At 51.3% G+C, this 65,949-nt stretch overlaps 3 protein-coding genes across 3 annotated transcripts; 2 read left to right on the top strand and 1 right to left on the bottom strand.

Moving 5' to 3' along the window:
* Nucleotides 1-6,415: 6,415 nt before the first annotated feature.
* On the bottom strand, nt 6,416-15,447 carry LOC119944486 (disintegrin and metalloproteinase domain-containing protein 20-like). The gene is made up of 7 exons (XM_038765429.1): nt 15,372-15,447; nt 13,810-13,851; nt 13,009-13,043; nt 9,562-9,758; nt 9,448-9,461; nt 9,054-9,311; nt 6,416-8,966 (listed from the first exon to the last, which is right to left on the bottom strand). Exons 1-7 carry the CDS (start codon nt 15,445-15,447, stop codon nt 6,487-6,489), a joined length of 3,102 nt encoding a protein of 1,033 aa, XP_038621357.1. The 3' UTR covers nt 6,416-6,486.
* A 4,986-nt stretch (nt 15,448-20,433) lies between these two features.
* On the top strand, nt 20,434-23,044 carry LOC119944512 (disintegrin and metalloproteinase domain-containing protein 20-like). Its single transcript, XM_038765461.1, has one exon. The coding sequence runs from the start codon at nt 20,434-20,436 to the stop codon at nt 22,693-22,695; it is 2,262 nt and encodes a 753-aa protein (XP_038621389.1). The 3' UTR covers nt 22,696-23,044.
* A 13,244-nt stretch (nt 23,045-36,288) lies between these two features.
* Nucleotides 36,289-65,285, top strand: LOC119944514 (synaptojanin 2 binding protein). Its single transcript, XM_038765463.1, has 4 exons — nt 36,289-36,439; nt 56,189-56,325; nt 59,780-59,875; nt 62,300-65,285. Exons 1-4 carry the CDS (start codon nt 36,376-36,378, stop codon nt 62,438-62,440), a joined length of 438 nt encoding a protein of 145 aa, XP_038621391.1. The 5' UTR covers nt 36,289-36,375; the 3' UTR covers nt 62,441-65,285.
* Nucleotides 65,286-65,949: the final 664 nt, after the last annotated feature.

Genomic DNA, 65,949 nt, shown 5'->3' with positions numbered 1-65,949 from the left:
CAGTCCTTGTCCCACGTGAGGCTCATGGTCTCAATCCTCATTTTACAGATGAAGTAACTGAGGCACAGGGAAGCGAAGTGACACGCCCAAGGTCACGCAAGTGGCGGAGTCAGGATTAGAACCCACAACCTTCTGACTCTCGGGCCTGTGCTCTATCCACTACACCCTGCTGCTTCTTATGGAAACCTCACTGAAACCTCAATAGCTTACACCAAAAAAGAGAAAGAATGATAGTAATAATCGGGGTATTTGTTAAGTGCTTGCTATGTGCCGGGCACTGCCCTAAGCACCGGGGTGGATACCAGGAAATTGGGTTGGACAAAGTCCCCGTCCCATGTGGCGCTCATGGTCTCAATCCCCATTTTACAGATGAGGTAAATGAGGCCTGGAGACGTGAAGCGACATGCCCCAGGTCACGCAGACAAGCCGTGGAGTTGGGATTAGAACCCGTGACCTTCTGACGCCCAGGCCCGGGCTCTATCCACTACACCGTGCTGCTTCCCATGAAGTAGACCATCATGATGACGGACCTCTCTCCATGGAAAGTCAATCAATCAATCAATCGTTTATTGAGTGCTTACTATGTGCAGAGCCCTGTACAGCACTGGTAGACATGTTCCCTGCCCATAGGCTAGAGGGGGAAACAGACATTAAAATAAATTACAGATATAAGTAAATATCTATCTATATATATGATATAGTGGGGCTGTGGGGCTGAAAGTGGTGTGAATAAAAGGAACCAGTTGGAGTAGAAGGGCACTGCAGGAGGGGGAGGGAGTAGGGGGAGAGGAGGCTTGGTCGGGGAAGGCCTATTGGCGGAGATGGGATTTTTAATAAGATTTTGAAGGCAGGAAAAGGGCGTTCCAGGCCAAAGGCAGGATGTGGGTGAGAGGTCAGAGGCGAGATAGACGAGATCGAGGTACAGTGAGTAGGTTGGCATTAGAGGAGCGGAGTGTGCGGGCTGGTTTGGAGTAGGAGAAGAACGAGGTGTGGTTTAAAGCCATGGTGAGGAGTTTCTGTATGAGGCAGAGGTGGATGGGCAACCACTGGAGCTGCTTGAGGAATGGAGAAATGTGGCCTGAACGTTTTGTTTTTTTTAGAAAAATGATCCGGGCAGCAGAGTGAAATATGGGACTGGAGTGGGGAGAAACAAGAGGCAGAGAGGTCAGCAAGGCGGCTGATGCAGTAATCAAGGTGGGATAGTACGAGGGCTCGATTCATGTGGTAGCAGATTGGATGGATTTAGGAAAGGGTGGATTTTAGGGATGTTGTGAAGGCAGAACCGACAGGTTTTGGTGACAGAATATGTGTAAAAGTGCAGGAAATTCTCATAACTGTGGTTTCCCCAACTTTTCAATGAATAGGTAAATTGGGGTCATTCCCATTATCGCTCTGAATATCTCGCTGCCAGATTACAGCAACCAAATTTGAAAGGGTAGCTCTACCTTACCCTTTCCGTTTCAAAGATGAGGAGCTCCATCTGGGACCCGCAGAAATCGGGAAAGTCACACGCGCCCAGTCTTCCACATGGCGTGGAAAATCTTTCCGATGTACTAAGAATCTCTCAATCAATCAATGCTAATTTTTGTGCGCAAAATCTCCCCGACCCCAGATTGGGAGCCTTGTCCCATGTCTGATCCGACTAAATTGTATCTACCCCAACACTTAGAACGGTTCTTGGGACATTCATTCACTCATTCATTCATTCATTCATTCAATCGTATCTATTGAGCGCTTACTGTGTGCAAAATACTGTAGTAAGCGCTTGGGAGAGTATGACATAACAATAAACAGACACAGTCCCTGCCCACAATGAGCTTACAGTCTAGAAGGGGAAACAGACACTTATAATAATAATAATAATGGTATTTGTTAGGCGCTTACTATGTGACAAGCACTGTTCTAAGCACTGGGGTAGATACAAGGTTATCATGTTGTCCCACGGGGGGCTCACAGTCTTAATCCCCATTTTACAGATGAGGGAACTGAGGCACTGAGAAGTGAAGTGACTTGCCCTAAGTCAGACAGCTGACAAGTGGCGGAGCCGGGATTAAAACCCAGACCTCTGACTCCCAAACATGTGCGCTTTCCCCTAAGCCACGCTGCTTCTAATATATTGCTAATATGAATCGATCGATCAATCACAGATAAATTACAGATAGGTACATGAGATTACAGATAAAATAATAATAATAATGATGGCATTTGTTGAGCGCTTACTATGTGCAAAGCACGGTTCTAAGCACTGGGGAGGATACAAGGTGATCAGGTTGTCCCACGAGGGACTCACAGTCTTAATCCACATTTTACAGATGAGGTAACTGAGGCACAGAGAAATGAAGTGACTTGCCCAAGGTCACACAGCTGACAAGTGGCGGAGCCGGCATTTGAACCCATGACCATATATGTACATAAGTACCTCAGTTCCCTCATCTGCAAAACGGGGATTCAGTAGATGTTCTTCCTATTTAGACTGTGACCGGCCGGCGGGCCTAACCATCGTGTAGCAATTCCAGCACTTGGTATAAAGTTCCAACTTCTTTAACCATTTTGATCCCTTTCTCGCCTTCCTTCTCCCTTTCTCCATGCCCATCTTGATCCTTGGAGACTTCAATATCCACACAGATGTTCCTGACGACTCCTTTGCCGCCCGTCTTCGCTGCCTCCTCAACTCCACCGACCTCCTGCTCCCCCCCCATCCCCACTTCACTGACTTGGACACACACTCGATCTCATCGTCTCTAACCTCTGCACATCTCTACCCTCACCAACTCCAAAATCCCACCTCTCTGACCGCAACCTTCTCACCTGCCTCCTCTCCCACACACCTCCTCCCCGTAAATCTGTGCTATGACCCCACAGAGACCTCCAATCTCTCAACCCCATCCAACTCTCTCTAACTCATCACGCTCCACTTAGCCTCTGTACCCTATCTATCCACTCTTGTCGACCAAATAGATGTTCTCAACACAACCCTCTCTACTGAACTCAACTCACTCGCTCCCCTATCCCTTCATCACTCTCGTGCCACTAATCCACAGCCCCCGGTCACCTCCACTGTCTGCCTCCTTCGCTCTTGTGCTTGAGCCGTGGAACTCTGCAGGCGGAAATCTAAATATCAGGCCATCTTTGCCCACTTCAAGTTTATCCTTGCATGTTTTAAATCTGCCCTCTCCTCTGCCCGGCAGAACTATTTCTCTTCCCTTATTGACACCCATGCTCATCGCCCTCGCCAGTTGTTCCAGACATTTAAATCCCTCCTCAGGCCCCCTGCCCCTCCCCCTCCCTTGTCCTTTGTCCCCAGTGAGCTGGCCATCTACTTTATTAAGAAAACAGACACCATCAGGTCTGAGCTCCCGAAAATTATCCCTGCCCCGCCCCAGTCCCTTCCCGTTCCGGCCCCCTCTTCAACTCTCCCATCTTCAGAGGAGATCTCCTGCTTCCTCTCAAATGCCACCCCCACCCTCTGTGCATCTGACCCTGTTCCTTCACACCTCATCAAAACACTTGTCCTCTCCCTTCTATCCTCCCTAACTGCCATCTTCCACTGTTCACTCTCCAATGATTTCTTCCCCAGTGATTTCCAACATACCTATAGTTCCCCTATCCTAAAAAAAACCCTCCCTTGACCCCACGGCTCCCTCCAGGAATCGTCCCATCTCCCTCCTACCCTTTCTCTCCAAAAATCCCTGAATGAGCCATCTACATCCACTGCCTCAAGTTCCTTTCCTCCAATTCTCTCCCCAACCCCCTCCAATCTGGCTTCCGTCCCCTTCACTCCACAGAAACTGCCCTCTCAAAGGTCACCAATGATCTCCTTCTTGCCGAGTCCAACAGCCTCTACTCCATCCTAATCTTCCTCGACCTCTAGGCTGCCTTTGACACTGTGGACCATCCCCTTCTTCTCGATAGGTTTTCCAACCGTGGCTTCACTGACTCCGTCCTCTCCCGGTTCTTCTCTTATCTCTGGCCGTTCATCCTCAGTCTCCTTTGGGGGCTCCTCCTCTGCCTCCCACCCCCTATTTGTGTGGGGGGGGTCCCTCAAGGTTCAGTTCTGATTCCCCTTCTATGGTCCGTCTCCACCCACTCCGTCGGAGACCTCATTCGCTCCCATGGCTTCAATTCCCATCTCTATGTGGACGGCCCCCAGATCTACATCTCCTCCCCCGCCCTCTCTCCCTTCCTCCAGGCTCACATCTCCTCCTGCCTTCAAGACATCTCTACTTGGATGCCCTCCCGTCTCCTCAAACTTAGCATGTCGAGCTCCTTACCTTCCCACCCAATCCCGGTCCTCTCCTGGACTTTCCCGTCACTGTAGACAGCACTACCATCCTTCCAGTCTCATAAGCCCGTAACCTTGGCGTTATCCTCGACTCCTCTCGTTCAACCCACAGATTCGATCCCTCACCAAATCCTGTCAGTCCCACCTTCACAACATTGCTAAAATCTGCCCTTTCCTCTCCATAGAAACTACTACCAATTAATGCCAGCACCCATCCTATCCTGCCCTGATTATTGTATCGGCCTTCTTGCTGACCTCTCTGCTTTCCATTTCTCCTCACTCCAGTCCTTACTCCATTCTGCTGCCCCAATCATTTTCCTTCAAAAACGTTCAGGCCACGTTTCCCCACTCCTCAAGAAACTCCAGTGGCTGCCCATCCACCTTGGTACGAAACAAAAACTCCTCCCCATTGCCTTTAAAGCACTCATCCCCTCCTACCTCACCTTGCTCCTCTCCTACCACATAACCCAGCCTGCACACTTTGTTCCTCTAATGCCAGCCTTCTTGCTGTACCTCGATGGCGTCTATCTCACTGCCCACCTCTCGCCCACATCCTTCCTCTGGCCTGCCCTCCCTCCTCCTATCAGACAGATAATTGCTCTCTCCCCCTTCAGAACCTTATGGAAGGCACATCTCTTCCAGATTAAGTTCTCCTCTCCTCTTCTCCCACACCTTTCTGCATCGCTCTTACTTGCTCCTTCATTCATCCTCCCTCCCATCCTCACAGCATATTTGAATATAGACCTGTAATTTATTAACTTATTTATTTGTATCAATGTCTATCTCCCCCTGTGGACTGTGAGCTCGTTGTAGGCAGGGAAAGTGTCCATTTGTTGTTATATTGTCCTCTCCCAAGCACTTAGTACAGTGCTTTACACAGAGTAAGCGCTCAATAGATACGATTGAATGAACGAAAGGTTGCACACAGTCCCACATGGGGCTCACAGCCTCAATCCCCATTTTACGGAGAAGGTCACAGAGATGCGGAGAAGTGAAGTGACTCCCCCAAGGTCACACAGCAGACAAGCGGTGGAGCCAGGATTAGAACCCACGGCCTTCTGACTCACAGGCCCGTGTTCTATCCGCTGCGCCTTGCTGCCTCTCGAGAGGCTAGTTACCAACTGGGCTCTCATGACCTGAGAGACAGTCAACCATCTTGAACGAACCTCAATCTCACAGCCAAACTGCCTCGCCCGGAGGCAGAGATGTCTAAAAACCTGAGAATAATGACGGTGATCCTGATGGTGTCTGTTAAGCGCTTACTATGAGACAAGTGCCGTTCTAAGCGCCGGGATAGATAATAATAATGATGGCATTTATTAAGCGCTTACTATGTGCAAAGCACTGTTCTAAGTGCTGGGGAGATTACAAAGCGATCAGGTTGTCCCACGGGGGGCTCACAGTCTTCATCCCCATTTTACAGTTGAGGTAACTGAGGCACAGAGAAGTTAAGTGACTTGCCCAAAGTCACACAGCTGACAACTGGCAGAGCCGGGATTTGAACCCATGAACTCTGACTCCAAAGCCCGTGCTCTTTCCAGTGAGCCACGCTGCTTCAAACTAGATCCAAACTAATCAGGTGGGCAAAGACCCTGTCCCACACAGGGCTCCCTGACTTGATCCCCATTTTCCAGATGAGGGTACTGAGGCCCAGGGAAGTGGAAGCGACTTTCCCGAGGTCACCCAGCAGACAAGGGGCGGACCACACTGCCAGGTTTGAAGGAAGCGCTGTAAAGAGAAAGGGGATAATAATAACGATAGTAATAATAACGCTAGTAGTTAAGCGCTTCCTAGGTGCCGAGCACCGTTCTAAGCACTAGGGTGGATCCAAGCGAATCGGATTGGACACAGTCCCTGTCCTCCCTGGGGCTCACGCTCTTCCTCCCCCTTTTGCAGACGAGGGAGCTGAGGCCCAGAGAAGGTAAGTGACTTGCCCCAGGTCACCCAGCAGACATGTAGGAGCTGGGATTAGAACCCGGGTCCTCCCGAGCCCGTGCTCCATCCACTGAGCCAGGCCGCTTCTCGGGGGAAAGGAGTGGTGTGGAGGGAGTGGGGTCTCCGTCACCTCAACGGCACCGGGCCTGCGGAAGCTCCCAAAGGAGGGGAAAAAAAACAACCTTCTATCCTGTTTGAGAAAGTTTGGTTTTTATTATCATCTCGCCACCCTCCGAGAGCCAGGCGAAACCGGCCCCCGGGTGGCGGGCTCACGGAGCCCGGCTTCGAGGGGCGTCGCAGGGCCCCTGCGGGGGGCGAAGGGCGGTACCGTCCCAGGGTGGAGCCCGGGTCTCCGGGGGCGGGCTCTGGGTCTCCGGGGGCGGGCTACGGGTCTCCGGGGGCGGGGCCCGGGTCTCCTGGGGCGGGGCCCGGGTCTCCTGGAGAGGGGCCCCGGTCTCCTGGGGCGGGGCCCGGGTCCCCGGTGGCGGGGCCCGCGTCGCCGGCCCGGGTTTCGCCTCGGGGGAGGGGTCCCAGTCGGGGGCCAGCGCCTGCCGGGACTCGCGGGCGCGCTTCTTGAGCGGCGCTAGCCTCTTCAGCCCCTTGGAGCAGACGACGCAGAGCAGCAGGAGGAGGAGGAGGAGGCAGAGCAGGACGACGCCGAGGGCGATCAGGGTGTCGGTGAGGGAGAAGACCTGGGGCGAGGGCCCGCTGTCGACGCTGCCCCCGTAGCCCTTCTCCAGGCAGAACGGGGGCGACCAGCCGTAGAGGCAGTGGCAGTGGCCCTTGTTGTTGCAGATGCCCTTGAAGTTGCACTTCTCCTCCCGGCAGTCGTACCGGAGCACGGAGTAGTTGACGCAGCGGCGGTCAAAGCAGATCCTGCCGGGCCCGCAGACGGAGCCGTTCTGGACGGCGCCGACGTCGGGCCGCTCCAGGCCCTCGTGGTGGTCGATCCCGAAGCACAGGGTCCCGTTGACCGCGGTCTGCACCACGGTGGCGTCGTGCTCCAGCGGGGGGATCCGCCGCACTTCGGCGCACTGGAGCCGGCCGCAGAGCACATGGTCCTCCTCGCACCGGCGGTAGGCCTCCCGGCCCCGGCCGCAGTTGCCGAAGCGGTCCCCGACGGCGTTGACGTCCCGGTAGCAGTCGGGCGGGGCGTCCCGGGCCTCGGGCCCGAAGACGGCCCGGCAGCGGGCCAGGCGGTCGCGGCAGAAGCTCTCGAAGCAGAAGGCCGTCTCGGAGCAGGGGGTCCCGTCCTGCATGTAGACGTCCTCCTGGCACCAGTGCGAGGTGCCGTTGCAGTACTCGGGGAGGTCGCAGGCGTCGACGGGCGGGCGGCAGAGCCGGCCCGAGGAGGCCACCCGGCAGTCCTGGCAGCAGGGGCCGTAGGCGCACTCGGCCTCGGGGCGGAGGCGGCAGCCCTCCCGGCAGCAGGGGTCCCGCCGGCACTCCTCGGCCGACCCGCAGTCGCAGTCCTCGTCCTCCTCCACCAGGCCGTTGCCGCACCGCTGCGGGGCGATGACCAGGCGCTCGTCGGGCGGGCCCAGGACGCAGCGCGTCTGGGGCTGGGACGTCAGGTCCACGTACCTGGCGTAGCTGCAGTTGCTGAAGGCGTTGGCCGTGGCGGGGAAGGCGTCCATGATGCACTTGGCCTGGGCGCAGTCGCAGTAGGGCAGGTCGTGGAGCATCCCGAAGTTGTGGCCCAGCTCGTGGGCCACCGTGATGGCGAACTCCATCAGCCGGTCGTCGAAGAAGGCGTCGATGCCGGCCGACAGCATCCGGTCGCAGATGGTGCCCACGAAGGCCTTGCCCAGGAACTGGCCGTACTCGTGCTTGACGAACAGGTGGGCGGCGTCGTGCGGCAGGCGCTCGTACAGGTTGCGGTTCTTCCACTCGGCGAAGGCCAGGAGCAGCGACTCGATGCCCGTGGTCACGTCCAGCTGGTTCCGGTCGGTCCAGATCTCCAGGCCCGTCAGGTAGACGAAGGCCCCCAGGGGCCGGTACAGGGAGTCCATCATGTTGACCACCTGCAGGACCTCGTGCAGCACGCGGCTCCTGTTGCGCTGGGTGTGCTGGAAGCGCAGGTGGTCCACCACCACCACGAACTCCACGTGCCGGCTGTGCGTCCACCAGTCGTCCGCCGGGCCGGCCCGGGCCCGCGGGCCCGCCGGGCCGCCCGCCTGGAGGGCCAGCTCCTCCTCGGACAGGCCGCAGCGCCGGCGCGGGGTGCCCCCCGCCGCCCCCTCCCGCTCCCCGTCCCCGTCCTCGCCCCGGTCCTCGTCGTCCTCCTCCTCCTCCTCCTCCTCCTCGACGCGGGAGACCACGTGCTCGAAGCCGGCCGAGGCCGGCAGGGGCTCGATCTCGTAGACGAGGGGGCCCAGCTGCAGCATCCCGCGCAGGCCGCCCGCGCAGGTGCTGAGGGCCACCAGGGAGCCCGGGGTCCCCTCGACGAAGCCGTGGTAGTAGCAGTCGTCGGGGACGAAGGGCTGGTCCACGGTCAGGGCCCCGCGGTCGGTGTAGGTGAAGACGGGCAGGCGGGGGGCCAGCAGCAGCTTCTTGGGGCGCAGGTGGAGCAGGCGGCTCTGGCCGTCCAGGTAGAGGTGGTAGGAGAGCGCCCCGGGCGGGTGGGCGCCCTGGCCGCGGGGGGTGACCCGGCGGGGCACCACCACCTCGGAGGAGGCCAGCCGCCAGCCGGGACGGGGCGGCCGCGGGGGGGGCAGCGCAGGGGGCGGCGGGGGGCGCGTCCCTTGTCCTTGCCCCGGCCCCGGCCCCGGCCCCGGCCCCGACCCCAGCCCCGGCACCAGCAGCAGCAGCAGCAGGGAGCCCGCGCCCCCCATGCCGCTCCCGGCCGGGGGCGCGGGCCGGGGCCTTCGGTCCGGCGGGCCGGGGCCGGGGCCGAGGGCGGGGCGGGGCCAAGGGCCTGGGCCGGGCCGAGGGGCGGGACCCGTGAGCACCGCCCCCGCGGCCGTTGCTCTGGCCGCGCGTGCGGGCGCGCGCACGGGGTGGGGGAAGCGGTTACGGAGTCGAGGGGGCGGGACCGGACAGAGGGAGGGCGGGGCCGGGGGGCAAGGGGGGGAGCCGGAGACCGGGGCGGGGCCTGGGGGGGCCGGGGCCCGAGGGGAGGGGGAGGGCGGGGCCTGAGGAGCGGGCGGAACGGGCCGGAGAGTGACGGTCCTCTCCTCAGTGTCAGTCAGTCAGCCAGCCAGCCAGCCCGCCCTAGTTATTGGGCACACCGCTCCGCCAAGACCTGGGGAGGGGACAGCAAACAGCGCCCACCCCCGCCCAAGACCAGCTGACGGGCTGGAGGAGGAGAGGCCCACCCAAAGCCCATCAATAAGGTGACAGACCGGGCCGAGGGGGGACAGCGGAGGGAGCCAGGCCCGGCGGCGCCCACGGGACGCGGGGATGAGCGAAAGGGCGGCGGGGTCGGGTGAGGCCTCTTGGAGGAGACGGGCCCGCCCGCCTTCAGGACGGGAAGAAGGGGACAGTAGTCGTCCGCGGGATTGGGGGAGGGAGGGAGGCAGGGTGGCAGGGAGGGAGGGCGCTGTAGGCCAGAGGCCGGGGTCAGGGGCCAGGGGGTCGACGGCTGAGTTCGAGGCCCAGGTGGGCGGCGGCGGCGGCGGCGGCGGCGGCGGCGGCAGAGGAGCGGAGGGCGCGGTCACGGTTGGACGAGGAGACAAGGGAGGGGAGGGGAGGGGAGGGAGGAGGGGGCCGGGAGACGGACGGCTTTAATGCCAATCGTGAAGACTTTTCTGCTTCATATAATAACAATAATAATAATAGCGCTTATTAAGCGCTTGCTATCTGCAAAGCACTGTTCTATGCGCTGGGGAGGTTACAAGGTGATCAGTTTGTCCCACGGGGGGCTCACAGTCTTAATCCCCATTTTACGGATGAGGTAACTGAGGCACAGAGAAGTTAAGTGACTTTCCCAAAGTCACACAGCTGACACGTGGCAGAGCCGAGATTTGTACCCATGACCTCCGACTCCAAAGGCTGTGGAGGGCACAAAGCCCATTGTGGGCAGGGAATGTGTCTACCAACTCTGTTATACTGTGCTTAGTACAGTTTTCTGCACCCAGTAATCGCAGCGTGCCACTGATTGATAAAAAGACTCTTGCAAAAGGGAACAGTGCATTCTGCTCAGGGTTTCAGAAAAACCATGCCTGCGGCTGGGCATAAGATAGATAGACCGAGAAGGGGAGGGGTTGGAAGCACGGCAGTTGTAAGGAGGCTGCTGTGGAAATACAGCTTGGGGAGCTGGAAGGGGGAACCCGTGAAATATTTTTGAAGAATGACAGGCTTTCCGGAATGATTAAATATGAGGAACGACTGAGACATCGAAGATAACACTACTAAAAATAATACTTGTTAAAGCATCATTCGTTCATTCAATCGTGTTTATTGAGCTCTACTGTGCGCAGAGCACTGAACTTAGCGTTTGGGAAGTACAAATCAGCAACATATAGAGACGGTCCCTACACCCAACAACAGGTTCACAGTCTAGAAGGGGGAGACAGGCAAAAAAAACCAAAACAAGTAGACAAAACAAAAGAATGAATAGATTTATAGCTGTATACACATCATTAATAAAAATAGAGTAATAAATATGTACAAATATATGCAAGTGCATATATTTGCAAGGGAAGGGAAGGGCGAAGGGCAAAGGGCAGAGGGAGGGGTAATGGGGAGAGGGAGAAGGAAGAGAGGAAAAAGGTGGGGCTCAGTCTGGGAAGGCCTCCCGGAGGAGATGAGCTCTCAGCAGGGCTTTGAAGGGAGGAAGAGAGCTAGCTTGGCAGATGTGTGGAGGGAGGGCGTGGGCCAGGGGTCGACAGCGGGACAGGCGAGAATGAGGCAGTGAGGAGGTTAGCGGCGGCAGAGGAGCGGAGTGTGCGGGCTGGGCTGGAGAGGGAGAGAAGGGAGGTGAGGTAGGAGGGGGTGACGTGATGGAGACCTTTTAAGTTGAGTTGAAGTTGAGTGAGGAGTTTTTGCTTGATTCGAAGGTTGATAGGCAACCACTGGAAATTTTTGAGGGGAGTGACATGTCCAGAGTGTCTCTGTACAAAGATAATTGGGGCAGCAGAGTGAAGTATAGACTGAAGCGGGGAGAGACAGGAGGATGGGATCACTATGTGCTAAGCTTTGTGCTGAAAATATGATCCTCATCTGTAAAATGGGGATGAAGACGGTGAGCCCCACGTGGGACAGTGTCTGTGTCCAACCTGATTAGCTTGAATCTTTACCAGCGCTCAGAACAGTTGGAAAAAAAAAAAGCTTGGGGGAGGTGGGGAAGGTTGGGCACAGACCTGTTCCCAAATGAGGCCTCCAGTCTAATGGGGAGGGAGAGTATCCAATTCCCTTTAACAAATTAGAAAAGTAAGGCAGAGAGAGTTGAGTGACTTTTCCGTGGTCACACAGCAGTAAGGGGCAGAGCTGATATTGGAAACCAAGTCTCCCGACTCCCAGACCCATACTCTATCCACTGGGAGACACTGCTTCTCTCGCACCAAGCCCACAAATTGACAGTTGACCTTGGCCAAGTAAAGAAGAAGCAAGGGCTTGGGAAGTGTGATAAGATGTTCCATTTTGGCCATGTATTGTTTAAACTGTCGGCAGACAATCCAGTTGGAAACAGTCCGAGGGTAGGAGGAAGTAAGAGGTTAAAGAGCAAGTGACAGGTCAGGGCTGAAGAGGTGGAGTCAGAAGCAGTCTGTAGACTGAGGGCAGTGGAAACCATGTTGGCTCAATAGTTCCCAGGGAGTGAGAACTACAAAAAGAACAGTGGTTCCAGTTCTGAGAAGCATCATGGTTTAGTGGAAAGAGCAAGGACCTAGGAGTCAGAGGGCCTGGGTTCTAATCCTGGCTCTGCCACTTATCCACTGTGTGACCTTGGGCAAGGCAATTCACTTTTCGGTGCCTCATTTCCCTCATCTACAAAATGGGGGTTCAATACCTGGTTCTCCTTCCTACTCTTGAGTCTCATGTGGGACCTGATTATCTTATAACTTCCCCAGGGCTTAGGACTGTGCTTGACACATAGTAAGTGCAAAACAAGTACCGTTTATTGTTATTATCCTGAGCCTGGAGGACTTTGTGAAGTTCATGAGTCAGAAGAGCAAGGAGACCTGTCCCTGGGGGCCAAGAAGGAGCAGCTAAGAGAGGTAGATGAAAAGAACTAGTGGAGCATTGTGTGCAGAGAACTGTACTAAGCATTTGGGAGAGTACAATACCACAGAGTTGGTAGACAATGTTCCCGGCCCATGAGAACTTTACAGTCTTAAGGGGGAGACATACATTGAAATAAATTAGAGATATGTACCTAAGTGCTGTGAGGCTGAGGGTGGAGTGAGTAAAGGGTACAAATCCAAGTGGAAGGGTGACACAGAGGGAGAGGGAGTAGGGAAAATGAGGGCTTAAATCAAGTAAGGCAACTTGGAGGAGATTTTCCAACCCTTTAAATGACTTCCTCCAAGCTTTTCAAGAGCCTCTTCCCATTAGGGTCCAGGACTGGGTCCCAGTCTTTGGGAAAAGGCCAGAGACTTTGAAAGGATTGAAAGGGCCAATCTAGCGAGGAGCCCAATTCTCTCTCCCACTCACGTCACGCTACCCGCTAAGCAAATATTGGACGATGCCCACCAACCCTCATCCACCCTGACACAACCTTCCGGTAACCGAGAAAAGGAGGTGGTTGGATGGGGTGGGATCACGGGGAGCCTTGACTGAGCGCCCCAGAAACCGGGCTCTCTGAACAATTAAACCTCTATATGATCCGGATAAAAGCGGCGCCCTGGTACCTGCTGAAAACCCTGCATTTTCCGTACCACCACCCCTGCAACAAGAGGTGTGGGATATGAAGGTGGATGGGCAACTTTTGAGAGGGGGATGACATGTTCCAAACGTTTTTGTAGAAAAGATGACCCGCTTGACTCTCTTTCCAATAGCCTAGACTGGTAGAGTACTAGAAACTCATCGGGTGCCATCCTGAGACGGGCAAAGAGTCAATAGCCTCAGAATAATATAGCAGTAATAATAACTGTGTATTTGTCAAGCACTTACTCTGTGCCAGGCATTGTACTAAGCACTGGGGTGGATGCAAGCAACAGTCCCTGTCCCACTTGGGGCTCAGTGTCTTCATCCCCATTTTACAGATGAGGGAACTGAGGCCCAGAGAAGTGAAGTGACCTGCCATGGTGTAGTGGAACCACTATCCACTAGGCCATGCTGCTTCCTATTTATTCTACTAAAGAGGTTTTCTTCATTTGAGGACTATAGAGATGTTAGAGAAAGTTATTTTTTTCTAATTTTTTAAATGGTACTCGTAGTCACTGGCATCATTTGTGTCAGCCTCAATCTTGGTGAGTTTGCTTGGCCCCTGTCTTGACAACTGCCTGGTACAGAGAGAAATGTCCAGCCAATGTATGTATTGCGAACTGTGTTTTGAGTTTCTAGTTCCGTAATAGCCGAAATCATTCCCCACTGGCACTATACTGAAAAACTGGTGTATTTCAAAACATTTGTACTTAACAAATATGTTGGCTTATGGGATGCTTCTTCGGATTTATTTTGAATTACAGGGTTGCCGGTTTGAAATTTACCGGAAAGCTGAATTTCTTCTACTGAAATCTTGTTGAGTTCCTCTGTTGGTGTTCCAGGCAAATAGCTGCTGAGGCTTAAGTTCTGAGGAAAACTTCCTGAGAAAATAATAATAATAATAATGGCATTTATTAAGTGCTTACTATGTGCAAAGCACTTTTGTAAGCACTGGGGAGGTTACAAGGTGATCAGGTTGTCCCACAGGGGGCTCACAGTCTTAATCCCCATTTTACAGATGAGGTAACTGAGGCACAGAGAAGTTAAGTGACTTGCCCAAAGTCACATCACACAGCTGACAATTGGCAGATCCGGGATTCCAACCCTTGACCTCCAAAGCCCATGCTCTTTCCACCGAGCCATGCTGCTTCTCCTAGATCTAAGGGGGATGAAAGCATGGATCTAGGAAATCTAGAAGGAATACTTATTTATTTATTGATATTTATTAAGTGCTTGCTGTGTGCACGGCACTGTACTGAGTGCTTGCAAGAGTACAATACAAACAGCAAGAAGCAGCATGGTCTAGTGGAAAGAGCACAGGCCGAGGAGTCAGAGGACGGAAGTTCTTACCCTGGCTTCACCACTCGTCTGCTCTGTGGCCTTGGGCAAGTCACTTCACTTCTCTGTGCCTCATTTCCTTATCTGCAAAATGAGGATTCAATACCTGTTCTCCTTGCTACTTAGACTGTGAGCCCCACGTGGGACCTGATTAACTCATATCTACCCCAGAACTTAGTTAAATGCTTAACAAATACTATTATTATTATAAGTAACAAGTAATAATAATAGAGTATCCTCTAGACTATAAACTCAGGGTGGACAAGGAATGCATCTGTTATACTCTCTCATGCGCTTAGTACAGTGCCCCGTGCACAGTAAGTGCTCAATAAATGATGATTAGTATTAATAATAATGATAAGAATAATACAGAGTTGGTAGACACGTTTCCTTCCCACAACCAGCTTACAGGCTAGAAGGGGAGACAGACATCAATCTAAATAAATAATTTGTAATATAAAATACGGGGCTGAGGATGGGGAGAATATCAAATGCCCAAAGGTCACAGATCGAAGTACAAAACCAAAAAAATCTTTAAAATGTCTTCTTGCCTCCCCTTTTTCATGCACCGTAGCATTGCTATAGTAACTACGGCATTAGATGTAGATGCAGAATGACAACCGGCAGGCGGCAAGTCTTCAGCCACTACGTGGATGGGACGGAATGCAGGCTCTCCAAAACCCCATGAGGGAAATGGATTTGTTTTTCAGGGTCTATAATTTGTGGCTGACAGCAACCCAGCATCTTATCGCTGGTCAGCCACTTCTTTTCTCTCCTTTCTCCTGCCTTCTTTCTCTTCCTTCTTTCCTTGCTTCTATCTTCCCCTGAGAAAAGAAGTAAGACATTGGATCGATGGATTGATTAAGAGGAGTTATTGACAATTTGAGGGGTTTACAATCTCCCCCTAGTCCTGGGACTGGTGAGGGATTAAGAGTAAGAGAGACTCCCCAGGAAGAAAAAAAAAAGGAGGATTTAAGGTGTACGGAAGGCTGCAGTGCGCTGGCGTCACCGAGATACCTCCCTTGGCAGGTCTCTCGTCCGTCCATATGACTGAGAGCGAATGACGATACGGTGTGCTTCGGCATGGCCCTCCACTTAGGAAGGGAGGCCCTTGACGTCGGAGCCGAGAGTGAGGGGGTGGCGTGTGGCCCCGGGAAAGTCTTTCCACTAGGCTACTCTGCTGGGGACCAGAGGGGAGAGATGAACCAGGGATGGCCTCCTGGACCAGATGGGATTTCAGAAGGGCTTTGAAGATGGGGAGAGCAACGGTTCTGCCGGATGTGAAAGGGGAGACCATTCCAGGCCAAAGGAAGGGGCAGAGCAAGAGGTCGGCTGTGAGAGAAATGAGAGCGAAGCCCAGTGAGGAGGAATAGGAGATGAATGAAGGGTGTGAGCCGGGCTGTGGTGGGAGAGGAGGGTTCCCTGGCAGTGCCCTCATGCCAGAGCACCCAGTGGCCGTTGCTTACTTTGTGTAGCCTCTGAGGCTGTCCTGAGAGTGGTGGTCTGGCGTATGTGGTGGGGCAGGATATTGTTCCAGGCCAGAGGTGGGAGGTGGGTGTAGATTTATCGGTGAGCTAGACAAAATCAAGGTCCAGTGAGTAGGTTGGCGTTACAGAAGCGGAGTGTGCGGGCTGGGCTGTAGTACGAAATCAGACAGGTGAGGTAGAAGGGGGCGAGGGGATCGAGGGCTTAAGTGGTGAGGAGTTTCTGTTTGATGTGGAGGTGGACGGGCAACCCCTGGAGGCCCTGGAGGAGCGGAGAGACGTGGACTGGACGTTATTTTAGAAAATAATGTGGACGGCCAAATGAACTAAGGACTGGAGTGAGGAGAGGCAGGAGGCTGGGAGGTCAAGGAAGAGGCTGATAAGGTAATCGAGGCCGGAGAGGATCCGTGCTTGAATCAGCATAGTGGCATTTTGGATGGCGGGGAAAGAGAGGGTTTTAGCGATGTTATGAAGGTAGAACCGATAGGATTTGGCGACAGATTGAATACATGTGTTGAACGAGAGAGGTGAGTCAAGGATGAATCCCAGGTTATGGGCCTGTGAGACAGGAAGGATAGTGGTGTTGGCCACAGTGAGGGGAAGGTCAGGGGGAGGACAGATGGGAATATGTGGAGTTCTATCATGGGAGGCCCCACTGGGAACACCAAGAGTACTACCTGAGTCCCATGATTCAATAATAACGTAGCTGCCTTTCAGTTTGGAAGATGGCGCTACTAATGATGGGATCCTATCCAAGCATATGTGCTACCGAAACGTTGACTCTAGTGAAGAGGAAATGGTGGATAGAGCCTGGACCTTGATTTTGTCTAGACCACCGATAACTCCACACCCACCTCCTGCCCCTCCACATACGCCAGACTGCCACTCTCTCCACCTTCAAAGCCCTACTAAAATCCCATCACCACCAAGAGGCCTTCCCCGATGAAACCTTTTTTCTTCCTATTCCCTCTCCCTTCTCCACTGCTTTGCACTTGGATTGGTCCCCTTTTAGCGCTTGATATTCACCCCACTCTCAGCCCCACAGTTCTTATGTACATACCCATAATTCAGGTATTTATTTTAAGGTCTGTCTCCCCCCTCTGAAATCCCTATGGGCAAGGAACATGTCTACCAACGTTGTACTCTCCCAGGCACTCACTACAGTGCTCTGCACATACTAAGTGCTCCGTAAATACCATAGTTTAACTGATACTCTTTGGTAAATCTTTTATTATTACTGCTTAAGTTGTACTCTCTGTCTCCTCTCTCTCCTCTAGTTTTTATGGTATTTAAGTGCTTACTATGTGCCAGGCGCAGTAGTAAGCGCCGGGATAGATACAAGCTAATCGGTTTGGATGGTCTTAATCCCCATTTGCAGATGAGGGAACTGAGGCCTAGAGCAGTGAAGTGACTCACCCAGGGTTACACAGTACTCTTCCTCCAGACTGTAAGCTCATTATGGGCAGGGAATGTGTTTGTTATATCATTACATTGTCCTCTCCCCAGCGCTTAGTACAGTACTCTGCACACAGTAAGTGCTCAATAAATATCATTGACTGACTGACAAGGGGAGGAGCCAAGATGAGAACCCAGAGGCTCTGACTCCCAGGCCTGGGCTCCATCCACAAATAATACCAATAATAATAATAATACTGATGGTAGTTGTTAAGCGCTTGCTTAGTAATGTGCCAGGCAATGTACAAAGCACTGGGGTATAGCCAAGATAATCGGGTTGGACACAGTCCCTGTCCCACGTAGGACTCAGTCTCAATCCCCATTTTGCAGATCAGGGAACTGAGGCCCAGGGAAGAGAAGGGACTTGCTCTGCACACAGTAAGTGCTCAATAAATACGATCGAATGAACTTGCTCAGGGTCACACAGGAGACAAGTGGCGGAGCGGGGAGGAGAAGGCAGGTCCTCTGACTCCCAGGCCCGGGCCCTTTCCCCCAGACCGACTTTGCATGAACTCAGTCTCCCAGCCCATGAGGCCTCCCTCAGCCTCTCCAGCAGCACGTCACTTCTCTGGGCCTAACCTACCACTTCTGCAAAACGGGGATTAAGACTGTGAGCCCCCTGCGGATTAGGGACTCTGTCCAACTGATCAAGTTGTATCTACCCCAGTGCTTAGTACAGAGCCTGGCACACAGTAAGTGCTTAACAAATACCATGGTTATTATAGTAATAATAATAATAATTAAGTCAAGTTGTCCATCATCAATCAAGCTGGCCTCAACCTCCACCTCCCCCCCAAAAGCCTGCCCTTGCCGCTTTTTTCTTTAATGGTATTTGTTAAGTGCTTACTTTGTGTCAGGCACTGTACTAAGCACTGGGGTACATACCAGTTAATCGGGTTGGATACAGCCCATGTCCCACGCATGGGGCTCACAGTCTTCATCCCCGTTTGAGGTAACTGAGGCCCAGAGAAGTGCAATGATCTGCCCAAGGTCGCACAGCAGACAAGTGGCGGAGCCAGGGTTAGGACCCAAGTCCTTCTGACTCCCAGGCCCGTACTTTGTCCGCTAGCTTTTAACCCGTCACTGATAAAACGTGAAAGTCATTCATTTTCATTCTGTTTATGGTTATACTGTACTCTCCCACGCACTTCAGTACAGTGCTCTGCACACAGTAAGCACTCAATAAACACAACTGACTGACTGGCTGACACTGATTGTAATAATCATTCCAAGCAGTTGGCAACCCAGGGGCCTATGGAACTGAGGTACTCGTTAAGTGCTTACTATGTGCCAAGCACTGTACTAAGCGCTGGGGTAGATACAAGATCATCAGGTCCCACATGGGGCTTACAGTCCAGGTAGGAGAGAGAACAGGAATTGAGGCCCCATGTTGCAGATGAAGGAATTGAGGCACAGTTAAGTGACTTGCCCTTTGCCACACAGCAGGTAAATGGCGAAGCCAGTAGAACAGGTCCTGTAATTCCCAGCCCTGAGTTTTATTTCCTGTAGGCCAAATGTGTCTGTTTATTGTTGGAATGTACTCTCCCATGGCTCCATAAATATGAGAGAATGAAGGAGAACATGGAGACCAAACTTAAGACCGCTCAACAGTCAGAAACGTGAATCTCCAGCCAAAGAGCAGGTTACTAGAATAGAATAATATACTGTAATCTCCCAACACTAGTTGGAAGGAAGCAAGCCAAGGATTATAATCCTCCAGAAATGAAGGTACCCGCATAGAGAGATGAGAAAAGATGGGGGAAAGAAGGAAAAGGAGAAATAGTGGGAGATTCTGATGATCCATTAAACAGCTCATCCGACGATGAGACGTGGAGGGAAGATTTTTAGAGAGGCTTAAATGACTTTTCTGGAAGGACTTCTGAAACCCCAGGTAAAAATAATACAGTCGGTTTCATTCTGGGTAGTGGCGCCGCAAGTCTAAGTGAGAGAACGATTCTGAAACGGCGATGACCCGCAAGTAAATGTGCTGCTCTTGATCGGGCAGTGCTGGTTGGTGGTTTAGAGGCCAGCAAGCGATTCAACAGGCCAAAAAGGAGCCGAGTTTTAAGGGTACCTTCCAAAGGATGCCAAAGCCGCTGATAAAAGACTCTTCCTGGAATTCACCGGGCAAAAACCACACGAAAAAGCTAGAGATTGTGTTCTTTCCCACAAGCGTGAGACCCGCTGCCAATACTGGCCTTGCTCCAGTGACCCGATCTAATAATAATAATTGTGATACTTGAGTGCTTACCGTGTGCCAAGCACTCTACTGTAGTCTCCCCCTTTTAGACTGTGAGCCCACTGTTGGGTAGGGACTGTCTCTGTATGTTGCCAACTTGTACTTCCCAAGCGCTTAGTACAGTGCTCTGCACACAGTAAGCGCTCAATAAATACGATTGATTGATTACTGAGCGCTGGGGTAAAACCAGTTAATCAGGTCCCATGGTCCAAGCAGGAGGGAGGACGGGTATTAAATCCCCGTTTTGCAGCGAAGGGAACTGAGGGAGGTTGCCCGGGGAAGTGACTCGCCCAAGGTCACCGGGCAGGTATGTGGACCCGGGACTAGAACCCAGGCCCTCCTGACTCCCAGCCCCATACTCACAAAGTGGGAAGGAGGACACGCCCCGGCCCCCCCAATTTACGGATAAGGAAACTGAGGCACAGGAAGGGAAACGCCTTGCCCAAGGTCACCCAGGAGGCACGTGGTGGAGGGGGACTAAGGACCCCGGTCTTCTGCCTTCCAGGCCCGGTCTCTAACCACCGATGAAAGTAATACTAATGATAACAATGGCATTTGTTAAGCGCTTACTATGTGCCAGGCACTGTACTGAGCGCCCTGGGGGACTGCAGCGGGCAGCCCCGCCACGCAGTTGGCTCCATCGCGGGTTACTCGATTCTTTCCGTCCGTGCCTCCTAACGGGCACGTGGGCTCGCCCCGCCCCCCGCGCCCCGGCCCCGCCCCAGCCTCCGAAGGGGAAGAGCCGTTAAGAGGAGGGGGCGCGGGGAGGAGGGGCCGTCGAGGGCCGGATCGCTCAGCGGACCTCGGGCCTCCCGAGGTCTCCGGCGGTGGCCGCCGCCCCCCGGAGCGGGCAGGGCAGGGCCGGGCCGGGCCGGGCCGCCCGCCCGCCCGCCATGGGGGGCGCGGGGGTCCCGGGCCGCCTCCTCCTGCGGGCCCTCCTGGTCCTGCTGGGGCTGCGCACGCTGCTGCCGGCCCGCTCGGCCCGCCCCGAGGCGGTGGTGGTGGTGCCCCGGAGAGTGACCCCCCGAGGCCGGGCCGGGGAGGCCGACGTGCCCGGGGCGCTCTCCTACGTCCTGCCCGTGGACGGCCAGAGCCGCCTGCTCCACCTGCGCCCCAAGAAGCTGCTGCTGGCCCCCCGTCTGCCCGTCTTCACCTACACCGACCGCGGGGCCCTGACCGTGGACCAGCCCTTCGTCCCTGACGACTGCTACTACCACGGCTTCGTCGAGGGGACCCCGGAGTCCCTGGTGGCCCTCAGCACGTGCACGGGCGGCCTGCGCGGGATGCTGCAGCTGGGCCCCCTCGTCTACGAGATCGAGCCCCTGCCGGCCTCGGCCGGCTTCGAGCACGCGCTCTCCCGGACGGGGGCCGGGGAGGCCGGCCCGGAGACCCCCGGCCTTTGGTGTGGTGTGACGGAGGAGGAGATCCGGCGGCAGGCCTCCGAGATGCAGGGGAAGGCGGCCCCGGAGCCCACGGAGTCGCCCGACGACGACCGGCGGTGGACGCACAGCCGCTTCCTGGAGCTGGCCGTGGTGGTGGACAACACGCGCTTCGTCCTGTCCGGCAAGAACCAGAGCAGGGTGCTGAGGCAGGTCCTGGACGTCCTCAACCTGGTGGACACCCTCTACAGGCTGCTCGACGTGCGCGTCTACCTGGTGGGCCTGGAGATCTGGACGGACGGCAACCGTGTCGATGTCACGCGGAGCATCGGGAAGGTTCTGGCCGACTTCAACGCCTGGCAGCGGGGGCACCTGCTCCCCCGGTTCTCCTACGACTCGGCCCACCTGATCGTCAACCAGCAGTACGGCATCACCCTGGGGCTGGCCTACGTGAAGACCATCTGCAACAACCACTACGCCTCCGCCGTCCTCTCCTTCTTCGACTACCACCTGCTCAAGTTCGCCGTCGTCTTCGCCCATGAGCAGGGCCACATCTTCGGGATGACTCACGACACGGCCGGCTGCGTCTGCAAGCGGGACAAGTGCATCATGAGCGAGTTCACCGCCGACACGGATGTCTTCAGCAACTGCAGCTACCGGGAGTTCTTCGACGCGACGAGCAGGCAGGGCAAGTGCCTCACCAATGTCCCCGGGCCTGCCGCGCTCGTCACTGTCGAGCGCTGTGGGAACCGCGTTCTGGAAGGCGGGGAGGAGTGTGACTGCGGGACGGTCGGGGAGTGCCGGGAGGATCCCTGCTGCCAGTCCAACTGCAGGCTGCGGCCCGGGGCCACCTGTTCCGTGGGGGGATGCTGCGAGAGGTGCCGGACCCTCCCGGCGGGGCAGCTCTGCCGCCCGCAGGCCGGCGACTGCGACCTGCCCGAGTACTGCGACGGCGTCTCGGCCCGCTGCCCCGGCGACGTCTACATGCTGGACGGCACCCCCTGCCAGGAGGACGCCCTGTGTTTTGATAACGTCTGCCACGGCCACAACCGGCAGTGCCGGAGCGTCTTCGGGCCGGGGGCCAGGAGCGCCTCGGCGGGTTGCTTCCGGACAGTGAACATGGAGGGCGATCGGTTTGGTAACTGCGGGATGGGGAGGGACGGCTACCTCAAGTGCGCCGAGGACCATGTCCTGTGTGGGAGGCTCCAGTGCGAAAACGTTCGGGAGATCCCCCGCCTGGAGGAGCACACCACCGTCCTCCAGACGCTCTTCAATGGCACCGTCTGCTGGGGGACCGATTACCACTTCGGGATGAACGTCGTTGATGTCGGGCACGTGCGGGACGGGACCATGTGCGGCCCGAGGAAGATGTGCCTGGCCAGGAAGTGTGTCGACATTTCCGCCCTGAGACACGACTGTAACCCGGCCACGTGCCACGGGAGAGGGGTGTGCAACAATCACCAGCACTGCCACTGTATGTACGGCTGGGAGCCCCCCCTTTGCGACGTCCACGGTTTCGGGGGCAGCGTCGACAGCGGGCCCGCCCCTGCCAAGCTCCAGAACCATTTGTACATCCTGCTCATCGTCCTGGGCATCTGTTTCCTTCTCCTTGTCTCCGTGATCCTACTGTGCATGAAGTTCGGACCCCGGTTCGTCCCCGGAGTGATCCAGAGGTCCCGCCGAAAGAAACGAGACCCGCAGGCCGAGCCCTCTCAAGATAAGACCGTCCCGAGCCAGGCTTCGTTCGAAGAAGAGGGCGGACCCTCGAGGCCTTGAACTGCCGGGGTGTTTTCGGGCACCTACTCCCTCCGAGAGCCGGGTTGCGCAGGTAGAGAATGAGAGTATAAATGTAAACGCTGTGCTGTTCGGGTTGCTTTTTTAAAAAAAAACAAAAAACAAAAAACAAAAAAACCCTGTGAGAGCAAATTTACTTTCTCCGATCCGCCAAAAAGGCAAATAAAAGTTGTGTCATCTTGAACGAATTCCATTATCCCGCATTTGGCATCTCTCCGCCTGTGCCGGTGAGGCACTCGGTCCCGAAACCCAGCCCGGAAGGATTTACTCCCTTGATCCGCCATGCTCCTTGGCACGTCTGGAGAATGACATGATAATCCGCGCATAAGCGGTGCTTTGGTCGATCTGGAGAACCGGAGTCATTCATTTCCCACGCGTAGCCTTGCAGAATGGCGACTGGATCCAACCGGGCCCTCGATTCCTCGGGTTAAACTCTGCGGTGCCGACAATCCGTAGCCATAAGAACGTTGCTATCGTTACCATTTCCCAAGCCCGGCTTTTCCCAGGCATTCCGGCGGTGGGCGATGAGCGGAGCCGGAGGGTGAGTCTCTCTGTGACTCTTCCTAGCTTTCCGCAGCCGGCTCCGTCTTCTCGGTGAACACTTGGAATTCCCGCCGTTGGACGAGGTGGCCCGCCTCTCTGCTGAGGGACGGAGAGTCAACCGTTCGCTTCTTGAGCTGTCGGAGCCTCGGTCATTTCTTAAGAGGAAGACCGCATCGTCGAGAGGCCGGTGATCCGGACATCTCTTCACTAGCTCTGCCCTTTGTGCCAACCCGCTGGGGTACTGGAACGTCGGGATGGGGGGACCTAGGGAATTCGGGTGTGGCTGGGCCACGAGGAAGCAGCATGGGCCTAGTGGAGAGAGCCCGGGCCTGGGAGTCAGACAGGCGTGGGTTCTAATCCTGGCTCCGCCACTTGTCTGCTGTGTCACCCTGGGCAAGTCACTTGTCTTCTCCGTACCTCAGTCTCCTCATCTCCAAAATGGGGATTAAGACTGTTATACAATTATCTCGTATCTACCCCCAGTGCTTAGAACAGTGCCTGGCACATAGTAAGTGCTTAACAAATACTATAATTCTATTATTATTATTATTATTATTATTATTAATCTGTGAACATGACTGGACTTTCAAAAATGGCCTGAATTCTCCCGAATAAGCCATTGCTTCCCCCGGCCTCCTGACCATTGCAAAGAGCCAGGCTCTGGGAGCAAACGGCAGAGATCTAGTTGTTTGCCGAGAGGCCGGAGCCGAAGGCAGTTGGAGAGAAGCGGCGTGGCCTAGTGGATAGAGCCCGGACCTGGGAGTTACAAGGACTTGGGTTCTAATCCCGGCTCTGCCACTTGTCTGCTGTGTGACTTTGGGCAAATCGCTTAACTTCTCTGTGCCTCACTTCCATCTGTAAAATGGGGATTAAGACAGTGAGCTCCGTATGGGACAGGGACTGTGTCCAACCCAGTTATCTTGCCTCTACCCTAGCACTTAGAACAGCGCCTGGCACATAGTAAATGCATAACAAATACCATTATTATGATGATGATTATTATTCATCTTAGCTCTGCCCCGTGTCTCATGCGTGACCTTGGGCGAGTCACTTCACGTCTCTTTGCCTCAGTTCCCCAACTGTAAAATGGGGATTAAGATTGTGAGCCCCATGTGGACAGGGACTGTGTCCAACTTGATTAGCTTGTATCTACCCAAGTGCTTAGTACAGTGCCTGGTACATTTTACTATTAAAATAATAAAACAAAAATTTACTCAAGTGCCCTGAGACTGAAGTGCTGTAAGGTCGAACTAGACTCTCCTCTTCCTGTCGACTGTTGGTTTTGTGGACGACTGGGTGGTCGTGCCTGAAGAGGAGATGTTTGGTTCTCCACAAAATTGATCTCTACATGCTTTGTTTTCCACCTGTTATACAATCTAATAAAGGCTCTCCAGTCTCTGAGGTGCCATCCCTCTCCTTGGAATCTCTGTTTCCAGAAAAGCTTCCTTTCTGAAAAGAAACTTTGGCATTTATCCAGATTCTGTGTGGGTTACCCTTTGAAGACCAAGGAGAAGGAAGTAACGCGCTCTTCTACGCAAAGAATGTGGGAGAGGCCCATTCCGTTCTCTACTGTATTAAGCCTGTCTGTTGCGGAGAATCATCTGGAATTTATGCTCAGCTGCTCTTTAGCGATGCTGCTTCCAGGAGTCAGAGGGCTTGGAATGTCCTTATTAAGGAATCGGGGCCCTTTACTCCCAAACACTTAGTACAGTGCTCTGCACACAGTAAGCGCTCAATAAATACGAATGACTGATTGATTGTTCCAGAGGAAACACTGGAGTTGTGGGATGGACAACTCGATAAAAATAGATTGATCGACTGCTTGTTCTTTGACCTCAGACAAGTCAGTTCCCGTCTCTGGGCATCAGTTTCCTGATTGGTAAAATGGGGACTAAGACTGTGAGGCCCGGGTGGGACAAAGGACTGTGTCCAACCTGATTAGCTTGGATTTACCCCAGTGCTTTATACAGTGCCTGGCCTTCAGTAAGCACTTAACAAATTCCAGTAAAAAAAGAAAAATGCTGGCTTTGACACAGCACAGCGTAGACTACGTGGGGATGCTGCAATGCCTGCTAACATCCTGGTGTCATTGCAAAGCGTGTGGTGGGCAGAGAGGGAGTCTACCAACTCTGTGTACTGTCCTCTCCCAAGTGCTTAGTACAGTACCGTAAGTGCTCCTTAAATACCATCAATTGATTGAGATACAATGGATTGATCAGTTGGAACTCCTGGCCCTCTCTATTGACCCTTCTTCTGGGTAGAGTTGTCTAGGTTATGTCCACCTGGGTTTCAGGACCTTAATAATGATAATAATAATAATAATTGTGGTTGTTAAGCACTCACTATGTGCCAAACACTGTACTAAGCTCTGGGGTAGATACAAGGTAATTCCGTTGGACACAGTCCCTGTCCTACATTAGGTTCACAGTCTTAATCCCCATTTTACAGACGAGGTGAGTGAGGCCCAGAGAACTGAAGTGACTCATCCAAGTTCACACAGCAGATAGGTGGTGGAGTCAGGATTAGAACCCAGGTCCTCCTGAATCCCAGGCCCTGGGCTCTATCCACTAGGCCATGCTGCTCCTTGACTGGTTCAGTAGTAGTAAGCACCTAAAAACATTCTACACTGAAGCGGCATGGCTTGGTGGAAAGAGCACAGACCTGGAGGTCAGAGGACTTGGGTTCTAATGCCGCCTCTGCCAAACTGCTTGCTGTGGGACCTTGGGCAAGTCACTTCACTTCTCTGTGCCTTAGTTTCCCCAACTGCAAAATGGGGATTCAGTCATTCATTCATTCAATCATATTTATTGAGCGCTTACTGTGTGCAGAGCACTGTACTAAGTACTTGGGAAGTACAAGTTGGCAACATATAGAGACGGTCCCTACCCAACAACGGGCTCACAGTCTAGAAGGGGGAGACAGACAACAAAACAAAACATGTGGACAGGTGTCAGGTCATCAAAATAAATAGAAAGCTAGATGCACATCATTAACAAAATAAATTGTAATTTATTAAAGTAAGTAAATAATAAATAATAAATAAATAAAGTAAGTATGTACAAGTAAAATAAATAGAGTAATAAATCTGTACAAACATATATAGGTGCTGTGGGGAGAGGAAGGAGGTATGGCAGGAGGGATGGGGAGGAGGAGAGGAAAAAAGGGGCTCAGTCTGGGGAAAAAGGGGGCTCAGTCTGGATTCAGTCATCCTCCTTCCTACTTAGACCGTAAGCCCCATACTTTACTTATGTTTATGAATATCTGCCTCCCCCTCTAGATTGTGAACTCACTGTGGGCAGAGAACGTGTATACCAACTCTGCTATATTGTAGTAATAATAATGATGATGATGATGATGGCATTTGTTAAGCACTTACTATGTGCCAAGCACTGTTCTAGGCCCTGGGGTAGATACAAGGTCATCAGGTTCTCCCACGTGGGGCTCGCAGTCTTAATCCCCATTTTACAGATGAGGTGACTGAGGCTCAGAGAAGTTAAGTGACTTAACCAAAGTCACACGGCTGACCAGTGGCGGAGCTGGGATTAGAAACCACGACCTCTCCCAATCATTTAGTACAGTACTGTAGTAAGTGCTCAACGAATATGTGTGATTGATTGACTGATGCATAGGAAGGGCTTAGATATAATAATAATAATACCTTCCCCAACGCTTAGTACAGTGCCCTGCACACAGTAAGCATTCAGTAAATACCACTGCTTGCTTGATTGATTCTACTCCTTAAATTCTCCTCAGACCTCTGTCCAAGGCATTTGTTTCAGGTATCCCACCCGGGGCAGTTTGTTCCCGAGTGTCCAACTATGTCCGGGGGAAGGATAGGGTTCCCTGAGAATTGTGGTGCATAGGGTTTACGGGAGAGACCATCTGATCCTGACTCACTATCCTCAATGAGAAAGGGAATGCAAACGGATTCTGCTTTAGGGAGAACAGACTGATTCATTTTTTAAAATGGTATTTATTAAGTGCTTACTAGGTGCCAGGCACTGTACTAAGCCCTGGGGGTAGATGAAAGTCGGACACAGTCCAGGTCCCCTCATGGGGCTCACGGCCTTAATCTCCATTTTACAGATGAAGGAACAGGTATGGAGAAATAAAGTGCCTTGCCCAAGGTCACACAGGACTAAAGTGGTGGAGCCGGGATTAGAACCCAGGCCCCGGGCTCTGTCCACTAGGCCATGCTACTTCTCATTCATTTGAGAATGAATCTGATTTTCTGGATAACGGAAGCTCTATGTTCGAACAGGACATTTCAGTGACACATTGTTTCTTCAATGGTATTTTTCAATGGTATTTATTAAGCACTTACTAGGTGCCAGGCACTGTACTAAGCGCTGAGGAAGATACAATCTTGTCAGATTGAACACAGTCCTTGTCCCACAGGGGGCTCACGGTCTTAATCCTCATTTTACAGATGAGGTCACTTAGGCCCAGAGAAGTGAAGTGATTTACCCAAGGTCACACAGCAACCAAGTGGCAGACTTGGGATTAGAACCCGGGTCCTCAGACTCCCCAGACCGTGCTCCTTCCATTGGCCACGCTGGTTCTCAGAGGAGGGAGGATGGCACTGTGGCTCTGGAGCCCCTTAGTTTGGGATGGAGCCTGAGGCGACCTGCCCCCGTGATCTGTTGGACAGACTGTTTAATTCAGTGTTTACTTCCTTGTCTGTTATTATTACAGTGTGGTTTAGGAGAAGCAGCGTGGTTTAGTGAATAGAACACGGGCCTGGGAGTAAAAAGGTCACAGTTTCTAATCCCAGCTCTGCCACTTGTCTGCTGTGGGAACTTGGGCAAGTATCTTCACTTTTCTGTGCTTGTTACCTCATCTGTAAAATGGATATTGAGACTGTGAGCCCAACGTGGGTCAGGGACTGTGTCCAACCCAGTTTGCTTGTATCCACCCCAGTGCTTAGTACAGTGCCTGGCCCACAGAAATGGCTTAACAAGTACCACAATTATTATTGCTATTATTATTATTATTATTATGCTTAATCAGTAAGCTGTCTCGGTAATTCAATTTTGTGGCAGTATTTAGCTCTGGGTTGCCAGAATAGCCTTTTGGTTGCTTATTCATTTATTCAATCGTATTTATTGGGTGCTTTCTGTGTGCAGAGCACTCTACTAAGTGGTTGCCTATCCACCTCCGTTTCAAACAAAAACTCCGCACCCTTGGCTTTAAAGCTCTCCATCACCTTGACCCCTCCTACCTCATCACTTTTCTCCTTCTACAACCCAGCCTGCCCGCTTCGTTACTCTGGTGCTAACCTTCTCACTGGGCCTGCATCTCGCCCGTCTCGCTGCCAACCCCTTGCCCATGTCCTGCCTCTGGCCTGGAATGCCCTCCTCAAATCTAACAGTCACCCTCCCCTTCAAAGCCTTATTGAAGGCCCATCTCCTCCAAGAGGCCTTCCTGGACTAAGCCCCACTTTTCCTCATCTCCTACTCCCTTCTGCGTCATGCTGACTTTCTCCCTTTGCTCTCCTTCCCCCTATTTCCCCTACTCCCCACCTTTCCCAGCCCCAAGCACTTATGTGTAAATCTTTAATTTTATGTATTTGTAGTGATGTCTGCCTTCCCCCCTCTAGACTGTGAGCTTGTTGTGAGCAGGGAATGTCACCGTTTATTGTTGTATTGTACTTTCCCAAGAGCTTAGTACAATACTCTGCACACAGTAAGCACTTAAGAAATACAAATGAATGAATGAATGTTTGGGAGAGTACAGTGCAGCAATAAAAAGACACATTCCTTGCCCACAACGAGCTTACAGTCTAGAGAGGAGGGGGTGGAGACAGACATGAATACAAATAAATAAAATTACAGCTTTGTACATAAATGCTGTACTTCATATACACAGTGCTAAACTTCACTCTGCTGCTCAGATCATTTTTCTAATTTTTCTAAAGTCAATGCCTTCCCACTTCTCGAGAACCTCCAATGGTTGCCCATCCACTTCGGCATCAAACAGAAATGCCTTCCCAACGGTTTTAAAGCACTCCATCAGCTCGCCTCCTCCTACCTTACCTCACTGCTCTCCTACTCCGACCCAGCCCATGCACTTTACTCCTCTAGTGCCATTCTGCTAATGGTACCTTGATCTCATCTATCTCGCTGTGCCCATGTCCTTTCTTCGATCCAAACCCCTCCAAGTACGACAGACCACCCTTTTTCCCACCTTCAAAGCCTTGTTAAAATCATTTCTCCTCTAAGAGGACTTTCCTAATTAAGCCCTCTTTTCCCCGCCTCCCTCTCCCTTCTGTTTCACCCACTCACTTGGGTCTGGATCCTTTTAGGCACTTAATACCCCTCCCTCAGCTCCACGGCACTTGTGCCCAGATCCCCAATTTATTTATTTATAGTAATGTCTCTCTTCCCCTCTAGACTATGAGCTTCTTGTGGGCAGGGAACGTGTCTACCAACTCTTGTATTGTGCTCTCCCAAGCACTTAGTACAGTGTTCTGTCTACAGTCAGCATTCAAGAAGTACCATTGCTTGACTGATCTGATGAAGTGTTATATTTCTCCTCCTTCTTTACCTTGTCTCATCTACTCTTAAATGAATACATGGGAAGTTATTGATGGCCACCTGTATACAGAGTGCTTACAGAGTTTATACAGAGTCCTAAGTGCCTGGATGAGGCAATTGGATGAATGAATGAATGAAGACGAGGATTCCTGCTGAGGGAAACTGCTCCTTTCTGGAACATAATCAATCAATCAATGATATTTATTGAGCGCCTACTCTGTGCAGAGCACTGAACTATGGGCTTGGGAGAGTATATAATACAACAGAGTTGGTAGACATGTTTCTCTTTTCCACTCCCTTCTGCGTCGCCCTGACTCGCTCCCTTTATTCACCAATGCCCAGCCCCACAGTACTTTTGTACATTTCCACCATTTATTCATTTAGGTTAATGTGTGTCTTCCCCTCTAGACTGTAAGCTCAGTGTGGGCAGGGAATGTGTCCATTTATTGTTCTATTATACTCTCCCAAGCACTTAGTACAGTGCTTGTCACCCGTCGTCTGGTGACGGGTTCGTTCAGTGATCGGCGAGGCGAGAGAGAGAGAGAGAGAGAGGCTGGGGACGGAAAGCCTGAGTTTTATATAAAATCTATTCCGCGAGGCGAATTGAATTTATGTAATTGTTTAGGCCAAATGAATTGAACTTCCCTTTCGGGAGGAATATAATCAATTAGCAATATTAGAGCTTCCCTACACGGGAGGAACACAATCATACGTTAATCGCGCATGGGTGAGGCGGCTAGCTCTCACCCATGTGCACTTCCCACTCGGGAAGAATCCACTTACTTTCCCAAATGGGAAGAATTCATTACATTACCCGTGCACGTGGTGGGTGGCTAGCTCTCATAATGTGCTCTCCCTACATGGGAGGAATCCACTCATGATTCCCATCAGCAGCGGGGTACCTGGGTCCCACCCACTAGACACCCATCCTGCGGCCCTTGCCTCAGTGTGTTGGTTCTAGTTGTAGACCGGGCATCTGGCCTTCTGGGCAGAGAGAGACACGTGGGCTGCTGCTACTGCTGCAGCGGCTGCTCCTCCTGCTGCTGTGTGAACTGGTGTTCTGACCCCAAAGGTCAGAGGCGAAAGGTATTTATTGCCTGTGCCCCTAGGCCATTCCAGCTTCTAGCCTCAGTCTATCCAATCTCTACCCTCCCAACTCCTCCATACCTAATTTGATTGGCACAGGGGCGAGGGACACCTTCTATATTCCTGGCTTGGACTATCAATCTGGCAGATTTGGTCGTGGGGGCGGTATCCCACCCTCACTTCTGAGGTCCTCCTGCTTGTTCAGGTGGTCACGAGATAGCTTTTGACCTTGAGATGGCCGGTACCCCAGGGTCACCTCAGGACAGTGCTCCGCACACAGTAGGTGCTCAGTAAATACGATCGATTGATTGTTCCATGCCCACAATGAGCTTTCAGTCTGGGGGGGCACAAAGGGATTATTTTCCACCTCAGATACGCCAGACCTTTGGTTCCTGACTTCTTAAAAATAGCCGGGCAATTCGACTGGTATGGTAATTGCTTTTTCATTGTTAGATTGAGTCAAGACAGTCCAGTTTGGGAAGTTTCCTTCTGGTTAATTGTTGTTTGGAAAACCAGGCCTTTCGAAAAGTGAACTTACTGCCAGGTATCAATCAATTGAGGACGTACTGTGTGCAAAGCTCTGCCCTAAGCGCTTGGGAGAGAACAGTAGAACAGAGTTGGTAGAAATATTCCCTGCCCACAATGAGCTGGCAGTCTAGAGAAGGGTAGGAGTTGTAGTTTCCACACTGCCACTTACCGTATGACCACAGGCAAGTCGCTTAATGTAGCTGGGTAGGCGAGAAATGGCAGGACATAGTGAATAGAGTGTGGGCCTGGGAGTCGGAAGGTTCTACTCCCAGCTCTGCCATTTGTCTGCTGTGTGGCCTTGGGCAAGGCGCTTCTCTTCTCTGGGCCTCAGTTACTTCATCTGTAAAATGGGGATAAACTGTGAGTCACAACCGGGGCAGGGATTTGGTTGGATCTTCTTGTAATAATAATAATAATAATAATAATAATAATAATAATAATAATAGTGTTTATTAAGTGCTTACTATGTGCAGAGCACTGTTCTAAGCGCTGGGGAGGTTGCAAGGTGATCAGGTAGCTCACAGTCTTAATCCCCATTTTACAGATGAGGTAACTGAGGCACAGAGATGTTAAGTGGCTTGCCCAAAGTCACACAGCTGGCAATTGGCAGAGCTGGGATTTGAACCCATGACCTCTGACTCCAAAGCCCGTGCTCTTTCCACTGAGCCACTCTGCTTCTCAGAAGTTGGTGCATAGTATGTACTTAACATACACTCTGCATTTGCAATTAGAGAAGCAGTGTGGCCTAGTTTTTTTGTTTTCATTTTTGGTTTTGGGGTTTTTTGGGGGTATTTAAGTGCTTACAATGTTCCAGGCACTGTTCTAGGTGCTGGGATAGATACAAGGTAATCAGGTTGTCCCACATGGGGCTCACAGTCTTAATCCCCATATTCCAGATGAGGGAACTGAGGCCCAAAGAAGTGAAGTGACTTGCCCAAGGTCATGCAGCAGACAAGCGGCAGAGTTTGGGGTAGAAACAGCTTGGGCCTGGGAGTCAGAGGACCTGGGTTCTAATCCCGGCTCTGTCACTTGCCTCCTCCCCCGTCCCGGCTCCGGTATCTTGTCCCAGTGCCACTTATCCCCCTCCCTGATGGCAGCCCCCATCAGCTCACTCCCCTGTCAGCCAAGTGTGCCCATATCTTCCACCTCTACCACCCACTTCAGAATCTGGTCATGGTCATCTACTGCCTCCCAGGACCCTCCTCCAACTCTTTGAACCATTTCCATCCTGCCTTCTCCTTTGTCCGGCAAAACTATGTCTCCATCCGTACTGATTTCCATGCCCATTGCCTTGGTCAGTTGTTCCAGACACTTAACTCTCTCCTTAGATCCCTTGCCCCCATGACCTGGCCGCCTCCTTCATCAATAAAATTGCCACTATCGGGCACGATCTCGCTCTAAAAATCTCCCCTGCCGTTCTCCAGTCCCTTCCCTCTCCTGCCCCTTCTTCAACTAACGCCACTAACTATCTTTCCCAGCACTATCTCTAGAGGGAATCTCCTGCCTTCTCTCAAAATCCACCCCCTCCACCTGTGCATCCGACCCCATTCCTTCGCACCTCATCAGAATACTTGCCCCCTCCCTTCTTCCCTCCCTAACTGCCATCTTCAACTGTTCACTCTCCAATGGCTTCTTCCCCAATGCTTTTAAACATGCCCACAACTCCCCCATCCTAAAAAACCCCCGCCCTTGACCCCATGGCTCCCTCCAGTTATCTCCCCATCGCTCTCCTACTCTTTCTCTCCAGAATCTTTGAGCGAGTTGTCAAGTTCCTCTCCTCCAATTCTCTCCTTGACCCCCTCTGAGCTGGCTTCCATCCACTTCACTCCACAAAAACCACCCTCTCAAGGGTCACCAATGATCTCCTCCTTGCCAAATCCAATGGCCTCTACTCCATCCTAACCCTCCTTGACCTCTCAGCTGCTTTTGGCACTATCAACCACTCCCTTCTCCTGAAAATATTATCCAACCTTGGCTACATTGACACTGTCCTTTCCTGGTTCTCCTCTTCTTTCTCTGGCTGCTCATTCTCAGTCTCTTTCGCGAGTTCCTTCTCTACCTCCCACCCCCTGACTGTGGGGGTCCCTCAAGGTTCAGTTCTGGGTCCCCTTCTTTTCTCCATCTTCACTCACTCCCTTAGAAAATTCATTGGCTCACATGGCTTCAGGTATGCTATGTCTATGCTGATGACACCCAAATCTACATCTCCTCCCCTGATCTCTTTCCCTCTCTGCAATCTTGCATTCCCTTCTGCCTTCAAGGCATCGCTACTTGGCTATCCTCCCATTACCTCACAGGGTAGAGGGTGGTAGAGGTGGAAGATGGCACTTCTTTATCTTCCCACCCAAACCCCAACCTATGTATTCAGGCCATCACTAAATCCTGTCAGTTCTACCTTTCCAACATTGCCAAAATCCACCCCTTCCTCTCCATCCAAACTGCTACTACATTAATGCCAGCACTTATCCTATCCCACCTTGATTATTGTATCAGCCTCCTTGCTGACCTCCCCGCCTCCCATCTCTCCCCACTCTGGTCTAAATTCCATTCTGCTGCCGGAATCATTTTCCTTCAGAAACGTTCAGATCATGTTCACCCACTCCTCAAGAAACTCCAGGGGTTGTCCATCCACCTCTGCATCAAACAGAAACTCCTCACCATTGGCTTTAGAGCCCTTAATCCCCTTGCCCCCTCCTACCTCACCTCGCTACACCCCTACTGCAACCCAGCCGGCACACTTTGCTCCTCTAATGCCAACCTTCTCACTGTGCCTCCATCTCAGGTATCTCACCGCTGACCTCTCACCCGCTCTGGCCTTGAACTCCCTCCCTCTTCATATATCAGACAGACGATTGCTCTCCGCCATTTCAAAACCTTATTGAAGGTACATCTCCTCCAAGAAGCCTTCCCTGACTTAGCCCTCCTCTCCTCGACTCCCTTTCCCTTCTAAGTTGCTCTTACTTGCTCCCTTCATTCGCTCCCTCTGCTCCTCTGCCGCTCACCTCCTCACTGGGCCTCGTCCTCACCTGTCCCGCTGTCGACTCCTGGCCCACGTCCTTCCCCTGGCCTGGAATGCCCTCCCTCCACACATCTGCCAAACTAGCTCTCTTCCTCCCTTCAAAGCCCTACTGAGAGCTCACCTCCTCCAGGAGGCCTTCCCTGACTGAGCCCCCTTTCCTCTGCTCCTCCTCCCCTCCCCATCACCCCGACTCCCTGCCTCTGCTGTACCCCCTGCTCTGTCCCACAGCATTTGTGTGTATATATATATATACACATAGTTATTATTTTATTTATCTTATTAATGATGTGTATATATCTATAATTCTACTTATTTATTTTGATTCTATTGACGCCTCTGCTCTACCCACCTCCCGGCCCCACAGCGCTTGTGTCTATATGTACATATTTATTATTTTATTTATTTTATTAATGATGTGTATATATCTATAATTCTACTTATTTATTTTGATGCTATTGATGCCTCTGCTCTACCCCCCTCCCGGCCCCACAGCGCTTGTGTCTATATGTACATATTTATTATTTCATTTATTTTATTAATGTTGTGTACAGATCTATAATTCCATTTATCTATTTTGATGGTATTGACGCCTGTCTACTTGTTTTGTTTTGTTGTCTGTCCACCCGCTTCTAGACTGTGAGCCCGTCGTTGGGTAGGGACCGTCTCTGTTTCCGAATCGTACTCTCCAAACGCTTCGTATAGTGCTCTGCACACAGTAAGCGCTCAACAAATAGGGTGGAATGAATGAATGATTATCGTCATCATTACCATTCCTACAGCGCCCCGCCCCGCCCCGTCATGGGTTCAAATTCCGACTCTGCCGCTTGCCAGCTGTGTGACTTTGGGCGAGTCACTTCACTTCTCTGGGCCTCAGTTCCCTCCTCTGTAAAATGGGGATGAAGACTGTGAGCCCCACGGGGGACAACCTGATCACCTTGTATCCTCCCCAGCGCTCAGAACAGTGCTTGGCACATAGTAAGCGCTTAACAAATGGCATTATTATTATTATTATTCTCTTGGAGGACCATCGTGCGCGTGCGTGAGACGGGGAGGAGGTCTCCAGGGCCCTGACCCCTCACGCTGGCCCCCCTTCCATCGGGGGCGGAGGACTAGTCTATTTATTTTGTTAATGATGTGAATCTAGCTTTAGTTCCATTTGTTCTGACAACTTGACACCTGTCCACATGTTTTGTTTTGTTGTCTGTCTCCCCTTTCTAGACTGTGAGCCCATTGTTGGGTAGGGACCGTCTCTAGATGTTGGCGACTTGTACTTCCCAAGCGCTTAGTACAGTGCTGTGCACACAGTAAGCGCTCCATAAATACGATTGATTGATTGATTAGTACAGTGCTGTGCACACAGTAAGCGCTCAATAAATACGATTGAATGAATGAATGAATGAATGAATGAAAGAGTAGGGTCAAGGGGGTGGGCATAAGAGTGGGCAGAAGACGGGAGCGTTCGGGGGTGGTAGGGACCGTCTTTATATGTTGCCGACTTGTACTTCCCAAGCGCCTAGTACAGTGCTCTGCACACGGTAAGCGCTCTGCCAATACGAGTGAATGAATGAGTGAATGCATGAAGGACTACAACTCCCAGAATGCCCAGGGGGTTCCCGCCCCCATCGTCCTGCTTCTCCTTCCGGTCGGGAGGGCGAGGACTGCGACTCCCCGAATGCATAGGGGGTGGGGGTGGGGGCGCACTCTCCTCTCCTTCCGGGCGGGCGGAGGAGGACTACAACTCCCAGAGTGCGCAGGCGGTCCCCGCCGCGGTTGGAGGCGGTGAGGCGAGGACTACAACTCCCAGAAGGCAGCGGGGCCGGCTTCCCTGGGCTTCTGGCGGCCGGCGGGGCCGGGGACGTAGTAGCCTGTGCTCCTCAGCCTGCTCGGCAGCCTGCTCGGCGGGGCGCCCGGAGCGGGGCCCGTTGAGGCGGCGGCGGCGTTGGGGGCAGCATGAATGGCAGAGCGGACTACCTGCTGACGGAGGAGGAGATCCACCTCACCCGGGGGCCCGCAGGTCGGCGGCGGGGGGAGTGGGGCGGGCGGCGGGCTCCCCTCTCCTCGGGCTCTCCTCTGTCTCTCTCCGCCCCCCGAGGTCAGATCCATCCCTGCTGCCCCCTTTACCCTCCTTTACTCGTTAATAATGATAATGATGGTGTTTGTTAAGCGCTCACTACGTGCCGAGCCCTGTTCTAAGCGCCGGGGGGGAGACAAGGTCATCAGGTTGCCCCCCGTGGGGCTCGCCGTCTCAGCCTCCATTTTCCAGAGAAGCGAAGTGACGTGCCCAGGGTCACACGGCAGACAAGCGGCGGAGCCGGGATTAGAACCCACGTCCTCTGACTCCCAAACTCGCGCTGTTGCCACTAAGCCACGCTGCTTCTCTATTTATTTCATCATCAGCCCTTTCTGTGTACCAGGTACGCGACTAAGTGCTGGGCTACAGAATCGTAATATTAATTCTGGTATTTGTTCAGCGCTTACTATGTGGCAGGCACTGTACTAAGCGCTGGCATGGATACAAGCAAATGGGATTGGACACACCCCCGTCCCACGTGGGACCAACCCCCATTTTACAGACGAGGGAACTGAGGCCCAAAGAAGCACAACGACTCGCCCAAGGTCTTACAGCAGACAAGTGGCGGAGCCGGGATTAGAACCCACGTCCTCTGACTCCCAAACTCGCGCTCCTGCCACTAAGCCACGCTGCTTCTCTGTTTATTTCATCATCAGCCCTTACTGTGTACCAGGTACTCGACTAAGTGCTGGACTACAGAATCATAATATTAATTCTGGTATTTGTTCAGCGCTTACTATGTGGCAGGCACTGTACTAAGCGCCGGCGTGGATACAAGCAAATGGGGTTGGACACACCCCCGTCCCACGTGGGGCCAACCCCCATTTTACAGACGAGGGAACTGAGGCCCAAAGAAACACAACGACTCGCCCAAGGTCGTACAGCAGAGAAGTGGCGGAGCGGGGATTAGAACCCACATCCTCTGACTCCCAAACTCGCGCTCCTGCCACTAAGCCACGCTGCTTCTCTGTTTATTTCATCATCAGCCCTTACTGTGTACCAGGTACTCGACTAAGTGCTGGACTACAGAATCGTAATATTAATTCTGGTATTTGTTCAGCGCTTACTATGTGACAGGCACTGTACTAAGTGCCGGCGTGGATACAAGCAAATGGGGTTGGACACACCCCCGTCCCACGTGGGGCCAACCCCCATTTTACAGACGAGGGAACTGAGGCCCAAAGAAACACAACGACTCGCCCAAGGTTGTACAGCAGAGAAGTGGCGGAGCGGGGATTAGAACCCACGTCCTCTGACTCCCAAGCCCGGGCCCTTGCCACTAACCCATTTTGCTGCCCACACAGTAAAGACTGAGGTACCACTGATTGATGGAGCTGTCTCCCTCCTCTTTTCCCGTATGCCCTCACTTCAGCGTGGCTCAGTGGAAAAAGCATGGGCTTTGGAGTCAGAGGTTGTGGGTTCGAATTCCGGCTCCGCCACATGTCTGCTGTGTGACCTTGGACAAGTCACTTAACTTCTCGGAGCCTCAGTTACCTCATCTGTAAAATGGGAATGATGACTGTGAGCCCCACGCGGGACAACCTGCGTGCTTAGAGCAGTGCTTTGCACATAGTAAGCGCTTAACAAATGCCATTATTATTGTTATTAGTATTTCCTCCTGCTGTGGGTAAAGCAGACAAAAATAAAGATTATGGATGGGGTGACCCGAGGATCAGAGTATGGGCTGTGTCTTGGAAAACACAGCTAGGGTCAGAAGGCAGAAGCAGTTCCCTCCTTACTCCGGTTCCGCCTATGTCCTTCTCCTCCCTGTAATTTAGTGCCTGTCTCCCACACTGCACAGTAAGCACCTTGAAGTGAATTGTACTCTCCCAAGCGCTTAGTGCAGGGCTCCGCAGACAGGCTGAATACTCCAGGTTGCTGGGGAGGGTACGATTTCATCATTTTGATTTTTTCCAGTTGAAAGAAGTGTGTGGCTCTGTTCTGTGTACATTCCTTAACTCACCATTGGGGCTCATGGAGGGATTCTGGCACCTTTCTCACTGGACATGACTCAGAATTTTTTCTGGGTGTGTGTGTGCGTTCTCCTCTGTGGTCAGCAAGCCTGCAAAGAAGCAGCATGGCGTAGTGGCTAAAGCACGGATCCGGGAGTTAGAAGGTCATGGGTTGTAATCTCGGCTCTGTCACTTCTTGGGCCAATCACTAAACTTCTTCGTGTGTCAGTTCCCTCATCTACAAAATGAGGATTGAGACTTTGAGCCCCACGTGGGACAGGGATTGTGTCCAACCCGACTGCCTTGTATCCACCCCAGCGCTTAGCACGGTGCCTGGCACATAGTAACATAGTAAGCGCTTAACAAATACTATTATTGTTATTATTATTATTATTAGGGAATCCCCTGATCATTCTATGCCATCTCATTTTGGCTGGTCCAATGAATCTGGAATTAGATGGGGAAAGGCAGGAAGGAGATAGTGGAGATATAAAAAGCAGGTGATAGAAGCCTTAATTGGTCTTTTTTTGTGGTGTTTGTTAAATTCATTCATTCATTCAGTAGTATTTATTGAGTGCTTACTGTGTGCAGAGCACTGTACTAAGCGCTTGGGAAGTACAAGTTGGCAACATATAGAGACAGTCCCTACCCAACTGCTTAGTATGTGCCAGGCACTGTACTAAGCGCTGGGGTAGAGACAAGCTAATCGGAGAAGTAGCGTGGCTTAATGGAAAGAGCACGGGTTTGGAAGTCAGAGGACCTGGGTTCTGATTCTGATTCCACCACTTATCTGCTCGTGGCTCAGTGGAAAAGAGCCCAGGCTTTGGAGTCAGAGGTCATGGGTTCAAATCCTGGCACCTCCAATTGTCAGCTGTGTGACTTTGGGCAAGTCACTTCACTTCTCTGGGCCTCAGTTACCTCATCTGTAAAATGGGGATTACGACTGTGAGCCCCCCGTGGGACAACCTGATCACCTTGTTAACCTCCCTAGTGCGTAGAACAGTGCTTGGCACATAGTAAGTGCTTAATAAATGCCATCATCATTATTATTATTATTCTCTGGACCTCAGTTACCTCACTGGTAAAATGGGGATTGAGACTGTGAGCCCCACCTTGTATCTACCCCAGCACTTAGACCAGTGCTTGGCACATAGTAAGTGCTTAACAAATACCATCATTATTATTAATCAGATTGGATGCAGTTCCTGTCCCAACTGGGGCTCACAGTCTCAATCCCCATTTTCCAGATGAGAGAATGGAGGCCCAGAGAAGCAAATCAACTTTCCCAAGTTCACACAGCAGACAAGTTACAGAACTGGGATTAGGACCCAGGTTCTTCCGACTCCCAGGCCTAGCTCTAGCCACTAGTGCTTCCCACTGCCTTCTGTTCTCACCGTCTCAGTTGGAAGTTAAAATAATGATAAAAAGGGCCCCTGGGGCCCAGTGGGGTGAGGGCTTTGGCTACACAAAGAAAAGACAAAGACAGAATAGCTATAAATGCTACTATATATATATAGTATATATATATACATATTCATATTATATAGATGGTTTTTTATGGCACTTGTTGAGCACTTACTATGTGTCAAGCACTGGTCTAAATGCTGGGGTAGGTATAGGCTAAGCAAGTAAGACACAGCCCCTCTCCCACGTGAGGCTTCCATTGTAAGTAGGAGGGAGAGCAGTTGTCGAACCCCCATTTTGCAGCGGAGGAAAGCGAGCGCAGAGAAGTTGAATGACTTTGCCAAGGTCCCATGGCAGGTAAGTGGCAGAGCCAGGATTAGAACCCAGATTCTCGTGGCTCACACGCTCATCTGCCAGGCCATGCTGCTTACTTATTTCAGTCTCCTCAGGAGCTGGCTACAGCTAACAGCCCTCAAGATAGTTTCACCCCTACTGTTTGAGTGATGGGGCCCCACAGAACAACTCAGATTCCAAATTAAACTTGGTAGGAGATAAATGTCGTTACTCCGTGGTAATTGGACCCTAGTCGCGGAACGAGTCTCCCCTCCATCCAGCTTCGTTCCAACAGCTTCAACCTTGTTCTAGGTCACTTGAGTTAAGGCAGGCTCCAAGGGAACATGAGTGAATAATTTAACTTTTGATGGTTTCACCTGAGGGGTTTTTTTTGTTTTGTTTTGTTCTTCGCAGAAATACTCTAGTGCGGTTAAGTGCATCTCATCCCAGGGGTTTCTGGGAGTTTCCCCTATTATCTCGTAATGATTGTGTGACCTGAAGAATTTACAACCTGGGAAAGATTATTGGGATGAGGACTGTGTCTAACCTGATTAGCTCAGCACTTGTAAGCGCCTAACAAGTAGCATAATTATAATTATTATATTTATATTATAAAAGAGAAGGGCAGGGTGACATAATATAGATTCTCAAGGGAACATGGGTAAACTAACAGTCCCATTTTAACTTCTTTATTTTCTCTTTGACGAGAAGACAGCCTTGCCTAGACTTTAGCCATTTCCTGGATCTTTGATTCATTCATTCATATTTATTGAGCGCTTACTGTGTGCAGAGCACTGGACTAAAAGCTTGGGAAGTACAAGTTGGTAACATATAGAGACGGTCCCTACCCAGCAACGGGCTCACAGTCTAGAAGGACTTTGATCAAATTAATAGCAACTGTGGGATTTGTTCAGCACTTATGAAGTGATAAGCGCTGGGATAGAGACAAAATCACCAGAAGGGAGCACAGGTATTAAATTCCCCATTTTTTAGATGAGGAATGTCAGCCCAGAGAAGTTAAGTGACTTCCCCAAGGTCACCCAGCAGGTAGTGGCGGTGCTGGGATTAGAACCCAGGTCGTCTGACTCCCAGGCCCGTGCTTTTTCCACCAGGCCATGCTGCTTCATGCTAACACCCTTCTCCTCGCAGCGGGAGACCAGCATTGCAATTCGTCCTTTCCCCCCATTTTTCCTGTTCATTTGGAAGTGGGGGTGAAGGGAGTGTGGGCAGGTGGATCTAACTGCATTATCGCAGGAAGCCAGTCATGGCATAGCCAAAGGGGGAAGGCTGAGTCTAGAATGGGAAGGGGCGTGACCTGGAAATCAGAAGGACCTGGGTTCTAAACCCGGCTCTGCCACTTGTCTGCTCTGTGTCCTTGGGCAAGTCACTTTACTTCTCTGGGCCTCAGTTCCCTCAACTGTAAAATGGGGATTCAATCCCTGTTCTCCCTCCTACTTAGACAGTGCACCCCATGTGGGGCGGGGACTGTGTCCAACCTGATGATCATATATCTCCCCAACAGTGCTTGGCGCATAGTACGTGCTTAACAGATACCATTGTTATTATTATTAGCTAGGATTTGTCTTGATCGTATCACTAGCCTATTTGGTGATCTAGTGTATCATACGTCACTTCCTTCTTGGCACCTAAATCGGTGTCTTTTGCTTTGAAAAGGGGAGTCACTCTTGCTTTGAAGAATAATTGTGGTTTTTTTCCAAGTGCCCACCCTAGGCCAAGCACTTTAGTAGGCGCTGGGGAAGGTAGAGGGTAGTCTTGTCGGAGATGGTCCCTTTCCCACATGGGGCTCGCACCCCAAGTGGGAGGAAGAGCAGGTATTGAATCCCCATTTGACGGATGAGGAAATTGAGGCCCAGAGGAAGTGAAGTGACTCGCCCAAGGTCATGCAGCGGGCAGACGGCAGAGCCAAGAATAGAACCCAGGCCTGATTAGGTCAGGGCTGCCTGAAGGGTTTGTGAATGGGCACCGATTCTGAATATTTGCCTGAGAGGGCGGGAGGAAAAATAGAAGGTAGTAGCAGTGTATGTTGGAGCCGATGCCCTTCTGGCAGGAAATCACCAGGTAATCAGGTCAGACACAGCCCCTGTCCTATATGGGACTCATGGATGGGGGAACTGAGGCCCAGAGCAGTGAAGTGACTTGCCCAAGGTCACACGGCAGACAGGTGGCAGAGCCGGGATGAGAATCCATGTCCTCTGATGTGCAGAGCTGGGCTCTTTCCACTAGGCCACGAGCCCCTGACAGGTGGCCCCGGCTCGGGCCTGGGGCCGGGAAAGTGAGGGGAAGGAACCCCTGCTCTCTGCCTGCCCAGCCGGCTGGCATTCGAATTGTCCCTGATGCAGGCTTGGACAGGGATGAAGCTGGGTTGGCAAGAGCCAGGGGGCTTTAAGAACTTTGGGCAGAATAGAGAAGTGGGGGACCTCCTCCCCGCTTGTCAGCTTCAGTTCCCAACCAGGGAAAAGTGTCTCATTTGAAGCAACATGGCCTAGTGGGTAGATCCTAGGCCCGGAAGGCAGAGGAACCTGGGTTCTCATTCCGGCCCCACCGCTTGTCTGCTGGCTTACCTTGGCCAAGTCAACTTTGTTTTTCTGGGCCTCGGCTACCTCATCTGGAAACTGGGGTTAATTAATACCGCGAGCCCCACCTGGGACAGGGATTGTGTCCAACTTGATTAACTTGTATCTACCCCACATTGAAAAAACCTAACAAATTCCATTAAAAAAATAAAGATTTCCACACAAGAGGATTTGAGTTTCTAGCCCAGAGTTTTAAGAGACAAACATTGGATGCTGGACACTGCAGGACTGGGGTGACACTTAAGAGGAAGCATATTCTGGATGAAATGAACAGAAATGATACAGTCAGGGCTGCTTTCCCAGGGCTCAGGATCTGGGTTCTAATCCCAGCTCCACCACTAGTCTGCTGTGTCACCTTGGGCAAGTTGCTTCACTTCTCTTAGCCTCAGTTCCCTCATCTGGAAAAGGGGGATTAAGAGCCCCATGTGAGCCCCAATTGGGACAGGGACTGTGTCCAGCCTGGTTGCCTGGTCTCTACCCCAGTGCTTAGTACAGTACCTGGCACTTAGTAAGTTCTTAACATGCCATTTTTTGTTGGGTTTTTTTCTAAAGAAAACCCTCCAAAGGGGAGGGTCCCAACCAGTGCCCACCTTCTCCCCTGCCCTTCCCATGCCTACCCTTCTCAGCTAATGCTGCCAACGGGATAAAAATAACTCTGGCTGTGTCATGAGGGGAACACATATTTGGAGTCGGTATGTGTGTGTATGTGCACGGATGTGTGCAAGTATACATCCATGCATGTGCTCTGGGGAGATGGCAGAGTTGCCCATTGGGCAGGGCTGGGGTGGGGTGGACTTTGTGCTTAACGGGAATGCTCTACCCACTGGGCACACTGCTTCAGTCTCCTTCCTTCCCCCCTTCCATTATCTTCAACTCGCTTGTCCTTTCGTACGTAAAGGCACCTGTAGACTTTCAGCTGGTTGGGGGCAGGGACCGTGCCTACCAACTGTATGGGATTGGACTGTCCCAGGTGCTTAGTACAGTGCTCTACACACAGTAAGCCCTCAACAAATACCACTGATTGATTTCTGTTAATGTCTGTCTCCCCATCTAGACTGTCAGGTCACTGGGCAGGGAGCGGGGCTACCAATTCTGTTCCGTTGCCCTCTCCCAAGTGCATAGTACATTCCTCTGCACACAGTAAGTACCCAGTAAATACCATTGATTGATTGGTGCTGGATGTGTGTGTGTCAAGGAATGGGTTAGCTTCAGTTTTGGGGGGGGGGGTTTGGTGTTAAGCACTTACTATGTTCCAGGCACTGTACTAAGCGCTGGGGTAGATAAAAGCTCATCAGGTTGGATACAGTCCCTGTCCTGATCCCCATTTTACAGATGAGGTCCCTGAGGCCCAGAGAAGTGTAGCGACTTGCCTGAGGTCCCACAGCAGACAAGCAGCGGAGCCGGGACTAGAACCCAGGTCCTTTTGACTCCCAGGCCCAGGCTCTGTCCGTTGGGCCACACTGCTTCAGTTTTCTTCCTTCCCACCATTTGGGCCCGTATCTTGTCCGGCCCTGAGGATTCTCTCAGTTGGACATCACCCCAGCTTTCCTGCTCCCGTCCCCGGAGCAGGGGTCAGGTGGGGACCCTGAGCACCTCCTTTGGCTTGTCTGCTGGGTGACCTTGGGCAAGTCACTTCACTCTGGGCCTCAGTTACCTCATCTGTAAAATGGGGTTTCAAACCGGGAGCCCATGTGTGGCAGGAACTGTGTCCAACCAGATTATCTCGTCTCTACCCCGGCGCTTAGAACAGTGCCTGGCACATAATAATAATAATCGTGTTTGCTAAGCGCTTACTATGTGCCCAGCACTATTGTAAGCACTGAGGTACATACAAGGTAATCAGGTTGTCCCCCGTGGGCCTCACAGTCTCCATCCCCATTTTCCAGATGAGGTAACTGAGGCACAGAGAAGTGAAGTGGCTTTCCCAAAGTCACACAGCTGAGTGGCAGAGCTGGGATTAGAACCCATGACCTCTGACTCCCAAGCCTGGGCTCTTTCCACGCTGCTTCTCAAGCATATAGTAAATGCTTAATAAATACCATCATTATCATCATCAATTATTATTATTGTTATTGTCGGCAGTAATAATCAATCCACTCTTCGGGTCTGACCTGATTGATCCTCCATTCTTAAGGGCACTGCCTACGTGGGTATGGGGGCGGGGCGGGGAGGAAGGGAAGGAGCAGAGAAGTCGTGAACGGGGTCACCGCTACTTAATATGGCCCCTGCCATCAGGAACCCCTGAGCCACCCATCAGGGGGCTCACTGTGGGCAGGGGATGTGTCTGTTTTCTGTTGTGCTGTACTCTCCCAAGCATTTAGTACAGTGCTCTGCTTGCAATTAGCTCTCAATAGATACGATCAAATGAATGACTCTGTCCAGAAACGTTCGGCTTTGGACCCTCTCTCCTGTGAAGCTGTGAACGCCTCCCTAACCATGGGAGCCAGGGACTGGGGGAAAGGAAGAGCCCACGAGAAGCAGTGTGGTCTAGTGGATAGAGCCCGGGCCTGGGAGTCAGAGGACCTGGGTTCTCATCCCGCCTCCGCCACCTGACTGCTGGGCGGCTTTGGACAAGTCCCTTCACTTCTCTGGGCCTCCATCCCCTCATCTGTTAAATGGAGCCTGGGAGCCCCACGTTGGCACAGGGACCGTGTCCAACCTGATTAGCTTCTGTCAACCCTGGCACTTAGTATAGTGCCGGGCACATAGTAAGCACTTAACAAATGCCCTAAAGAAACCCAGCTTATCTCCCCCTAATGCCTTAAATGCCCCATCTTGTCCCCAACTCTCCAAGCCAGCTGGCCCTTTCTGACCCCTCTCCCAACACCCCTCCAATCATTGTCGTATTTATCGAGCACTAACTGCGCACAAAGCACTGTACTAAGCTCCACAGCTCAGAGGCAGCTGTTGCCGGGGACGTGGGCCACAGTATTCCCCCTGTCACCAATCTGTGGCTTCCAAGTTGGGGTCTGGAGTGGTAAGGGGAGAGTAGGTGTTGGAGTCAGGGCTGTGGAAGGGCCTGGAATTTTTGTCCCCTGAACCTCCTCTTCTGCCACCAGCCCTGCCCTTTCTCCGACCTCCCCCCAGCCCGTCCTCCACCTCAGTTTTTCAGAGTCTCAGTTTCCTCATCCGCAAATTGGGGTTTCACTACCTGTTCTCCTTCCTTCTTAGACCATGAGCCCCACATGGGACCTGATTATCCTGTGTCTGCTCATTATGCCTCGTACAGTCCTTGGCACATAATAATAATAATAATAATTAAATGTGGTTTTTGTTAAGCGCTTACTATGTGCCAGGCTCTATACTAAGCGCTGGGATGGATACAAGCAAATCGGGTTGTACACAGTCCCTGTCCCACATGGGGTCTCCATCCCGATTTTACAGGTGAGGGAACTGAGGCCCAGAGAAGTGAAGTTGTTTGGTCCAGGTCATACAGCAGACAAGCGGCACACCCGGGATTAGATTCTCAAGACCTTCTGACTCCCCGGCCCATACTCTATCCAATAAGCCACGCTGAACAGACACTATTATTGTTATTATTATTAGCATTATTAGGAGGTGAGCCCCGGGTATGGGAGGGGGCTTATGGAGCTTGTGGGAGGGCTGAACTAGAAAGAATGGAGTGGAGTTATTTCTGACAAATTCACTCAGGTGGAGGCCTGAACTTTTAAAACTTTTAAAAAAAAGTCATTGCTGCCCAGCTCAAGAGAAACTGGACCATCTCTCTCATATTCTTGCCCCTTTGCAATTTTTCCCTAATGGAGCTGGAAGTTCTCCTCTCCTCAGGAACTATTACCTGACCAAACAGAATTGTCGGTCTTGCTCTGCGTGAAGAGACTCCTACCTTCTTATCCTACTTGTTTATCTTCCCCTTCTTCATTGTTCTCAGCTAGAAGAAGAAGCCATACACCCCCCTGCTCACCATATTATATTTGTACTAGTCCTGGGGGCCTTGGGGTAGGCGTGAGGCGGGAGGGGGGATCAAATTTCCTCTGAATATTTAGGAAAACTTGTTAGGAACTGGGGTGTTTCTATTGAATTGAAGACATCCATCCTTCCTAATTGGTGTGTGTGGTCATAGGCTCTGGTAGCAGAAAAACTCTCTCTTGACATTCAAGTAGCAGCTGAGAAGCGGTGGGGCCTAGCAGAAAAGAGCACAGGCCTGGGAGTCAGAAGACCCGGGTTCTAATCCTCGCTCCACCACTTGTCTGCAAGTTAATTCTCTGGGCCTCAGTTGCCTCATCTGTAAAATGGGGATCGAGACCGTGAGCCCCACTTGGGAGAAGGACCTGATCAGCTTGAGTCTACTGCGGCATGTAGTACAGTGCCTGGCACATAGTAAGCGCTTAACAAATACCTTTCAAAATAAAACCAAAAAGACCTGTTAACTTGTGTTGGCAGGCCTGTCAGGCAAGTAAAGCATAACGTCTTTTTGGTACATTCCGACTGGGGAGACTTTTTTAGCTGGTGCTTCTCCCTTAGGAATGTGGGAATTTCTTCCCTTGGGGGAATGTGGCCTAGTGGATAGAGCCCGGGCCTGGGAGTCAGAGGACATGGGTTCTAATCCTGGCTCCACCATGTGTCTGCTATGTGACCTTGGCCAAGATACTTCACTTCTCCATGCCTCCATTCCGTCATCTGTAAAGTGGGAAAGAAGAGCAAGAGCCCCACGTGGGACAAGGACTGGGTCCGAACTCATTAGCGTGTACCTACCCTAGTGCTTGGCACAGGGTAAGCACTTAAGAAATTCCACAATTATTATCATGAAAGAAGCGAGGACATCCCAGGATAGCAAGTCATGTTCCCAAGCCTGGGACATAAGGTCATCTTGGCCTCCTCTGTTCAGCCAGCTCAAGGCCTGGGAGTGGGGAGTCAGTCAGTCAGTACTATTTATTGAGCACTTACTTGGTGCAGAGCACTGTATTAAGCGCTTGGGAGCCTGACCAAAGCAAGCTTATAGACTAGAGGAGGAGACAGGCATCAATATAAATAAATGACAGATATATACAAAAGTGCTGTGGGGCTGGGACGGGGGATGAATAAAGGGAGCAAATCAGGGTGACGCAGAAGGGAGAGGGAGAAGAGGACAGGACAGGAGAGCTGTCAGGGAAGGCCTCGTGGAGGAGATGGGCCTGAAATAAGACCTAGAAGTGGGGGAGAGGAATGCAAGATCAGTCATCTGTCTTTGTTTTTTGTGGTATTTGTTCAGTGCTTTTGGTGTGCCAAGCACTGCTCTAAGCGCTGGGGTAGATCCAAGCTAATCAGGTTGGACACAGTCGTAATCTCCATTTTACCAATGAGGGAACTGAGGCCCAGAGACGTGACTTGCCCAAAGTCACCTAGCAGACCACTGCTTAAACTGTGAGTCCCCAGAGTGTAGAACAGTGCCTGACACATAGTAAGTGCTTAACAAATACCATAAAAGAAAAAAGGGGTGGCGGAGTGGGGATTCCCAGGGATTCTGACTCCCAGGCCCGGGCTCTGTCCATGAAGCCGCCCTGCTTCTCCTCGATGTAGGCAGGAGGGTCACGTTAATGAGCCAGGGTTCCTGGGCAGTGAACCTAGGATGGATCCCGGCTTCACGGAGTCCTTCACCGTGACCTCAGTTCAATCCATCGATTCCCTTTCTGGAGCGGTAGCCGTCGGATTTATCCAGTGCTTACTTGGTGCTCTCGAGAGCGCTTTCCCCGTTTTGGAAATGGGGCTATTACTCTCGATCCCCCCAGCCAGGCGGTTGGTGCAGGGTTGCTTGGACCCACTGTTGCTGAATTATACTTTCCAAGCGCTTAGTACAGTGCTCTGCACTCAGTGGGCGCTCAATAAATATGATTGAATGAATGAATTGTCGCCTTGGTAGGAAGGATCTCGGGGGGTTTCACCTTTTTAGTCTGTCCTTTTCCATTAGTCAGTCAGTGGGTATTGAGCACTTACCTTGTGCAGAGCACTTTACTAAGCGCTTAGGAGAGTACGGCGGAGTTGGTAGACAGGTTTCCTGACCCCAGTGAGCTTACCCTCCAGAGTAAGAGACGAGTAATATAAATATACTATGGATATGGACATAATCGGTGGTATTTATTGAGCTCTTACTACGTGCAAAACACTAGGGAGAATACAGTATAACCAAATTAGCAGATATGTTCTCTGCCTATAAGTGCTGTGGGGCTGAGGGGAGGGGTGAATAAAAGGTGCAACTCCAAGTATAGAATGAATCCCTGCTGCTTGGTTTCTAATCTTTCAAGACAATCCCGCAGCTGGTTCCAGCTGGAACTACCTGATCACCACCTGCTTGTTTTAACCACCTTAATTAGGCTCCATTCCTATTTTGTTTGTATCGGGGAAGGCGGAACTTTGACAATGAGGGAAGGTTGAATTCAGTTCTTCCACTAAATAACCAAGATTGAAGAGAGAGAGAGAGTGTGTGTGTGTGTGTGTAGTTTTGTGGGGTGGGGGTAGAGTTGAGGACCATGGTTTGGACCTGGGTTCTAATCCTGACTCTGCCACTCGTCTGCTTGAGTCAATCACTTCACTTCTCTGTGCCTCAGTTCCCTCATCGGTACAATGGGTGAGCTCCTTGTGGGACATGGACCGCGTCCAACCCGATTAGCTTGTATCTACCCCAGCACTTAGTACAGTGCCTGGCACATAATGAACACTTAACAAATACCATTTTTTTTTCATAGGTGCCCAGCCAATAGTTACCTTGCTGTTCTGGGACCTTCTCCTGTGAAACCCTCATTTCTTCCATTCGCCCTCCCTTCTGTGTCATCAGTGGGAGGAAATAATAATAATTATGGCATTTATTAAGTGCTCACTATGTGCCAGACACTGGGGCTGTGAACCAGAGGGGGCCTTGTCCCCTCCTTCAGCTTCCCCAGAAATTTCTGGGATCCACCGCTCTGGGCAACAGTGTGAATGGCCACACTGAGTGTCCACAGTGCCCAACACGGGGGCTACTTTCATTCACTCATTCAGTCATATTTATTGAACGCTTACTGTGTGCAGAGCACTGTACTAAGCACTTGGGAAGTACACATCGGCAACATATAGAGATGGTCCCTACCCAACAACGGGTTCACAGTCTAGAAGGGGGAGACAGATAACAAAATAAAACACAAAGACAGGTGTCAAAATCATCAGAACAAATAGAATTAAAGCTATATGCACATCATTAACAAAATAAATAGAATAGTAAATCTGTACAAGTGAAATAGAGTAATAAATCTGTACAAATATATATACAAGTGCTGTGGGGAGGGGAAGGAGGTAGGGCGGGGGCTACTTGGGCCTCCTCCTCCTCCTGGCTTGGCTCACCCCAGTTGACTGACGGAGCACTTCTCAGCATGCTGGAAATCCATCAACAGGTGGTATTTTTTGAGCGCCTGGTGTATCCAGAGCACTGTAATACGCTCTTGAGAGTGTACAGGAGTTGGTAGGCTGGATTCCTGCCTTCAAGCAGCATTGCATAACAGATAGATCCCAGGCCTGGGAGTCAGAAGGTCATGGGTTCTGATCCCGGCTCCGCCACTTGTCTGTTGTGAGACCTTGGGCAAATCACATCTCTGGGTCTTAGCTACTCCTCTGTAAAATGGGGATGAAGACTGTGAGCCCCACGTGGGACAGGGACTGTGTCCAACCTGATTTGCTTTTCTCCACCCCAGCGCTGAGTACAGTGCCTGGTACATAGTAAGTGCTTAACAAATACCATTATTATTATTTATTATACAGTCTTGCGCACCTCCAGAGGACCTTAAGACTCTCCCTTCTCCCTCCTGCTTTCACATTCCGGGTCTCAGTGTGGACCCTTATTCCAGGGTCGCCATGGTGCTTTGTTCAAAGCACCGTATTGAGCACTTGAAACACTGCCCAGACAGAAGGACCTGAGTTCTAATCCTTATTCCTCCGCTTGTCTGCCAGTGACCTTGGGCAAGTCGCCTCACTTCTCTGTACCTTGATTCCCTCATCTGGAAAGTGAGGAGTAAGGTTGTGAGCCCCATGGGGGGAAGGGACTGTGTGCAACCCGATTAGCCTGTATCCACCCTAGCGCTTAGTACAGTGCCTGGCATGGTGTAAGTGTTTAACAAGTACTGTAATTATGATTATTATCGATGTTGTTATCAACCACTTGAATTTGGTCCTCACCAATCACCACCACCCCTCCTCCATTCCTCCAGAAACCCTCCCAACCCTTGACACCCAAGTCCAGTGCTCTCTCCTGGAAACTTAACTCCATTTCCCCCTCGACCCTCCGTCGTTTTAATGCCCCTGACCCTGGGTCTCCTCAGCCCCCCAGCTATACCCTGTCCTTCCCTTCGTGCTGCTGAATACGGATGAGGGGACAGCGGGCAGACTTTTGTCACTTCAAATCCATTCTCTCCTGTTCAGATTCACATCTCTCTTAATCAACTCTTTACTCCTTCCTCACTGATCCCCATGTCACCAATCCACAACCATTCAGTCATTCATTCATGCAGTCATTTATTGAGCGCTTACCGTGTGCAGAGCACTGTAGTAAGCACTCGGGAGAGTACAGATCAAGAATAAGCAGACATATTCCCTCCCCCCAACAAGCTTATAGTTTTACCGAACGTTTAACTCTCTCTTAAATCCCTCCCAGAGCCCACTACCATTGTCAGACTGACTATTTTGTCGGCAAAATAGAAACCCATCTAGTGGGAATTTCCACAGACTCCTTGCTGAACTGTCCTGTCTATTATTAATAATGTTAATAATAAGGATTGTGATATTAAGCATGCACTGTACTGAACAGTGGGACAGTTCCAAGATTATTGAGTTGGACACCATCCCTGTCCCACGTAGGGCCCACAGTCTTCATCCCCATTTTACAGATGAGGTAAAAGGCACAGAGCAGTGAAGTGACTTGCCCAAGGTCAGTTGGCAGGCCTGTGGCGGAGGCGGGATTAGAACCCAGGTCCTCTGACTAGCAGATCCAGGCTTTTTCCTTTAGGCCACATCGCTTCTCTCCTCCACCTTCCCAACTGTCCCTGAAGTGGAGATCTCCCACTGGCTCTCCAGTTCTGACCCTCTGCCTCTGACCCCATTCCCTCTTATCTTAGACAAACATTTGCTATCACTGGCCTCCCATCTTCACCCTCTTTCTCCCCCCCTCGCTCTTTCAAGTCAGTCAGTAAATGCTATCTATTGAGCACCTACCCTGTGTAGAGCATTGTACTAAGCGCTTGGGAGAGTACAGTACAATGGAGTTGGTAGGTGTGTTCCCCGCCCACAAGAAGCTTGCAGTCTAGAGGATTAAAAATAGAACCGCTCAGCTGTGTTTTTCAATGGTGCTTGTTAAGCACTTACTACATGTCCAACACTGTCCTATACGCTGGGCTGTGTACAAGTTAATTAAGGCAGGCACAGTCCCCATCCCACTTGGGACGCACGGTCTAAGTAGGAGGGAGCAAGGCACTGGATCCCCATTTTACAGTTGAGGCACAGAGAAGTGACTTGCCCAAGGTCACCCAGCAAGAAAATGGCCGAGCGGTTGGCAGAGTAGGGATTCAAAGGCAGGTCCTCTGACTCCCAGGCCTGGGCTCTCTCCTAGGATGTGTGGCTTCTCATCTCTTCTCTATAATAATAATAATAATAGCATTTATTAAGCACTTACTGTGTGCAAAGCACTGTTCTAAGCACTGGGGAGGTTACAAGGGGATCATGTTGTCCCACGTCTTAATCCCCATTGAGGGGATTAAAGGCTCACAGTCTTAATCCCCATTTTACAGATGAGGTAACTGAGGCACAGAGAAGTTAAGTGACTTGCCCAGAGTCACGTAGCTGACAATTGGTGGAGCCGGAATTCGAACCCATGATCTCTGACTCCAAAGCCCGGGCTCTTTTCCACTGAGCCACGCTGCCCCGTTCATCCATTTGAGTCTCCTACCCCTGCCCCTGCCCATGTCCAATGCCTGGCTCAGGCTACTTCCGGGGTCTAGAATTCCTTTGCCATGGAAGTCTGCCAGTCCTCAGCCTGGAAAGCAGCGTGGTGTAGCGGATAGAGCCTGGGCCTGGCAGTCAGGAGGTCATGAGTTCTAATTCCGGCTCTGCCACTTGCCTGCCGTGTGACCTCAAGCAAGTCACTTCACCTCTCTGGGCCTCAGTTCCCTCATCTGTAAAATGGGGATTGAAACTGTGAGCCCCCTGTGAGACACGGACTGTGTCCAACTCGATTTGCTTGTATCCACCCCAGCGCTTAGTACGGTGCCTGGCACATAGTAAGCGCTTAACAGGTAACACAGTTATTATGATTATTATTATTAAAGCCTCCCCCTAAAGCCCCAACTCCTCTGCCATACTTTCCCCAACTAATTACCAATCCTTTCAGCTTCATCCTTAGCTCTTGTGCACATTTGTTTTGATTCCACTGTTTGTGACTATCAGTTGATCAATCAGCGTGGCCTAGTGGATAGAACACAGCCCTGGGAGTCAGAATGACCTAGGTTCTAATCCCGGCTCTGCCGCTTGTCTGCTGTGTGACCTTGGACGAGTCACTTCACTTTTCTGGGCCTCAGTTTCCTCATCTGAACAATGGGGTTGAAGACTTTGAGCCCCATGTGGGACCTGGACTGTGTCCATCTCGATGAGCTTTTATCTACCCCAGTGCTTAGTGCAATGCCCAGCACATACAAGGCGCTTAAGCAAATACAATGCCTGGCATCTACCTGGCACTTATCAAATACCATCATGAGGAGAAAAAAGTCAGTGTGATATCGAGTGCTTACTGTGGGCACAGCCCTGCACTAAGCATTCATTCATTCAATCATATTTATTGAGGGCCTACTGTGTGCAGAGCACTGTACTAAGCTCTTGGAAAGTACAGTTCAGCAATAGAGACAATCCCTGCCCACAATGAGCTTGCACTCTAAAGGGGAATATCAATATTACTGTGTGTGTCCTGTGAACAGAGCACTCTACTGAGCGCGTGGGAGAGTACAGGAGAATTAATCGGCATGATCCCCACCCTCAAGGAGCTTACAGTTTAAGGGCTGTTTCTGTGTCTGTCTCTCCCCTTAGAGAGTGTCTTCCTTCTCGTACTTCCCAAGAGCTCAGTATAGTCTTTAATAAATTCCATGACTCCTATTACTGCTCTCCATGGGTCTCCCTCAACTCACCCAGTCTTATCTATTGGCTCTCTTCATCCTCTCTGTTCCTCCTCAGTTTCCCTTCCAACTGTATTTTGTTAATAATCAGTCAGCAGTGTCATTCTGGGAGGGGAACCTGCCCCCTAATTCTGGTTTATGGAACTCTCCCAAGCGCCTAGTAAACACTCACTAAATATGATCAGTCATACTTACTTACTGTGTGCAGAGCACTAAGCCCTTGGGAGAATGCAGTAAAATCAGTAGAAATATTCCCTTCCCCCGAGGAACTTACAGTCTTCACTCTCCTACATTTAGCTCTCGCTATTTCCTTACCCTGGAGCTCATCTTCAGAACCCTTCTTGAATTTCACCGCTACCAAGAAGCCTTCCCCAATCAAAGCACATCAACCCAACCTTTTTTTTTTTTTAAAAAAAAGGAAATTCATTCATTCAATCATATTTATTGAGCACTTACTCTGTGTAGAGCACTGTACTAAGCGCTTGGGAAGTACAAGTTGGCAATATATAGAGATGGTCCCTACCCAACAGCGGGCTCACAGTCTAGAAGGGGGAGACGGACAACAAAACAAAACATTAACAAAATAAAATAAATAGAATAAATATGTACAAATAAAATAAATAGAGTAATAAATACGTACAAACATATACTTTCATTCATTCAGTCGTATTTATTGAGTGCTTACTGTGTGCAGAGCACTGCACCAAGCGCTTGGGAAGTACAAGTTGGCAACATATAGACTTTGAGCCCGCTGTTGGGTAGGGACCATCTCTATATGTTGCCAACAATGGTATTTAAGTGCTTATCATATGCTAAGGACGGTTCTAAGCACAACTAGAGATTAATCAGTTTGGACACTGGAGAGGAAGGAGGAGGAGGGAGGAGGATTTAATCCCCGGTTTGTAGTTGAGGTCACTGAGGCCCAGAGAGGTGAAGTGACTTGCCCAAGGTAACCCAGCAGATGGTTGGCAGAGCCAGGATTAGAACCCAGGTCTTCTGACATTCATTCATTCATTCAATCGTATTTATTGAGCGCTTACCGTGTGCAGAGCATTGTACCAACTGCTTGGAAGAGTACAATGCAACAATAAGCAGACACACTCCCTTTCCACTAGGTCACACTTCTCTTACCTACCCTGGGTACTTTTGTATTTTGTTCCTAGTCTCAGCATTTGTGTGCATTTATTTGTTTATATGTGTATATATTGAACGTTCTAGACTGGGAGCCCGATGTTGAATAGGGATTGTCTCTACCTGTTGCCGAATTGTACTTTCCAAGTGCTTAGTAGAGTGCTCTGCACACAGTAAGCGCTCGGTAAATATGATTGAATGAATGAATGTTCAATCATTCGGCTAGTTCATGCCGATATATTTGTCCTACTTCCTAACATTTCAGTTGTTATTTGTAACCGGTTTTTGTCTGCTTCACTGTAAAATTCTAAGCTCCTTGAAGGCGAAGGATGAATCTTACTGTGGTTCTACTCTCCCAAATGCCTGATTGAGAACTTAGCACCCTATAATAATAATAATAATAATGGTATCAATCCCCTGGATGGATTGAAACAACATTTCGTGCTGCATTTGCAGTTTGGCTTGTGGCCCGATCTGGGAAGCTAGCCTGAAAGGCCTGGACTTTGGGGCAAACACTTTCCTCCCTAACGACGCCCTTTCTCTCTCTCTCTGTGCTTTTCTCTGGCAAACGTTTTCCTCCTCAATGGTGTGACTTTTTTTTCTGCTATTTGAGTACTTCCTATGAGCCAGGCACTGTACTACACGCTGGGGTAGATACGAGCTAATTGGGTTGAGTACGTGGGGCTCATGGTCTTAATGCCCGTTTTACAGATGAGGGAACTGAGGCCCAGAGAAATGAAGTGGCTTGCCCATGGTCACCCAGCAGACAAGTGGCAGAGCTGGGATGAGATCTCAGGTCCTTCTGACTCCCAGGCCATAGGCCATGCCACTTCTCTCTCTGTGGTTTTCTTTGACAAACACCTTCCTTCTTAATGGAATGGCACTCTCTCCGCCTCTCTTCTCCTCTCCCCTTCTCCCATTCTCTCCTCCTCCTCTCCTCCTTCCCTTCTCTCCTCCTCTCCTTCTTCTCTCCTTCTCTCCCGCTCTCCTCTTCTCTCCTCCCCTTCTCTACTTCTCTCTGTCTCCTTCTTCTTTCCTTCTCCCCTTCTCCTCTCTTTCTATCCACCTCTCCTTCTTCTTCTCTCCTTCTCTCCCCTCCTTCTTCTCTCCTCCTACTGTCCTCTCCTCTTCCCCCCTCCTGCTCTCCATGTGCTTTTTCAGGGCTGGGCTTCAACATCGTCGGCGGGACAGACCAGCAGTTCATGCCCAGCGACAGCGGCATCTTCGTCAGCCGGATCAAAGAGAATGGGGCTGCGGCCCTTGACGGGCGGCTCCAGGAGGGCGACAAGGTCCTAGCGGTGAGAACCCAGGCCGGCGGGGACCCCCCCATCCCACCCTGCCTCCGGGCCAACTCGGTCAGCTATTGCCGTTCCAGTCCTAGCACCTTTGTAACCTTGATGGTGGCTTTAGTGGGAGGGTTTCCAGTTTGTCCCTTTGGGGGTAAGAGACTGTCTCATTTTTTTTGTGTGTATGGTATTTGTTAAGCGCTTACAGTGTGACAGCCACCGTACCAAATGCCGGCGTAGAAACAAGGTCATCAGGTTGGACACGGTCCCTGTCCCGGGTGGGGCTCACAGTCTCAACCCCCATTTTACAAATGAGGTCCCTGAGGCACAGAAAAGTGAAGTGACTTGCCTAAGGTCACCCAGCAGACAAGTGGCAGAGCTGGGATGAGAACCCAGGTCTTTCTATCTCCCAGGTCTGTGCTCTTGCCAGTATCTGGTGGAAGCTCATTATAGGCAGGGACTATATCTGCTAATTCTGTTATATTGTACTCCTCCAAGCACTCAGTACAGTGCTTTGCACATAGTAAGCGCTCAATAAATACCATTGATTGATCTATTGATTTCAAAGCTCTTTCTGGCCTGGCCCGTGTTCCATGGGCTGCCTGACCCATGTTCTTTTCCACTTAATGCTGAATAAAACCTTTCTTCCCAGTATGCTGTAGGTGTGACTATGAGTGACTTGAAACCTGGCTGGGGGAAATGAAGTCTTAGTTCATTTGGTAATTCAGACTGTCACCCCCCTCAGCCGCAGAACCTGGAAAATAGTCACCTGGGGGAGGGAGGGCAAGACCTTCCTGTCATGTCACAGGGAACACCGGGAAGATTAACGCGACGTTTGTCAAATACTCTGACCTCCTCTGAGTTCCTTGGGGTGCTTTAATCAATCAGTGGTATTTACGGAGTGCTTACTTAGAAGCAGCAGCATCAGCCTAGTGGATGGGGCACGGGGCTGGGAGTCAGGAGGACCTGTATGCCAGTCCCGGCCCTGTCGCTTGTCTGCTGTATGACCTTGGGCTTCACTTCTCTAGACCCCAGTTACCTCACCCGGAAAATGGTGATTAAGATTGTGAGCCCCATGTGCGACAGGGACTGTGCCCAACCCGATTTGCTTGGATCCACCCCATCACTTAGTACAGTGCCCGGCATAGAGTAAGCGCTTCCCAAATGCCACAATTATTGTTACTGTTATTACTGTGTGCAGAGTATCATACTAAGCATTTGGGAGAGTACACTGTATCAGAGTTGGTAGACACATTCCTTGCCAACAGCGAGCTTACAGTCTAGAGGAGAATTTAATGAGACCCCCTGAAGTGTAATGCCTTTGTTTCAGAGGAGAACACAGTATTGGGTTGGATGAGGCACTCCACTCATTATGGTTGGGGTATGGATTGCAAGGTGTTTAAAAATGGGAACTAATTATCAAGCTTTTTTTAAAAAGAAATTTAGGTGTACAATAATAATAATTATGGCGTTTGTTAAACACTCTGTGCCAGTTGCTTTACTAAGCACTGGGGTGGATACAAGCAGATTGGGTTGGATATAGTCCCTGTCCCCTGTGGGGCTCACAGTCTTAATCCCCATTTTACCCATGATGGAAAGAAGGCCCAGTGAAGTGACTTGCCCAGGGTCGCACAGCAGACATGTGGCGGAACTGGAATTAGACCCCAGGTCCACCTGACTCCCGGGCCCATGCTCTATCCACAGAGCCACGCTGGTCCGTAAGAGACCGGGCAAGGGAAACTAGACCCTTGCCTGTCCCCAAGGCACTGTGCCAACTTAGACCCACCACAGGCAAGAGGGTACCCCTTAGCTGCTGCTGCTGGTGATTCATTCATTCATTCAGTCGTATTTATTGAGCGCTTACTGTGTGCAGAGCACTGTACTAAGCGCTTGGGAAGTACAAGTTGGCAACATATAGAGACGGTCCCTACCCAAAAGCAGGCTCACAGTCTAGAAATGATGCCATGCCATTCCCCTGGGACAACCAGAGGTTGGCAAGACCAGCAGAGTGGGCTGACGTGACTGGAAGCACCTGGTGGGCAGGGAGCGGGTCTCCCAACTCTCTTATATTGTCTCTCCCCAAGCACTTAGTTCAGTGTTCTGCATGCGGTAAGCGCTCAGTAAATAGCTTTCATTCATTGTCGTATTTATTGAGTGCTTACTGTGCGCAAAAGTACTGAACTAAGCACCCTGACCGACTGATATGACTCCCTGGAACTTGTGGCAGGCCCCACGGATACGTGCTTGGAGAATTGTAGTAGAAGGCAGGCGTTCTGTGGCATACAACTTGTCCACCATTCATTCATTCAGTCAGTCGGTCATATTTATTGAGCGCTTACTGTGTGCAGAGCTCTGTACTAAGCGCTTGGAAAGTACAATTTGGCAACAGATTTGGCACCAATCTTGAGCAGCCTTGTAGGTCCCCATTTTCCTCTTATTTGATTTTATGCAATCTTAATTTGAGGCCTAGGTTCTCGAATTTGCCTTTCAGATGAGAAGCAGCCTGGCTTAGTGGCAAGAGCCCGGGCTTGGGAGTCAGAGGTCTAATCCCGGCTCCACCGCTTGTCAGCTGTGTGACTTTGAGCAAGTCATTTAACTTCTCTGTGCCTGTTACCTCATCTGTAAAATGGTGTTTAAGACTGTGAGTCCCACCTGGGACAACCTGATTACCTTGTATCTACCCCAGTGCTTAGAACAGTGCTTGGCACATAGTAAGCGCTTCACAAATACCAGCATTTTGATAGAACCCGGGCCTTGGCAGCATGGCTCAGTGGAAAGAGCACGGGCTTTGGAGTCAGAGGTCGTGGGTTCAAATCCCAGCTCTGCCAGTTGTCAGCTGTGTGACTTTGGGCAAGTCACTTAACTTCTCTGGGCCTCAGTCAGTTCCCTCATCTGTAAAATGGGGATTAAAGACTGTGAGCCTCCGGTGGGACAACCTGATCACCTTGTAACCTCCCCAGCACTTAGAACAGTGCTTTGCACATAGTAAGCGCTTAATAAATGCCATCATCATTATTATTATAAAGACTTGGTTTCTAATTCCAGCTCTGCCCCTCGTCTGCTGCGTGACTGTGGGCAAGTCACTTCAGTTTGTCTGGGCCTCAGTTCTCTCATATGTAAAATGGGGGTGAAGTCTGGAAGCCCCATGTGGGACAAGTTGGACTGTGTCCAACCCGATTAGCTTTTATCTACCCCAGCGCTGATTAGTACAGTGCCTAGCACATAGTAAGCGCTTAACGAATACCACCGTTATTAAAACCTTTCCACTCACAACTTTTTTTATGGTATTTGTTAGGGGTTTACGGGCTTACTACGTGTCAGGCTCTGTACTAAGCGCTGGGGTCTATACAAGCAAATGGGATTGGTTTTGCGGAGAAGGGACGGTCACGGGTTCGGGGCTGCATCTCCACAAGGCAGACTGGGGATTTGTTTGCTAATTGGATTGCTGTTCTTGGGTTCCTTGCAGGTGAATGGCAAAGACTTGAAGAATTTGTTGCACCAGGATGCCGTGGACCTGTTTCGAAATGCCGGTTATGCTGTGTCCCTCAAAGTGCAGCGCAAGGTAGGTAGCGTCATACCCGCTTCCGGCCCCTCGGCCCCAAACCCTCTGCTCTGCGGTTTCTCGAATCCTGTGTTAGCCCACTGCCTGGCTTAATCCCAAACTTCTCCCACCTTCTCTCTCTCAGTTGGGAGGCTTCTCTGGGCTCTTTGTTAGCTGGAGAAGCAGAATGCCTACTGGAAAGAGCCTGGGCCTGGGAGTCGGAGGACCTGGGTTCTAATGCCAGCTCTGCTACTGGTCTGGTGGGTGACTGTGGGCAAGTCACTTCTCTGTTCCTGTTGGCTCATCTGTCAGATGGGGATTAAAACTGTGAACGCCATTAGGGACATGGACTGTGTCCAACCTGATTAGCTTGTCTACCCAGCACTTAGTAGAGTGCCTGGCACATAGTAAGTGCTTACCAAGTACCATTTCAAAAAAAAAAAATAGGGAGAACACCTCGGTAGCTTCATGATCATCTTTAGAGTGAATCGTATCTTCAGAGTTCCCACCCAAGAAGTCGCTTAGATGATTCCTCTCCTAGAGGAGTTGATCTAATAGCGAAAAGACAGCTCCTCCCCGATGCATAAACGGACCCTCCATTGGGAAGAGGACACGTTAAACTCCATCTCCCCATATGAAGTGTCTGAGTGATGAATCACTGGGCATGGTGGCATGAGTAGAGTGGGCACCCATATTAGTCGAATTTACGGAGCGCTTACTGTGTGCAGAGCACTGTACTAAGAGCTTGGGAGAGTACAGTATAACGATCTAATAGACACATTCCCCACCCACCTTTAGCTTCCGGTCTTGAGGGGGGACTTAGCATTAGAGGGGCCTCACGTTCTCTGGCCCAGGCCTCCCGGGGTGTAGTGACCTCTCTGGATTCCGGGGCTGGGCCTGGCTAGCCTTAGGGCCTTTTATCCCAGGGATCGCCTCCTTCTCTGAAGCGTGACTCCAGGGTGCAGGGGGTGGGGTGGCCCTGGGATGCGGCACATCACCAGACTCCTTCCCCCACCCCAGACGGAATCACCCCCTCCCTTCTTCCTCCTCATTTGTAGCCCAGGTTGGCCAAAGCATTGTCCCCACCCCCTAGGTCAATCAATCAAAGGATGGTATTGATTGAGCGCCGACTGTGTGCAGAGCCCTGGACTAAGGGCTTCAAAAAGTATATGGGCTAATGGTTACAGCGCGGGCCTGAGAGTCAGAAGGACTTGGGTTTTCATCCCGGCTCTGCCACTTGTCTGCCGCGTGACCTTGGGCAAGTCACTTCACTTTTCTGGGCCTCAGTACCTTTGTGTGTCAAATGGGGATGAAGACTGTGAGCCCCTTGTGGGACAGGGACTGTGGCCAAACCAATTTGGCTGCATCGATCCCAGTGCTTAGTACAGTGCCCGTCATTAGTAAGGGCTTAACAAATACAACCGCTATTATTATTATTATTATGGTACACAGAGTTGGTAGACACATGGAAACTGGTTGTGGGCCAGGAATGTGTCTGTCTATTGTTGTACTCGCCCAAGAGCTTATTATAGTGCCCTGTACATAGTAAGCACTCAGTAAATACGACTGAATGAGTTTCCTACCCACAAGGAGTGCGGTCTAGTGGATAGAGCACAGACCTGGGTGTCCGAAGGGCCAGCAGATGATCTGCTTGGGTGATTTTGGACAAGTCATTTCACTTCCAGCGCTTAGAACAGTGCTCAGCACATAATAAGTGCTTAACAAATGCCATTATCAGTATTATTATTATTATTATTATTCTCTTTGCCTCCATTTCCTCTTCTTTAGAATGGAGATTGTCTGGGAGCCCCATGTTGGACATGGACCGTCTCCACTCCTGCGCTTAGTACAGTGCCTGGCACATGGCACTTAGCAAATACCACTATAAATACCATGATCCAGGGGCGACAGACATTAAAACTGATTAGGGATAGAGGAAATAATAGAGTGTAAGGATGTTTACGTAAATATGAAGTACATGAGCTTGCTGACCCATTTCCTCAGAAAAGCAAACTGTGGAGGCCAGTGAAGCTGCCACTGCTGCCCCTCCCCATTGTGGGGCTCACCCTGTGGGCTATTAGGCCATGCTAGTGGGTAGAGTATGGTCCAGGGAGTCAGAGGGACCTGGGTTCTAATCCCGACTCCATCACTTGTCTGCCATGTGACCTCAGGCAAGTCGCTTCAGCGCCCTGGGCCTGGCGGGGTAGGTTAAGTGCTCGGATCAAGGTGGGAGCAGTTTGGATGGAGAGGGAAGGGTGGATTTTATCGACGCCGTGGCGGTCGAACTGAGAGGATTTGGTGACAGGTGGAGCGTGCAGGTTGAATGAGGAGAGAGGAGGTTCCAGTTTCGGGTGAGTCAGGAAGGATGGTGGGGCTGAGATCCCGGGGTGCTGTTAGGGTGGTCCTGACATTCGTGTGTCCCCCCGCCCTGTGCCCCCTTCCCAGTTACAGGTTCAGAATGGCCCCGTGAATCACCGAGGCGACGGGGACCCCCGCGGCCTCCCCCTAGCCGCAGTGCTGGTGCCAGCGCTCGCCCTCGCCGCCCTTGCCACCTGGGCCTTCATCAGGTCCCGACAGCGACTGTGACCGGAAGCCTGCACCTCTCGAACTCCGCGCCCAACCCGAGGTCCCCATCCCCTGTCCCCCGCTGCCGTGGCCGGTGACCGCCGTGGGATCCGAAGAGAGAGAGAGAGACTCCCCCAACCCAGACTGGACTGGTGTTGGGCAGGGCTGACCGGCAGGAGTGGGAGCCGCCACCGGGCCCGCTGACCTGGTTGGGCGGGAGACAAAGCGACCGCATTCATGGGGCGAGCCCTTCTGTCATCCTCTTCCCCTCCCCTGCCCCCTCTAGCCTCTGCCCCGGACGTTGACGTCCTTCCTGTCACCTGCCAGGCCGCCAGGCTCGGGCCTCGAGGTCGGGGCGGTGGGGGGTGTGGACGGCCAGTTGAGTCATTTCCGTTGTAGTGCTCTTATTTGGGAACCCCATGGAGGTCCTCACCTCATCTCTTTCCCATCTCTCCCACGGGCCCGCGACGAACAAAGAGGGGATGGGGTGGGGCTGTTTTATCATTTCGGAGGATGATAAGAGACACCGTGGAGAGAATTAAAAAAATAAGAAAGCCTCCCGGCTTTCTCGGGCCGCCGGTTTCCACCGTAGCCATCTTGCCGTCTGAGCAAGTCATGGAAGGGAGCCCATCCCCAGGCAGGAGGGAGCAGGATGCAAGGAAGAAACACAGAATTGTCAGGGAAAACACTTCTCCTCAGGACCGGGACCTGGATGATTGAGTTTCATCTCTTTCCGGTGGTCCCGAGAAGAAAGCTTGTGCCAAAGTCAGAACTGAGCTGCGGGGCCGGGGGATCAGGAGCGAACAAGCGTGTCCCATTGTGGGATCGGAGTGGCCATTTTGGTAGGTCGGGTCCCCACTGGAGAGGCCTGTGTTTCAAGGAGGGGAATTGTGCTGGATGTGTTTCGGTCCCTTTTTAGGGAGGCCAGAGGGGAGAAGAGAGAGTTTGGGACCAGCTGTCCTGGGAAGACCCTCAGTTGGGGCAACTTGTAGAGTCTTGTTTGACTCTCCTCACCCAGAGAGATGAGGGGTGGCTAGGAAGACCGGGAATAATCTGTTCCACAACAGGCTTCATGAGCGGAATTATCAGCCCCCTTGCAGAAGAGGAGGGGCAAGAAACTACCTTTCGCTGTGTGTCAGGGAAGGAAGGGGGCTGAGGCGAGAGGCAGAGAGGTACGGGCCCCCAAAGCTGCTTAATGCTTGATTGTATTTATATATTTTTGCAGGGCAGTTGAGGGAAGGGGAATTTTGGCTCTCTGAAGGGGGATCCTGAGGACCAGAGGGTAGTGATAAAGAGGCAGTCCAGGAGAAGTAGTTCCGGTTGGGACCTTGGGATCGGTGTGGTTTAGGAGATAGGACCTTAAAGGCCCTGGGGAAAGCCAAACTGTCCAGCAACCCTCTTTCCCTTTTTCTCTGCCCTTCCTCGAGCACACCTCCAGTCAGCGAGCGTGTCATCCGTGACCCGAAAAGCTGTATTCGCAGGTTATGAACGGAAGCAGATTTTAACCAAACGGGAATGGGAACGCCTCACCTGCCGCCGTGTCGGCACCCCATCCTTCCTTTGGCTCAGGGCCCCGCAAGTTTTCCCAGAATCCCCTGGAACCCCAGCTCGTTGTTGCCAAAGAATGGGGGTGGAGTTTGGGGATTTTCTTTTCTATTCAAATATAAAGGAAACACATTAATTGCATATCTGTGATATCCTATAAGTCTACTCTAATATAGATGTGTTCTAAGAAGAAACTTCTCCCTGTCCCCTCTTTGGTGTCTGTCTTCCCTTCCGCTACACTACTTAATAGACTTATCGGGTGGGGATGTTGGAGGAGTGAGGGGGAGGAGGAGAAGAGGGTTGGTGGGGGTCGTTGCTCCTCTCAGTAAAGTCAACTCCAGCCGGGATCCACTTAGCTACGCTGAGAGTCAGATGGCATCGTTGAAAGTCAAGTCTTGGGAAGCGGGTTCTGTCAGTGAAGGCGTCCTTTAGCCTGTCCTCTTGCATGTTAAGTGGGGATTCCAAGAACGAGGCCCTAATATATCAGCACCAAAAACTTCATCTGGGCTTTCCCCAGAGCTCTTGGATCCCTGCGTTAAAAACCAGGGGTGTCAGTGAGGACGATATCGGGAAGTTACTGACATTGGGAGGAATGAAGGAGGATCCCACAGCTTGGCTGTGCAGTCCTCCAAGGAAACACGATGAAGAATATGAAATATTTTGGGTGGAGCTCTCCCCCCCCCCACCCCCCAAGAGACTTAAAACATTAACGTATAAGAGCCTGTTTTCCTCTGGTGGTGGAGGTTGCATTTTAATTTCACGAAAAAGCCACTAACCAAAAAGCTAAAGGCTTCTCGATGGGCTTTCCGTATGTGAACAGTTGAGAAGGCGTGGGTGTCTTGATACCCATTTAAGAAATCATGGTAGACCTGAGAATCCATTGAGGAGTCTATCAGTCCATCAGCATGCCTAAGATCTCTTTGTATTAAGAGGCTTTTCCTCTTTGGATCTCACCGTTCGTCCGAAGATGAGTAAAAGAGAATCCAGTTGAACTCCTTTCTGGCTCGTATGGAACCAACAGCGATACCTGAGCCCAGACTGGCAGTTTTGTCATTATGGGAGGTGGAGAAGTTCATTCCAAAGCTCTGTGGCTCATTCGGGAGTTGGGACTTGTAACCGAGACAGCAGGTGGGCCCCAGAGCCAGGGGGTGGGCAACGAATCAGTCCATCCCAAGTACTTATTGAGTGCCTACTGTGTGCATTTAATTATCCTGAATCTGATCACTATCCAACTTATAAACTGTAACCCTCTCCTTTCAGTACCTCTTGTTTATTGTTGCTCATCAATTTGTGAAGAGAGAAAAGTAAATCGTTCTGCCTGTGTGTTCTCTCGGAAATGTTGTAACGGGCCCTGGGTGGTCTCCTACCAGCTTCCAACGGAACAGGTTGTGATGTCATGAACGCCGGGTTCTTGGTCATTCAGTTTCTGGGTTTCGTGGTCTCTTCTGGAAGAACTTTACCCGGAATTGCAGTGATGATGGGAGGTGCTAGTTTACCTCTCCGCCCCCGGCCTTATTGCCGCGAGCAATCGAGGGGTGGCCATTGGAGTTCCACAATTGGGGAAAGGGTTGGAGCCAAGGATGGGCCCCCGCTGTCTGGCACAGATCCCCATGGCCTCTCTTTCCTGAAGCCACAGGAGCAGGGGCGGGTAAGATTGGGATGGGCGGCCGAATAATAATCATTAATCGTTGTCGTATTTTATCAAGTGCTTACTGTGGAGGTGTAAGATCATCAGGCCCCAAAGTGGGGCTCACAGTCGAAGTAGGGGGAACAAGCATCTGCTCCCCATTTTATGGATGAAATAATGGAGGCATAGCGAAGTGACTTGCCTGAGGCCACACAGTAGCAGAGGTGGGGTTAGAATCGAAGAGTTAACTAGAAGATGGATTCAGCTGGTCCTATGTTCTTAATACATCAGAACACCGATTTAAACAAGTGAAGGCAGCTCAAAGGAAAAAAATCCAGGGTCAGGTCAGTGGTAATAA

Source organism: Tachyglossus aculeatus, chromosome 23 (genome assembly GCF_015852505.1).
Source record: "Tachyglossus aculeatus isolate mTacAcu1 chromosome 23, mTacAcu1.pri, whole genome shotgun sequence".
NCBI classification, from domain to species: Eukaryota; Metazoa; Chordata; class Mammalia; order Monotremata; family Tachyglossidae; genus Tachyglossus; species Tachyglossus aculeatus.
The sequence above is the reverse complement of the archived record's forward strand: the minus strand, read 5'-3'. Positions and strand labels throughout refer to the sequence as shown.

What these genes read in the sequence shown, in the direction of transcription:
- LOC119944514 (XM_038765463.1), top strand. Translation starts at nt 36,376, where the DNA reads ATGAATGGCAGAGCGGACTACCTGCTGACGGAGGAGGAGATCCACCTC. An exon ending in CCTCACCCGGGGGCCCGCAG is followed by an intron (nt 36,440 to 56,188) that starts GTCGGCGGCGGG and finishes GTGCTTTTTCAG; the next exon opens with GGCTGGGCTTCAACATCGTC. An exon ending in CCCTCAAAGTGCAGCGCAAG is followed by an intron (nt 59,876 to 62,299) that starts GTAGGTAGCGTC and finishes CCCCCTTCCCAG; the next exon opens with TTACAGGTTCAGAATGGCCC.
- LOC119944486 (XM_038765429.1), bottom strand. Translation starts at nt 15,447, where the DNA reads ATGCCGAAGCACACCGTATCGTCATTCGCTCTCAGTCATATGGACGGA. An exon ending in CTGCCAAGGGAGGTATCTCG is followed by an intron (nt 13,852 to 15,371) that starts GTGACGCCAGCG and finishes GAACACCAACAG; the next exon opens with AGGAACTCAACAAGATTTCA. An exon ending in AAATGCAGGGTTTTCAGCAG is followed by an intron (nt 9,759 to 13,008) that starts GTACCAGGGCGC and finishes TCTGGCCTACAG; the next exon opens with CGCCCTCCCTCCCTGCCACC.
- LOC119944512 (XM_038765461.1), top strand. Translation starts at nt 20,434, where the DNA reads ATGGGGGGCGCGGGGGTCCCGGGCCGCCTCCTCCTGCGGGCCCTCCTG.